This window comes from Bidens hawaiensis, unplaced genomic scaffold (assembly GCF_021521415.1).
Source record: "Bidens hawaiensis isolate Kalapana, Puna unplaced genomic scaffold, B.hawaiensis_p1.1 tig00032577_1, whole genome shotgun sequence".
NCBI classification, from domain to species: domain Eukaryota; kingdom Viridiplantae; phylum Streptophyta; class Magnoliopsida; order Asterales; family Asteraceae; genus Bidens; species Bidens hawaiensis.
Genome location: NW_027495568.1, coordinates 38225 through 110313, shown reverse-complemented (window position 1 = coordinate 110313; position 72089 = coordinate 38225). Strand labels below are relative to the sequence as shown.

Below are 72089 nucleotides of genomic sequence, written 5' to 3'. Positions count from 1 at the left end.
CCGTAAAAATTCATTCTAAACACTTTTAACTAATTACTTGGATCAAGATTCTTTGTATAACTTGTATACATCCTTTGATCACACGAGAATCGGTTTCATCTCGGGTTTTCACCCGTTTTTTCACATGAAACTTCCTTTTCTCAAGAATTATGCAATTAAAAACAAGATTCAAGTATCAAAACATGCTTATACCTTCAAGTTTTTGGTTGGAGATCAAGGGATTGGATGAATGCTTGAAAGTTGAGAGAGTTTGAGAGTGTTTTTGTGTTAAAAAAAGAAAAGTATAATGTGTATGAGTGTGTGTATAGGGGCCGGCCAAAGAGGGGGTGTGGGGGGGGGGGCCACATCTCAAATATTGTCCACACATTTGGATTACACAATCCGGATAATGTTGTGGATAATCTGGTTCAGTTCGTTTCTCGTTTAAACTCGTAATTCGGCTTGAAACGAAATTAAAATGGTCGTTTTTCGGGTTAAAGTAAAATTTTCATAAAACTGATTTAAAAACTTTCAAAACTTAACCCATGACATTAAAACATCATGTCATTAATAATTACGCATCTTTTTCGGCTTGATTGATCGTCTCTTGCTTGGTTTGGTGTTAAAGGTTTCGTTTATCGTACCGACGTACAAATAAATCGAAATCCTTTTTCTGTGCTATAATTCACTTATCCCGAAGCATTAATACCTCGTAAATATCACTAAACATTATATACTTCGACTATAATGTAATTCCCGATTCGTTCGGGTTTCAATAATCGTTCATTGGTTAATTGTAATTCCAATATGATTCACTATATAATTGAGTATGATTCATACTGTGAACCATATATATTCGTATAAACGTGCTATAACTCATATAATCAATATTAAATAACACGTAAATAGTATATTCCGGCTAGGGTATACCTGAATTTGCCGGAATCGTTACAAATATGGACAATATTACTAGAGTTACTTACACGATGCTCTAAGTGGTTTGCACCGATTTCATGTTTGGTCCCTAACTCTAATAAATCACACTTATGCTACCTAAAACTTTGATGTGGGTAGCACCCGTGATCCAATGGATGCTGTTATATTTTCCAGTTAAGTGCATATAGAATTACTTTTTTACCCATAATAATAATAAAAAATATAGATAAATACAATATAAAATCAAATACACATGACCCCACCAGACATCTTCACCTTAATACTCTGAGTCCACCCAGACCACCGAAAACCTACAACAGGCCGAAAAGTTGCCGGAAAAATACATATCCATGTTATTTTTAGAGAACTATAAAAACCAAATAAACAACTTACATGTATTTTTATGTAAATATAATAAAGAAAATAGTTGTCCACCTTACGACATATCTCTCTTCCATTAAATCGACAAACACTTTGTACACGTGTATTATACGATTAACTTTGTTTTTGAATTAACATTAGTTCTTTATTAATTATAAATATATAGAGGCATAATGTTCATGTTCGTGATTTTCTTTTGGTTAAATCATGTCCGACACATCACGTCGCCGTCCATGTATCGGCATGAAAGAAACATGAAGAAAAAATGATGTATGCTGATGATGTGATGAAAAATGAAAATATGCGAAACTCATGACCACAAATGTCAACATATGAAGAATGTGGGGGAAGAAGAAAAAAATCTAGAAAAGCTAATTTAAAGATAAGTGAGTAACACCTCCGTCTTCCCCGTTAGAGGTGGACATAAATCTCTATCCAAGTTTTAGGAATATGTTGGTAATTTTAGTGTTATTGACATGTATTTTAGTATATTGTTTTAACTTGTCGACTGATGTAAGGCCCCGTTCCCGGTGCTTTACTTTGACGTTTCATAAAGACAGTTCTAAATATCATAGTTAATTAAAAACTTCCGCGGAAATAATAAAACTTAAATAATTCATTACAAAACATTCAAACTTGTTTATTAAAAATTCATGGCACATCTTCTCTGGATGCCAGCCCTTTCAAATCATGCCATGTGTTTGCCCCTCAAGCCAACTGTTTCAATCTATTCACCTGCATGCATACTAAAAGTCAGCTACGCTGAGTGAGTTCTAGTTAAAACAGGCAAGATACAATACATTCACATACTTACTTATACGTATCCGAAGATACATGTTACTTACTTAACCTGCTCATTCTTTCTTTCGTACATACATATGTATAAACCTTCATTCTTACTTTCTTTCATACTTTCATAATTTATTTTACTTTACATACATACTTATATGTTTTTTTCAAGAGTCTTTCGCCATATAACCTCACAAATATTATTTGGGTCTGTCACCCTTAAAGAGTCTTTCGCCCTATAACCTCACAGATATTATTAAGGTATGCCACCCTCCTTCACAGGTATTATTAGGGTCTGCCACTCTCTTACTGTAGATTCATACATACCTTCCATTTCGTTTATATTTATATACTTTCATACATACTCTTAATCTTTTCTTCATCATTCATATATCATGCATACATCATTCATAGACATTCATATATCATACATACATCATTCATAAACTGTAACATTCGTTACTTTTCAAACCCGACCCATTTTAAATTTCCGGTTTTTATTTATAAATATATGTATTAATATAAATATATAATTCAAGTTTCATCTTATGTGTTTCTATTATGTTCGTTAATTGACATGTTTTGATGTCTCGATATATTTGTATCTTTTGTTTATTATCTATACAATATTCACGATAATTTAAGTTATAGTTCAAGCACTTTCTATTCATTTCGTTTAAATAACAACACTCCGGAATTTAATGTCAATATTTAAACGAGTCGCAAACTAGCCGGGTGTAATATAAATAAAATAATCCAAAACATATTAACTTGTAATTCATAGTTAAAGGTTCAATTTGTAAATACACTTTATAATATGTTTTTAAAGTAATATGAAACATTGAGGGCCAAAGGTGTAAATTGTGTTTAAAATATAATAAAATAATAATAACCCAGCCCCCCTCTCTTCACCCACGTTTTTCCTGCAGCCCCAAACTCCGGCGACAGCAGAAACATTCCGGCGACCTTAAATTCATCTCAAAACGCTATCTTTAATCAATTTTAATGATATAAACTCGTTTCTCCATCATATTAAAGCTTAATCAAGTCTCATTACGTTTATTAACTCCTCCAACGTTCGGATTCAAACACTAAACCGCCGGATAATTATAAAAATTACATTAACGCGAATTAATCATCCAATGGATCAATTGACACTATAAATACAACCTACTCGTTCATCTAAACTCGCTCACATATTCATCTCCATCTACTATATACTCTAAATCCCATAAATCGTTCGTCAAAATCCGATTCCGGCCACCCTTCGTTCACTATCATTCCGGCACCATTAGAGGTAATTTATAGGTGGGTTTTCATTGTTTTGATCCGTCTAACAAAACCCCCAACCTAAATCAATCAAATCTAGAACGAATCTAGAGAATTGAAAACCAAGGGTTTTGTTGAGGAAGATGATGAACTGTTTGTATCATATATATTTTTCTGTTTCCATTTTGTTCTCAAAACATTAAGCTGGTCCAGTGGTTAGTCTACTGAGTTGTGGCCATAAGGACCTGGGTTCAATGTATTTTTTTAGTTTTATTTCTAAAACCTTTATATTAATTATTATAAACTATATATTGATTTATAAATCATTATAAACCAAATAAAAATTATTTTAAGTTAAGTAAAATTTATTATAAACTATATTTTTCATTTTTCACCCATAACCTAACTTTTGGTCCTCTTAAAATTTCGTGTAAACCCGATTGATATTATATTAAATACTAATATTTCGTTAAACTTTATAATACGCTAGCATAATTATTTTGCAAAACTAAAATTCCGTTAAGATTCATAATTCATAAACATTATCAATCTCATAACCTAAACTAATACTAAATTCATAATTTATTAACAATTTGCTAAAATTCTTTAAAACTTAACAATAATATTAAATTATCAAAACACCATAAAATGATAAAATATACATTTAAACACTTCTAAATACCGACAACCCGAGTTATTTGCTTTTTATATGTCGTTAGTTATTATTGATTTTGTACTTTTAATTATAGTTCGTGAAGTTAAAATTGCTTCGATTTCATTTACGCACTTTCTATTTTATTTCAAGTTTGTCTTCAAGTTTAAGGTGAGTTTCTCACACCCCATTTTTACTCTTTTATTACTTTTGGGGGTAGCATATATATCCTATTCAAATTTCAATTTCGTTTATTCATTATTTACAAACTACAATTCGCTACATGGACTTGTGTGTTTATTTGCTTACTTGCTCAAAGATTACGTGCTCATGGTTTCCTCATTAAGTATGTACGCCCCCATGCACTTAGGACCTCGATGTTATGAGTGGAATAGGGACCCCCCGATCCAAGTACGTTGGTTGTTACCAACGGAAAGGACACTTACGTGCGCTATTATCCGAGTACATTGGTGCACAATCCCAACTGGAAATGACCTTACATGCTCATTTACACTTGTTCATGGAATTATAGATTTTTATGTACTTATATCATAACTTGTGTGAACTCACTAACTATTCATATAGTTGAACTTTATTTTATATATAGGCTACAAGTACCTTATGTAGAGTATGCTGCCGTGACGAAGACACTAGAACTTAGGTTATATTAATAAATGGACAAGTGTTAATTGTTCTTGTATTTCCCTTGTATTTCTTGTTGTAAACTTGTGTACTTGATGCTTAAATTAATTAATGATAATATTGTCACTTAATAGTGTCACATGTGTTTTGAACAATCTGTACGTCACACTCAGGCGTTTCCACTTTAGCCGGGGTGTTACATAAACATATACAAAGTATACACTTACCACTTAAGGTAAGTGTATTAACTAATCACATCGTGCACACAGTCCCGAAAACATAACAAGGAAGTGGGGCTAGAAATTCACATGAGTCATGTTTCTTTCTAAGTTCATAGTAATACCCTTTTTCAGCTGTGCATGGCTAACTGTATAATTATTACAAGTATCAATTAACTATTTCTAACTATATCATACTTCTAAGCTATTGTAAACCCTCAACGAGCGGGGGTCCGGGGGCATCGGGGTTCTAGGGGCGGCATCCTCTAGCGGGGTCCAAGAGGCAGAGCCCCTGGCTGGGGTTCTAAGTCTGGACTATTCAAATCGAATTCTCAGTTCTATTCGACTAGCAAATTCTATTCAAATGGACCTTTTATTCGAATGGACATTCTATTTGAATGGACCTCCTATTTGAATGGGCAGATTCTATTCGAATGGACCTTCCATTCGAAAGGACAGATTCTATTCGAATGGACTTCCATTCTAATGGACTTCTATTCGAATATACAGATTCTATTCGAATGGACTTTTATTCGGATGGTTCCTGCAGCTTTTCCCTCTTCCTTTCCTTCATTTATTTTCTTTCTTTTCTTCTACTCGAATACCTCTCATTCGAATACTTTTCCTTCTTTCTTTTTTTTTTATTTCTATTCGAATGCTTTCCATTCGAATGCTTGCTTTTCATTCGAATATGTAACAATTCGGGTTTTCCACTTTATCATTTGTAACCGTTACCCGACCCATTTACGGGTTCGGGCTCTAAAATTAACAAAAACCCGTACTTATCGAGTTATATTATTTAATAATTTTATTCGTTTATACACTTATTCAACTTTGACGTTTTTAACCCAAAACATAAGTTTCTATCTATTTCTATTTCAATTTCCAAACTTGAGGGGCCTGTTTGTAAAGTTTGTTATAATCCTTTTTGCTTGATGGATAACCCATCACCAAACCCGATCCATATTCAATTTAGTGACCCGCGATCAATCAATCAACCAAATTGCTATCTATAATCCTTTTGTAATCAATATAATGATATGGAAATCGTTTATTTTTGTTAAAACGCGGCTCACCGATGAACTAATTAAGTCTATATCACCCAATTGATTCGTTTTTCCTTCTTTAACCTAACCGAAACCCTAAATCACGGATGAACACGAAATCGTTGATATCATTTCAATTAATGTCATGGATTCCTTCCTTGTATTATGGCCGACCTTTTGCCCCTATTTAATTGAATTATTTCGACCATTTCATTACTCGTTCAGTTCACTTTCTGGCCGGCCCTGTTCTTCGTCGTTCTTCCTCTTTTGTTCACCATAGAAGGTAATTAAACCCTTGGTTTGAATCGCGATCTCATAAGGCTCAAAACCCCTAACCTCGTTTTGATTAATTATAGCAGATTTAATCAAATCAAAGTTAGGGTTTATATAATCAAATTGGGGATGAACAGCTTAGATATTTAAGTTTTTCAAAATGAAATATGTTGCCTATGGTTGGGTAGCCCAGTTGGCTAATGTTTGGAAACGTGGGGGCGGGGGTCGCGGGTTCGATCCTCCTGCACCCCGTTTTTTTTAGAATAAAACCATTTTCTTTGTTTTTCTTTTAATAAATAATTAATAACTAATAATATTATTAATGATAATGTTTAAACAAGTTTGATTCACTAAAAACTGACTTCTTAATAATTGTTTTCGCTCATATACATATATTTTTCTAAGACTCGTTTTCATACATATATATATATATATATATATATATATGATATATAAAGATACTTAAAAACTAACGCTTAATAAATACATATATATATCAAGAAATTTTAGCTATAAAACTAAAAATAACATTTTATTAAATCAAAATAATAGTTTAATAATAAATCCTTATAAATAAAATATTAATATAATATTTTTTTGTTATCTAGTTAGATCTTGTCTTTAACGAGTCTGTTTACTCTCGTTTCCTCATAGGCTCTAACGTTCGCGTGTAATTCCTTCTCTCATTCTCATTATCTTAGTCATCCTCGTTCATTATATATGTATAACTGAACTGGTGTGTTGCTCACTCAACCTCGTGTTGACAAACTATATTATTTTCAACGCATATGCAGGTCACCGTTTGATGTGAAGTGTAGACTTAGAAGAATTGTTTTAAGGACTTATGCTAGAAGAGTTTATTTTGAGACTATGAAATTTCATTTAAATTGTTTTGATGTTTTGTTTACTTTGAATTTCTTTTTTTTTGTAATGAATAATGATGTTATTTGAATTAAATAAATAGATATTTGAAATTTTAATATTAGCGTGATAGTAACATTGCGAGTTGTGACAATCTGTCCAGGCCCCGGCATTTCCGCCGTAGGTTGGGGTGTGACAGAATATACCCACTGTAGGGTAGTAACACCTTTATTATCATTATTACCTCCTTTATTAACATCCGTTCTCATTTTCAGTGGTGTATCGTCTCCTAAACGTTTTTCCCTTATATCTTAGGCCAAGATCTAGATTTCTTATTAATAAAGTTTACACCTTTATTGATTTCAAACTCGTTTAAGCTAGATCTAGGATTAGTATATGAACCGTTTATACCAACGAGTCCATTAAGTCCACTTTTAACATCAAGTTTATATTTTTATGGTATAAAAATACCCGATTTGCCTTAGTACCAAGTCTTAGGACAAACCGTTCTTAAAAACACAATCTTTAAGCTTAAAACGTACCTTTTTGGTTCACTTTGGGCTACGGCTTGGCTCAATACGTGCTCCTAGACTTGTTTCTTGCTTGTATAGCCAAGATCTAACACGAACTATGCTCGGTTTGGGTTTTGGATCTTGAGCCGTAAGATTAGAGGGCGTTTACGTGTGTTTTGGAGTGTGTTAGGAGGCTAGAAGATACGAATGATATATTTTAGGGTTTTTGGGAGGTTTAAAAAGTATTTATACTCTCTTAAGCTCATGGACCTAAGGCCCATCCTCATCCATTATTCCTTTTATTTATTATCAAAAGTAGGATGTTACAAGTCTTCCCTCCTTAAAGAGGTTTCGTCCCCGAAACCTAACTATCACCTAAACAAATCTGGTAAAACTTGTGCATCTCTTATTTAACTTCCCAAGTGGCATCCGATCCTTTACGATGCTTTCATATCACTTTCACCAACGGGATAACTTTATAACGAAGTTGCTTTTCCTTGCCGTCAACTATCTCTATAGGTTGCTCAATGTAGTTTCATTGCTCATCAACCTCAATGTCTATCAATGACACATGAGACGTGTCATCAGCTAGACATTTTCTCAAATGAGATACAAGGAAAGTATAATGAATTCCTTCTAGTTCCTCGGGTAGCTCTAGCTTGTAAGCCACTTCGTCCACGCGATCTACAATCTTAAACGGTCCAATGTACCTTGGACTCAGCTTCCCCCTTCTTTCTGAAACGAATAATTCCTTTCCAAGGCGAGACTTTGAGCATCACACTATCACCAACGTTAAACTCAATCGGTCATCACCGCTTATAGGCATATGACTTCTGTCGCTCTTGAGCAACTTTCATTCTTGCCTTGATGTGATCAAACCTTGAAGAGGTTTCTTGCACAACCTCTAAACTTTCAATCTCCTTCTGACCAATCTCTCCCCAATGCACAGGGGTTCTACAACGTCTACCATACAACGTCTCAAACGGTGGCATACGAATACTCGAATGGTAGTTGTTGTTATAAGAGAATTCTGCAAGATGCAAATGATCATCCCAACTTCCTCCAATATCTAAAACACAAGCACGTAGCATATCCTCAAGGGTTTGGATCGCCCTTTCAGACTGCCCATCTATTTGAGGATGATACGCCGTATTGATGTTCAGTCTTGTTCCCATAGCTTCATGGAACTTCTTCCAGAATCTCGAAGTAAAGTGAGTATCTCTATCAGACACGATCGACAATGGCACTCCATGCTTAGTCACAACTTCTTTTATGAACACATTTGCTAACGTTTCTGACGAGATAGCCTCTCGGATAGGCAGAAAGTGAGCACTCTTCGTTAAACGGTCCACTATCACCCAAATGGTATCATGATGTTTAGCTGTACGCGGTAGCTTAGTTATGAAATACATGGTGATGTGTTCTCATTTCCATTAGGTATCTCTAAAGGCTGCATCTTCCCATAAGGTTTCTGGTGTTCCACTTTGGCTTGCAAACAAGTTAAGCACTTACTAACATAATCTAGTACATCATTCTTCATACCCGGCCACCAATAGTCTCTCTTTAGGTCTTGATACATCTTGGTGGATCCTCGATGGATCGAGTATCTTGACTTATAAGCTTCATCTAGGATCGGCTTCTAAGATCTCCATGGCGTGGAATCCACATGCGGTCAAATCTAGTCTTCACACCATGACTGTTTTCCATCAGCTCATCTTGTTGTCCTAAGATTCTTTTATTCTTCACTAGCCATTCATTTATAAGCACCTCAGACTGTACTTTGATGATTTCTTCAAAGAGATCTGAATTAATGATCTACTTATACGACTTCACTGTTGCAATGACTTCTTCATTCTCACAGCTTAGCGCGTCAGCAACCACATTAGCCTTACTAGGATAGTATTTGATGTCACAGTCGTAGTCCTTTATCAACTCTAACCATCTCCTCTGTCTCATATTCAGCTCTTTCTGCTCGAAAAAATTCTTCAAACTCTTATGATCGGTGTAGATGGTACACTTAGTATCATATAAGTAGTGTCTCCAAATCTTAAGAGCATGTACAACTGCTTCTAGCTCTAAGTCATGCGTCGGGTACGTACTCTCATGAACTTTCAATTGTCTGGACGCATAAGCTATCACCTTTCCTCGTTGCATCAACACGCAACCAAACCCTCGATGCGAGGCATCAATACAAACAACCAAATCCTTATCACCATCGGGTAGAGCAATGATTAGAGATTGTGTGAGTCTTTTCTTTAGTTCTTCAAAAGCCTCATCTTGAAACTTACCCCAATTGAATACTACAGACTATCAGGTCATACCGGTCAACTGTGCAGCTATCTTGGAGAAGCCTTCGATGAATCTCCTATAATAGCCAGCCAACCCTAAGAAATTTCGTATATCAGTCGGGTTTTGCGGAGTCTTCCAATTTGTTATCGCCTCAATCTTAGCTGGGTCCACGGTAATCCCTTCAGGATTGATTACGTGACCTAGAAATTGCACTTCACGCAACCAGAACGCGCATTTCGAAAACCTAGCATACAATTTCTCCTCCTTAAAGGTTTCCGGTACTTCTCTTAGATGCTCAGCGTGGTCAGATTCGCTCTTGGAGTAAATCAATATATCTTCAATGAAAATGATAACTGACCTGTCTAACATCGGCCGACAAACCCTATTCATCATGTCCATAAACGCTGCTGGAGCATTTGATAGACCGAACGACATCACGAGGAATTCGTAGTGTCCATACTGCATCCGAAACACCGTCTTAGGGATGTATGCCTCCTTCACCTTCAGCTGATGTTAGCTTGATCTCGTGAGAACCAACTCGAATCTTGTAGTTGATCAAGCAAATCATCAATCCGTGGCAATGGATATCTGTTCTTCACTATAAGCTTGTTCAACTCACGATAGCCTATACACATTGATGTATATAAATTATACATCTTTTAAGCATCAAATAATCTCTAAAAACTGCAACTTCTATCAAATAACATAGCACAGAAGACTACTTATCATTATAAAATGCAATTTTAGGTAAACCCAAGCCTCAAACTAAGAAACAAGCGAAAAGACGAAGAAAAACGGAAGAACACACAAGAAAAACAAGAAACACGCTCCCATGCTTCTGAAGACAAAATCTACAAGAAAAGACAGATATTGAAGACAAAAGCACGGCAACCACGGGGTCGTGGTCACCTCTAGTAAAGACAAAATGAATTAAACCACATGCCAATAAAAGCACGGGGGCGTGCCTCCGAAAGCACACCCCCGTGGTGAGTCATCATGTACGATCCGACAACATGCAGCTCGGACACGTGGACACGGGGCCGTGCTTTATTAAGCATGTGGTCGTGCTTCTCCTTCCAGACAACCTATAAATAGAGACTCTTGTGGCATTTGAGAAGTGTGCTTGAAAAGGAATTCTAAACGGTTTTCTCTTATAAAAACACCCACATTACACTCATATTGAAGATCTTGTAAAGAGTTTGAAGGCTTAGAGGTTATCATCATCATCCATCATCATCAACACTATCATAATCCATCATTAAGAGATGAGACTCATCCACATTTGGTTAGATTGTTCTAAGTTTAATCATGTGTTTGTTATCATCTCTTCTTATGTTCATAACAATGCTCATTATGAGCTAAACTCCTATTACCATCTATAATCTATGAAGAAGCTTTGTTCTACTTGATGATTATATGAAACATGTGGTTTAGTTTGGTATAGTACATGATTATTTTGCAATTATCCATTGATGAATAAATGTTTTATCACTTTAATCCAATACATCAAGGTTAATGATTTATAATCATTCATGGTAATTCATGTTTTTGGAAACTATAAATGATAAAAAGAATACTTTGATACTTTATTTAAGATGAAACTTGGATCCTTATGTTGTACTTAGAAATGATGAGATAGAAGCTATGATCTATTTCTCTAGTTTTGATATTCTAAATAACATTGTTAACACGATTGCTTAGGTTATCATGCTAGTTAAAGAAATCATATGTCAATGGAATGTGTAATTATAATCTAATTAAATCAACCAAGAGGAAGTTGTGTGAGTTAACTACAATCACTCGAAGTTGTTAGGATTGGTATTTGAGAAATCGAAGTCAATCATAATCGTTCTACTATACCAAACTGTTTGTCTACTTAAATTGACATTCTCGTGGTAACATGAAATTAGGAAAGGATGGACTTTAAAATGCGCATGTTACTTTCTTTTATGTCATAGAATATGTTCACTTAGAAATGAGAGACTATTCTATCATATATTATTAGGACAAGTTTATCACATGTTGATTTAATAATCATCAAGGAATAATGGAGTGGATTCTTGATATTGCATGTTAAACCTTCATATAATTGAATTACTTATTTAGAATTTCTCTTATTGTCACCTGTATAATATATATTCCTATTTTATAAAAAAGTTTAAAAATTAACCCCAAAATGATTAAACCTTCCTATTACAATAAAACAAAGATTCAATATTGGAAACATTTGTGTCCACGGATCGATAGTTGGTTCTTACCAATACTATTCTACATATACGACTGGTACACTTGCCTATTTTGTGTGTATTTAGTTTTAGTAGAAATAAATTTTATAAGTTTAAAACACAATCTTGTGCAAAAGCTAAATATCCAATCTCTTATATTTTAAACGCAACGCACACACGCATCATACATTCTCATGCTTCCATCCTTCTTTTAACGAATAACACTGGTGCGTCCCACGGGGAAACATTTGGTCTTATGAAACATTTGTCGAGGAGTTCTTGCAGTTGGGACATCAGTTCCTTCATCTCGGATGGCGTCAGGCGGAAAGGTGCTTTCGCGACGGGCTGTGCTCCTGGCAGCAAGTCTATCTGGAATTCTACCTCTCGCTCTGGTGGCAACCCCGGAAGATTCTTAGGGAACACTTCTGGGTAGTCGGGCACAAGAGGAACATCTTTCACTTGTTTCGCCTCGGCCGTAGCTTTGACGACATACGCTAGGTAGGCACTGCACCCCGTCGTAACAAACCTTCGGCTTTTATCATCGAAATGACATTAAGCCTTGATTTTTCTTTATCACCATAAACCGTCACCGTATCACCATCCAAGGACTTTAACCTTATCAACCTACTCTTACACACTATTGATGGATATAGTTTCCCTAATGAGAACACTATCAGTCGAAGAACAATTATGATTACAACACCATTCATGAACAGATTTTTGAGATTCAATTCCATATTCAGAATTATCTGTCTAATTCGATAAATCATTGTGTTTAACCCAAAAATATGTTTACGTGAATATGTCGGTGTATCATTTTACAATACAAGAACTAACAATAATAATAATAATAATAATATATAATTGAATTAAAACGCATTCAAACAAAACATACGAAATGGAGTCGTTAAGAAAAAATTCAATTCCAAAACCATCCACCCAAGTCGTGACTAGTCATGTGCTCGTAGGCCCAATCAACAAAACCCGTACAGTCAGCCCTTTCCATCTCAGCCGTCCGATGAGTACACAAATCACATCCAACCATCGTACACCCCCTGGTCCGTATCACACCCAATTAACTATAGCTACATCACTATCCCCACGCACTCTTTGAATACAAATACAAATACAAATACAGATATAATAAATAAATAGCTGTTTAGGGTTTACAGTTTTCTTTCGATGGCGAATCCGCGGTGCTATTTGGATATCAGTATCGGAGGAGAAGTTGAAGGTAGGATAGTGGTGGAACTCTACAAAGACATTGTTCCTAAAACTGCTGACAATTTTAGGGCTCTTTGCACTGGCGAGAAAGGTATTGGACCTAATACCGGCGTTCCGCTTCATTTGAAGGTATATTATATACATACCTAATTATTATTATTATTATTCAACCTAACTACTCCATTATAAGTTCTGTTCTGCTACTAATTATATGTGTTTATTGTTACTCTGTTGTCTTCAACTGCTGCTTGACGTAAAATAATAATCGGTCTGCGTGTTGTTGCAGTTCAATTCCTTAGGATGTGTATATGTTATATTTATGTTACATATTATGATTCTATTTATTTATTGTAGTCTAGGTCAGGCTGCTTGAGTTAATTTATGTATTGCTTGTTTAGATGTAGTATGTGTGTTCTGCTACTACTTATTGATGAAAAAATATGTTAAATTGTGTTAATTGTTACTATGTTGTTAAGGATTGATTGATATGATATATAATAATAATAGTTGGCCTGTATGTAGTTGCAATTGAATTCACTTAATACTAGTTCTGCTCTATGTTGTTGTATAAGCACCGGTAGCAGTTGATTTGCAAAATGCCTAATTCTATGATTGTTAGTTTCTGTTTGACTTTATGTATTGTCTGTTTAAATATAGTATTGGTTCTGCGAATTATTATAGATGAAAATTCTGTTTATATTTTGGAACTCATTGGTTAAGGAGTGATTCAGATCAAAGTGCACATGACTAGAATTGACACGAAGATTGAAAGATGTAAAATAATAATTGGCCTGCATGTTGGTGCATTCAATTCATGTAATGCTATTTTTGCTCTATTATGTTGTATAAGCATCGGTATCAGTTGATATGCACAATGGCTAAATATCTGCTTGACTTAATTTATGTATTGCCTGTTTAGACATAGTATGTATTCTGCTAGTAATTTTGGATGAAAAATCTGAAAAAAAGTGTTAAAGAGTGTTACTCTGCTGTTTAGAACTGCCTGGTTAAGGATTTATTCAGATCAAATGAACATGATATAATTGGCATGAGGATATGTTTGAATGATAAACTAGTAAACAGCTTGCATGTTGTTGCAATTCAGTTAATGTAATACTACTTCTGGTTAATCTTGTTGTATAAGCATCAGTACCAATTGATATGCAAAATGGCTCTTTGTGTGTTAACTTTTGCAGGGATCCTGCTTTCATCGTGTTATTAAAGGTTTTATGATTCAAGGTGGTGACATATCTGCTAGAAATGGCACCGGGGGAGAATCAATCTATGGATTGAAGTTTGAAGATGAAAATTTTGAGCTGAAACATGAAAGAAAAGGAATGTTGTCCATGGCTAATTCTGGTCCAAATACTAATGGCTCTCAGTTTTTCATCACAACAACTCGAACTCCTCATTTAGATGGGAAACATGTTGTTTTTGGGAGGGTTATTAAAGGAATGGGAATCGTTCGCTCAGTTGAGCATACTACTACTGGAGAAAATGATTTACCTACTTTAGATGTCATTATAGAAGATTGTGGGGAGATTCCTGAGGGAGCAGACGATGGGGTATGTGACTTTTTCAAGGACGGGGATACTTATCCTGATTGGCCACTTGATCTTGATAGTAAGCCTGAAGATGTTTTTTGGTGGATGAATGCTGTAGATGCCATTAAAGTCATGGGGAATGAACAGTTCAAGGTAACTTACATGTGGAGACAGTTGAATTTTATTATGACCATTAAAGAAATTGCATTTGTTAGTTGTGACCACTTTGCTTTAAATAACTGGTTTCTTTGTGATTGTTATTATATTTTGCAGAAACAAGATTATAAAAGTGCTCTTAGAAAGTATCGCAAGGCTCTCCGGTACTTGGATGTTTGCTGGGAGAAGGAAGATATTGATGAAGGTGGGTGTTTTGGGACATCACTAGAAATCTTCATGACTTATTTGTTGCCACTAGAACTGAATGGTTATATGTGTCTTTTAAGTAATTTGATTAAGCTATTTTTGTGGTTTTGTAGGGAAAACGGATTCCTTAAGGAAAACTAAGTCTCAAATATTTACCAACAGCTCTGTAAGTTGTCTCCTTTTTACTGCTGCAAATGCTTAGTCACTTAATTTGAAAACTGAATTTTATGCTACAAACTAAGGATTCTTATATGCGATGAAGAATATATGTTAAATGCTTGTATCTTTTGCCTTATATTTCAATTGATCAATGGTTATAATTATTTGTTAATAGGTCTGATGAATTTTATTAGTTTTCTTGATATTTAGTTCTCTTATTGGAAATTTGTATAAACTTTTTTGACTTTTTAAGCTGATGCACATCTATAACTAGTTTATATTGGATTGTGGCCTATTTAAGGTTTTTTCTTTCAACTTCTTTAAATGTTGACAAATATGGTTTCTAGGCCTGCAAGTTGAAACTGGGAGATCTAAAAGGAGCATTATTGGATGCGGACTTTGCACTTCGTGAAATTGATGATAATGTGAAAGCTCTGTACCGTCAAGGCCAGGTTGGTAACCATATTTATGCAATGCATAAAAAAGTTGCATTAATGCATGTGCAGACTTCATGGTTTGTCATTATATTCTTTTGTTGTCATCAAAACATTTGTTGCCAACTTATATGCTTCACTATACTTCACAACTGGACTATTGTTTAAAGTCGGAAAAATTTGAATATTTTGGCTGTTTATATACGTACCAATGATATAACATTTTTGTCAAGGATATATAATGGCAACTTGTGCTAGTTCTGTTTGTACTTATTGTCTCGTATTTGAATTTTTTCTTTTCTTGAGAGTTCTTATGTTATGCTCTTGCGAATCAAAGGTTTAAAGAAAGGTTAATATCATATAAAGTTAGCACAACTTTTCATTTTGCACAAAAAGTCTTTAATTTTAATACTCTAAAATCTCTTAACTTGGTAAAAATACACAAACATGTGAACATCGGTTACTTGCTCCATCGTCTCATATGTGGAGGCTATGTATGCGATTTGACGTGGATGTCAATCGTGAAATGTTGACTTTTACTGACTTGGAATGCTATTTCATCAAAATTGACGTCTTTAAATTAAAATTTAAAATATCTAATATGAAAATAAATTATCTACGTCTGCGTTTACTAACACTTGAAACTTCGTTTCTCAAGTTTGAGCCGATTAGAGGGGCAACAAGTCATTTTTCTATATAATTTCACATCATGTGAAACAAGTTTAGGGACTTTAGTATACAGAAATCAGGATGATAGACTATTTGTGCAAATTGAAAAAAAAAACATTTTAGTTTTCCTTTTTTTGTCAAAATTGGATTTTTCATGTTTTCTTGTGTATTTAGAAAAAAATGTTTTTTTGCAAGGCTACACGAGGGGGGTTTTATATAAATCTTTTTTAATCATGTAACAATAATATTAGAAAATCTGATTGAGCAAAAGATGATTTGCTTCATTCTGTTTCAACGGTTATAGTTAGTTCTGGTTTTGGAAGTTCATGTCTGGGAATGACAAAGAAAGTTACTTGCAATCTTTACATCTAGGTCAAAGATAACCATATAAATATTTATAATAACTTGTATAGGAAACATGTCTGTTGTGATAGAAGTGAACTGTTTTATGGCTTTTAGAGATTCAATGTTATGCGAGCCCTTAACTTTGTAGAATAATATTTGACCTTATGCTTTATTTTGGAATTCGGATTTCAGCCTAACAGTATGACATCAACCGCATGCATGCCTTCTTTTCTTCTTTGTTTAACCTAGCAATTTTGCATACAAAAGGGATTCTTTATTTGCGTATATATTTATATGCAAAAATGAGTCCATTTTGTATGTTAAGTCGCAGATTTAAAACACAGAAGAAAAGGAGGCATACAGGAATTTGATGTAATAAGGCAAAGGTAAAGTCATCTAAAATAAAACGTAAGTTCAAATATTATTTTATGAAGTATGTATGTGGTTGTATAACATGTTTCTATGTGTGTGTGTGTGTTTACAGAGAGCGGCCCCTACAGAACAAATTTAATGTAGAGAGAGAACTGCAAAAATTGCTATTTATTTCACTATTTAAGCATAGGGTACAAGTGGATTATGCGGTTCTTGCAATGCTTTAATTTAAAACTGGCTCTGTATTGATAGACCCTCTTTCTGTATATTTACATGTGTGTGTGTGTAAACAGTTAAAAGGCATACTAAGTAATTAAATCTTTTGTAAATTTCCCACACGTATGAATTCCTGTTATGTTTTGGCTAGTCAACTCAATCCCCCTTATATTATTGCGTCACCTGCAGCGCTCATTTACTTTTCTTATAAAAATGTTGATCAACAAACTCTCATTTTGATCTTGATTTATGTTGCTTGTCTTCAAATTAAAACCATATTTTGGGATGGTAATTTTATTACTACCTGATGTAATCTCTACTACTTTTTGTTGTACAATCAGGCAAGTATGGCTCTCAATGATATAGATTCTGCAGTTGAAAGTTTTAAGAAAGCACTGGTCTTGGAACGTAATGATGGTTAGTTCTATATATGTATATTCGATCGATAAGCATGTTTTGGACACCTAACACACTCGATATCTTCAATGCTTATATTTGAACATCTTTTAAAATCCGCAAGTTGTTCATGGATAACCGATAGGGGTGTGCATGAAAAAAAAACACGATTCGAAGCCGCCGAAAAATTCAAACCAAAACAAAAAACCGACGGTTTGGTTTTATGTATTTTGTAAAAACTGAACTTACGGTTTGCTTTTAATTTTGCATGTTTTAAAACAAAAAAAAATCGAACAAAATCGAATTTCTGGATTTTTCATGTTTTATTTTTATTTTGAGTAATTTATAAGAGTTTATTAATATGAAACTCAAATATTTTTGCTCAAATGTATAATGATCAATTGGTTATTAATTAACAAAATAATTTAGACATTCATTATTTTCGGCCAAACGTTTTTCTCAGCCCAAAATTTATCAAGTCCAAATGGCAAAACCGAGAGAACCGAAACCGGGTGATTTCAAGAATTCAAAAACCGAAGTTTCGGTTTTTGGTTCAGTTTTAGTTCAACCAAACCAAACCGAACCACGCACATCCAACCAAGGCCAATGCTATGATCATGTTCTGATCTTGTTCTTTTTGTTACTCAGCTGGTATAAAGAAGGAGCTAGCTGCTGCAAAAAAGAAGGCTAGTTCTTGCACTTTCATTTCAAATCAATTTTCTTTTAAATTTGGTTTTTATTACTTTGCCTTAAACCTGAAACTTTATGCAGATTGCTGATAGACGCCAACAAGAAAAAAAAGCGTTCGCACGAATGTTTCAGTAGATTGCAAATATTAAAGGTTTGTTCATGGAATTCTAGAATCAGTTGGATTACTTAAACCTCAAGCTATTGTCTAACCATCTTGCAATTATGTATTGGCAGATGTCATATTTGCGCTTTCTAGATTACTTACACCTCAAGTTAGCATGTTCCACTCGGATGCATCAGGTATGGACTTAAAACAACTCGTGTGCATCCTTCATACTGTTTTAGACTTTTTGCAATCTATTTATTTCTCTTTTTTTTTGTCTAGGCTTTATTGAAGATCTTTGAAACAGCAGTAAGAACATAAAAAGCTTGTTTAAATTTTGTTCTGAAACTCTTTTTGACATGCAACATTTTTAATTGAAAAGAGGTGTATTGAAACATGAGTTTTATACTATCTGGGAGTTTTTATGACTTTGAGGAGTTTTCTATCATGTTTTGCATGGTAAATTTTATAACTTTTTTTTTTATATATTATTTTACATGATCCCCTACGTTCTTTATCTTGATTAGTTTATTGTATTTATTAGTTTATTTTTGTCATTCTGCATTGCATATATAAATTGTGATTTAAAATATGCAAATGACTTCAAACATAAATTTTGTTTTATTGTAAATATCATTTTACAATTCAAAAGAACTATTTTATGTAAAGTACTGCTGTTTGAAAAACAGTTTTTTATGGATTTGAGAAAATTTTATTGTACTTTTGTTTTAATTAAATTAAGTTTAAAAATATCTTTTTTGATAAAACATTTTTTTTACTGTTAAAACGATTTATGTTTGCAATTTCGTATGGAAATCGCCGTGACACATGAGATTATAACATCTACCGTAACACTAAGTGCTACATGGGTACCTGTTAGTTAATCAAGTTGCTGATAACATGTGTGCATAGCATGTTGAAACTGATGTAATTCTTAGGCATCTGATCATCTGGTCTCTCCTAACACATTACCTGTCAATCCAAAAAATTAAAAAAGATACAAGATGTATCACTCGTTCCTCTGAGATCTTACAACTCGTTTCCCTCAAATGCCAAGAGATATCAATCTATCATGCCGCAAGTTCATTTAAGATAACAATATAGACAGATTCCAGTATTTGATCTGTGAAATAAGTTGGTGTGTCAACCATTATCTTTATCCACTACTAGTTAATAATGAGGTGACATATTGCAAACCTCTTATGCGTTTTGACTAATGCACACATCACACATGGCTAGAGAGAAGATGTCTCCCAGAGGCTAGTAGCCTAGTACTTATCGATTGATCAGTACCTAACCGAAAAAAATTGCTACGGTATTCGGTATATAGTTTTACTCATTTTCAGTAGTGCCAATTTTCAGTCGTGCCGGTTTGGTACCGTTCTTATACTAGGTTAACATGCTGCATTTGCATAGTTTTAAGTATAGGATTAAACAATTTAAATTATACCAGTGTTTCAAATTATGTCTCTCTTGGTAAGACTTAAATTTTGTAACTAGTGTGTTAAATACTTAAATTAGATGATAAAAGCTATATATGTATTCCATATAGAGCAATTGAAGTGGTTGTAACTTGTAAGCATCTAGACACACTTGGTATACATTTCATGTTTATTCAATCCGTCATTTATCGAACTTCTGGTTGGTTTTCTGTTCTTCCTATGCATGTCAGTATGTCACCCAACAGCTTACAATTGTTAATCTTGTTGGGCTTTAAATTCCCAGAGTTACTGGACCCAATTCAAATGTATTGAATTAGTTGGGCAATTTCCACATGGTTGCAAGGTTTGTTTGTAATTTAATAATGTTCTCAAAAAGAAAAAGAGAAAAATAATAATTTATTTACAAATTTAAAGGTTGCTTTTTATATAGATTTTGTCAACCCACTAAATAAGTAAGTAATAAGGAATAAGAAGATGAGATACAACGTTGGGGGACGGTGGCATAGAGGGAATCGTGGCATCTGCATAGGGATTTGTTCTTGGCGTTACGAATTTAGGCCTCACAGAATCTTCCTAACTATTCACAAAGATATGATACCTTTATTTTATTTATTACTTTTTTTATAAAAAAAATATTCAAGTATTTCAACTTCTCATCCCAACTACTTAATCGAAGATCATTGGTTATATTATACAACTTAGCCAATGAAGTATTATATTTGTATGGAATATGGACGTTGGTGTTTTTACCTTCCCAATGTTTACTTACCTTGTATTTGTATGCCAAAGTTCATGGCTTATAGTTTGCATGATTTTTCCAAGGTTATTATTTTGTGATTGGTCACGACGATAGGAATCGGCCAAGTCTTGGTGCATAGATTTTGGTGTTTTGATTTGAAGCCAACGTTAACCTAGACTGATTGAAAGACGGGTTTTTCGGTTTGTGAATTCATGAGCTACAACGTCTAAGATCCTTGCACAATATGTTGCCGTGAGTAAGGCTTTTAAATAATCGTAAGCATGATGATTCATAGATAAGCAACCTTGATATTATGGAATTCCATATCTTAGAGAGTAGAATGTCAATGAAATCTGATATTAGAATCAGCTGTTGGGAATTGATCTCGTGTGTGTTCCCGACCATTGGACGAAACCGATAACTAGAACTATATTTTTCTAATGTAGTTTTATATTTTTGTTTAATAAGTTAGCTAGTTATTGAATAAACATAGAAAAAAAACTGGTAAGTCTAAATATTTTTAACCTAACTTTAAGTTTGTTGAAACCACTCATTGCATGGCCTCTCCTATCCTCATATCCATATATCAAAACATTGACCGTGTCATTTTCATAAGGTGGGGGTTCCTTTATATCATAAAAGTGGACACACTTTTCAGAAATTCTTATATGAAATGATTAGTTGTTTTAGCAAAGGCAAATGATCAAAATTCCCACTACAAACTCCTACTTGTTGAGAATTTTATAAATTAATTGTTTACATGCCTAAAAATATTAACAAAATCATCCAAACGGTACAAAGTACCATAGCTAGTTAAGTTTGAGTACATGCATTGAAATTCCTTTATTTATATTGAGGGCTCATTTTTTAGCTTCTTATTTTATTTTATTTTTTTCAAGCGCGTGGGTGGTGCATATCATAGATTCACATGTATCAACCTTTCAAAATAACGGGCGAAAAGTGCAATTCTCTCTTTGAAGTGAATTGCACCTTTTGTTTTAATTATATTCCGTCCGTTAACTAACGAATTTAAGGCATGTGATTAAACTTAGTGAGAAAAGTTAACTGAGTTAGGACGAGCGAACCCTGATTAAAATGTAAAACATTAAGGACGACACCTGTAAATACGGAGCCAGAATTAATAATATTTTCAGTATTCAAAATGAATATTACATTTACTCTGTTTTAGTTTTGTGTCATATTCAATCAAAATGGGAAGGAATAATAAAGAGAATGGTGACGTCGTTTTCAATCAAATGGTAGGTAAGAATATAAAGAGTGATCACGTAATCGTAAATATATGTATAACTGATCCGACATATTTATTCTTAAGACATTATGGCCACCATATATGCCTTAACACATACATATGCCTTATATGGGTGACGAAGAGTTCACCACTTACACTTGTTTCTTGGATTTTTGTTTTTTAAAGATGAAACAAGTATGGGACGATTTCATAAATTCATCTACAAAGTTGTGTATATATAAATATTGGATATCAACTTAACTGTTTTATGGTATTCATATATTTTTTAAGGGGCAATTTCATAGAATAGTAACCAAGTTTTAAAAGTGTTTCAATTAGGTCACTCAACTTTAAAAAATGTTTCAATTAGGTCACTCAACTTTTATATTTTATTAAATTAAAGGTTTTAACATGTTTTTTTAACGTTTTTATTTTTTTGTTTCACATAGGAAATATTTTTTATCTTTTTTTTTATGTTGACGTTGAGTGGCGACGTGGATTTTATTTTTTATTTTTAAATTTTAATATAATTAACGTTTTTTAATTTTTTAAAAATATAACTACATACATTACAAATTCCAAACCTCACATCTTATCCTCTATTTCTTTCTTAACAAACAAAAAAATCGGTGAGACTCGTGTTACGAACCGTGTTCGTTAATCAAATGGTCCAAAGAAAATAGACGGAAACCAAAATAGAATTCATAGACTTTTGGAAGAGATTTTGGTTAATCAAACCATAATATTTTCATTCATCCTCATTTAACAAAACAATAATGTTTTTATATAGGCTTACAAACATGTAGAAGAAACGTGCAGATGCCATTTAACACAAATACCTATGTAGTGGTAGTTTAACGACATGGGTTGATAATCTGGGGCACCCATCTACCCGTAACATAACACAAACACAAAAATGAGTAGGTTTTGGTAATTAAATGGATGGTGTTCAATTGACGTACTTGTTTAATTGAGCAGACCAACCCGCTAATCCGCTACCCCCGTGTAGGACCCATTTAAAGCAGCTTATAACTTGTTTAAATGAATAAGTTAAACAAGTTATGTTCGAGTTACATTAGTTTACATATGTACATATTAAAGTTAAGGATTTCTACACAAGTAAAAATATGGATCGTATACAGGTTAAACCTTCAAGCCACCTCCAAATTGATAATGACAGGAGGAGTTCGGTGATGGTGCAAATGCAATCATACGGCATTGTTCTTGTTGTGGAGCTTCCACTATTTCTTGTTCCTTTCAATTGAACTCCACCTTTAAGCCACTTATTATTACTTAAGTAGGAAAAATAACAACACATTTTCTTTTTATATTTGTCTTTTTTTTTTCTTTTAGTATATGATTTTTTAGAGGCCATGCATTCTTCTAAATGCAGCAAATTTTGTATGCATAACATAGCATTTCTAAGCCATTGTCCTATATGCTTCTATACTAAAACTTTATTATAGCGTTAATAGCGCATCTCTAAGTTATAGAGTTTGGAGTTCCGTTGCGAAATTGAGAATACATTGTTATCCATTTCACACAGTCACGCTTAACCGACCACTTTACAAACCCGGGGCACCATATTCGCTTTTAATTTGGTGATGCACCATCGCCTATACATCATACATTAGAATAATCAAAGTCTTAAGTGCATGAGTTTTAATACGAAAGAACAGAATGCATTATACATTTATGGTATTTGTTGAAAATTCTAATAAAGATATCCTTTTACTTTCGGTGTCTCAAAAGCACCCGTTTCACGCTTGGCTTTCATAGATCGCGGGTAAAATCCCATTCAGAAACATTTTTCGGGTGATGATAATTGACAACAAATGATTCACGTTGATTATTTGGTGAAAGTCATCTGATTTGTAGTGTGATATTGATAGTGATATTATTGTTATTTTATAATTTCATTTTTTTGAAAGGCAAGCTTGAAATAAAAACCACGTTCGGAAAGAAAACCTACCTAGCACAAGACAAAAACTACATGCTAAGTAACGAGTTTTTTAGCCACGCCACTCAGTTCAAATAAAACTTACAATTACGAGATGATAACCACAAATACGAAACTGAAACAGTCGAATCAAACAGAGTGTCTTTGTGTCATTGGGTTGACCAAAAATAATCTCATTCTGAGCTCTTCAAATAGTCCACCAAGTCGTATAGATATTACCTCAATAACATTTTTTTTTCTTTTTCACCCATCCTAACGAACCGAACCATTCTAAAATACTTTTAGGTCCTTTATCACCCGAAGAGCCACCTCCAACCAACGACCGATAACATTCCAAATCAATGAAGCAAGGTAACACCCTCCATAAATGTGATCTAAAACTTACACCGAATTCAAAAAAAATGGGCATAATATATAAGGAATATCAAAACCTTTACGACTTAAATTAAATCTAGTCGAGGGACGATCTAGAAGCAAGCGCCAAATCATGATGTTAACCTTCCTTGGCACGGATTTATTCCATCTCATAGGGATCGTACCCTCTGGCAGCTCCTGGTGATCCAAGTAGGATCTGACTCCTTTAACCGAGAACGAGTCAACAAAATCCATGTCTCAAATCCATTTATCATCCAAACTACTCAAAGATACTGAATCGAGAAGAGATATCAACTCATTGAGATGAGCGTCCTCCACCCCCACCCCTAGGACGCCTTCTCTAGTTCCACACTCAAACTAAATTAACCAATTTCTCACTCCAGCAGGCATCAAAATCATCGAGAAGTAGTATATGCCCATCGAACCAAGAACAGAAGATATAAGAGTCAATCTCCCTCCTATGGACAAAAGTTTTGCTTTCCACTTAGAAAGCTTTTTATTAAATTTGTCAATAATCTCATTCCAACTTTGAATATTTCCCATTTTCGCACCCACAGGAATACCCAAATACATAAAGGGAATTTTTTCTGGTTTGCATCCAGTAATATCCGCAAAATACCCAACTTCCCTTTGAACCACCCCCACTCCATAAAGATTGGATTTATAAACGCTTAGCTTCAATCCATAAGCCAAATAAAAGCAATCTAAAGCCATAACAATATTTTTAATATTCCTCAAAGACCATTCTTCGATCACAATAACATCATCAATATTAAAAAGATGAGAAATATACATATTACCTCTTCCGATCTTAGCCCCTTTAAAGAACCTAACTTGAACAATATCTTCAATCCCTGTCGAAGCCCCCTCTCGATTTGAAATTCCTCAGTCGGGCTTCCGTTAATCAAAATAGAAGATCTAGCAAAATACAAACACGCTCTAATCCAAGACATCCACTTACCTCAAAACCCAATAAAAGACATGATAGAAAATAAATATTCCCAATTAATTGAATCATGTGCCTTATCAAAGTCAAGTTTCAACAAAAGTAACTTGCCGTATCTTCCATTATAATCGTCCACAATCTCGTTAACCATAAGAGGACCGCCCAAGATTTGCTTCCTTTGCAGATTGTTTAGTGCTAACGACATAATCGATCATCTTAGCCAGCCTATTTTCCAATAGTTTAGCAATAATTTGTATTGTAAATTTATCAAACTAATTGGTCTAAAATCCTCCACAATCAAAGGACTAGCCAACTTGGGAATCAAGGTGATAAAAGAATAGTATCACCCGATAGGAATGTTACTTGTCCGAATAAAATCTGAAACAAACTTGGAGATGTCATTTGTAATATATTCCCAGGCCGTTTAACAAATCCGAAAGAAAAATCATCCGGACCCAAAGATTTCTGACTACCACACGATCACACAACATCTTTTATTTCTTCAATGGTAAACTTTGTTTCCAAATATCTCGACTCTTCCTCCGATAAAGATTTAAAAACTGACTTCTAGAACAGAATGCCGTGTTCCCACAGTTTAAGTTTCCTCTTTGATGATGCTCATAGTAGGCATCTTGGTCCAATGATATGGGGGGGGGGGCGATGCTTAAAGTTTGAGATCTTTATTATCTCAGTTTCGAAACTTAACTCAATGCCGTGTTCCCACAGTTTAAGATTCCTCTTTGATGATGCTCATGTGTGAGCCTGACATGAAACATAAGAATCAGTTTGGACGGTTGACATCTTATCTTAAACTCACTCGAGTATTGAGGTAGTTCCAAAATTTATTAAAAAACAAAACTCAAATATACATAATAATGACTTAAATATCATCAATCCCAAAATGTCATTTAAATAAATGATGATAGGGTTTTAAGTATTTAGAATGATCTTTTTAAGTGGGGAGTTGATTTGTAGACCAAACTAATTAAGTTGCAAGCAAATCACATTTGGGTTATATGTGACGAATTCCATTGAAAGTCCTCTCGCCACGGGCCGATCAATTGGTTTGCCTTCCCTTCACCACCACAATTAACTCCATCTTTTCTTTTTCATTTTTTTATATCTATTAGAGGTTGTATAACTTAAGAAAAAACATGAATTTAAATTCGGGCGTTTAATAAATAAAAGAAATCATTATGCCTTTACATGCACAGTTAAGTTTGTCTCAGTTCTTTTCTAGGGTCAATACAGTGCACACAACGATAAAGTATTAGTGTTTTAGTGTAATTGAAGATTAATTTATTGATTAAGTTAATTGTAATATAAATTTAAATAAGTCGGGTACGGGGAGCATACTTATTTATTATAATTGAAACTTAGGGACGAAACCCCTAAGTCATGTGGGTTCCCAAGGGACAACGCCCCCTTGGCGGAGGTCCAAAGGCAACACCCCTGGTAGCAGGGTCCAAGAGGCGTACCGGGGGCCAAAACGCGGCAGCCCCTAGCAGGGATCAAGCTGGTAATTATTTTATTTCGTACATATGTTGCTTTATTAATATCGTAAATTAATTTTTGTTACAAATTTAATAAACCAACAAGAGCGTACATTTAGTTATTAGATAACTGCAAAGCAGTTATCATTGTCCCTGTCTCAAAAAAACCTAATTTATTTCGTTTAGATCATACGATATAATCTCTTGTTCATCATACTCTCACAGATATCATACTCAAGTCTTGCTCAAGTTAATTTGAGTTTTATCCGGTCAAAATATTTGGGAACCACAAATAATTTTGATCTGATAGTGTTTACACGACTCTCAAATATCAAAAAATACTCGTTTGCAAAAATTCCCCAACATAAAGCTAATCGGCTAATCCGAATTAGAGAGCTATGACACAATTAAACCCAACCTTTGGAGCTTACAAGTTTTGTGCTTGCCATATTTATCATGTTGTGTTTTTTGAGATTTATTTTTTAGAGAAAGAGTAATAAGAAAATGTCCAATAAAGTGTGTTTTCCAGGTTTTTTCTTTTAATGAAACAAAAGAGAAACAAGAGAAACAAAGAAAAGAATCAATTATTTTCAATATTTTATCCTTAAGTATGAATTTCTGACACGACATGAATCTAACTTGAAATTTATGAGTGGGTCAACCTTGTATCAACGTGACCTATTTGAAGGTTGGCACATTTGTTTTTCAAGTGTTTATATGAGTACGTTATGTTAAAATCTAAAAGGTTAAAAAAAACAAGTATCACACTACACTACACTACACTACACTACACTACACTACGTAATTTTAGTGTATACGTACTTTTAGTGTATTTGTTACACGGGCATTAAAGTTTTATGGTGCAATAGTTAAGTAAGAATAAATGAATTCAAATATTTTTCAAGTTAAAGAGGTCGTGACTCGTGTCCGTCTATCTTAGTCCTTGAATATGAGTCGTGTTCAGAATTATTTTTTTGACACCATTTTCAATTCGTGTAATACTTTGAAATTCATGTTCATGTTGAAGCGATAATCCGTGGACTACAACGTTATCTCACTTTTAAAATATATTGTTGTAATTTTCTGTCGAACAAACGTTTTTTTGTTTGTTTCATATCATTTAATGCTTGCTATTTATATATCTTGTACTTCTACCATAACATGTTTTGAAGACACAAGATACTTGTTATCTCGACCCGAACAGAAGATGCCCCTAAGAGATGATGTGAGCGAATGTGTGTATATTTCTCTCCGGTACAAAAATGCATTCCAACTTGCAATTAGCTGGGCAGGGGGTAAGCATGCGTGTGTTGATCTCACTGGGGTGTCCCCGTTGGTGGGGCTGAGAGACAGTGGCTTCGTACCGGGACAGACGGTTTTGAGAGCGGAATCTAGGAAGGTTGCTAAGCATGAGGCAGCGTGTTCGGAGAATCAGCACGTGTTCATTCCCTTTGCCTTCGACGCATTTGGATCCCTAGCTCCCGAGGCGGTTCGCTTCTTGGAGCGAGTGCATAAGGTGGTCCACAGTGACTCGCAGAGCCCGAGGAACCAAGGATTTATATTTAGTAGGATAGGCTTTGCGATTCAAAAGGGGATAGCGGCGCAGCTTGTTGCTCGCTTACCCATTATTAGGGGTGTTCAACTAATCGAATTTCGAATATTCGAATGTATTCGAATCGAATTATTCGAATTTTGAAATTTTGAAGCTGGATTCGAATTCGATTCGAATTTGAAATAGATTCGACAAATTTGATTTGATTCGATTCGAATTCAGAATAGCTAATTCGAAATTCGATTCGAAAATAAAGTTCGAATCGATTCGAATTCAGTTAAAAAGTATATTTCAATTTCAAAACCACTATAAATGTGAGTTTTATAACAACAAAAAATACAATTCTGTAAAATAAATAAATCATTTAAAGTTATCAGTGTCCAATTACATTAATTTAATTATTAACCAAAATGATGACTTTCTATTTTTAATCTCTATAACTCAAAAGATTTATACAATTTATATTTTCATATGTATATATATAATAAAAATACAAATGTATAATTTGAATTAGAATTTCGAATCGAATACGAATTTACAATCATAAATTCGTATTCGATTCGAAATTCGATTACTTAAATCGAGTTCGAACTGAATCAAATTTGAATGACTGAAAATCGAATTCGAACCGTCAAATTCGAATGCGAGCCGAATCGAATTTTGAATTATTCGAGTCCGATTCGAATACTGAACACCCCTACCCATTATCCAGATGTAGCTCTTATATAAAATATTAAAATTTCCATTAAAAACTTGCATTTAAAAACACACAAAACATACATTTACAACTTTATAGGTTGGAAATTATTGATGTGTAGATCATTTTGATGCATCTTTTTTAGTATATTTTTCTATATGCTCTACTATTGTGTACATGGCTTTCAAAAATCGTATCTCACGTATTATTATCATGATTGTTTATGAGAATTCTTAAAATTTTGAGGCTTGTTAATACCATATAAAGGGTTAGAGGTGGTCAAAAAAACCGGTCCTCGAACCGGTTTGCCGGTTTAAACCGGAAACCGGTTTTTAAGAAAACCGGTTTTTTGTAAACCGGTTTGACCGGTTTACAAACCGGCGGTTTGTATATCGGTTACACAATTTGGAGCCTAAACCGGTTTTATAACCGGTTTTAAAAAAAACCGGTTTTTTTTAATAACCGGTTTTTAAAAAACCGGTTTTTTTAATAACCGGTTATTAGAAAAACCGGTTAACCGGTTTTTTTATAAACCGGTTTTTGACCGTTATAAAAAAACCGGTTAACCGGTTAAAAACCGGTTTTTCCCGTTGAGTAACGGCCATATAGCCGTTTTTTCTTATTTTTGACCGTTTTTTTTTTTTTCCCATTTTACCCCCACAAACATCTATATATAGCTTAGGTTGGGTATTGGTTAGATCACACTCGATTATACAACTCCAAACGCTCTAAACGTTTATTACATACGCGATTATTTTGTTATCTCACGCTCAATTATACCACATTACCACTCCATACGCTCTTATTTCGTAGTCGATTATCATGGCCTCCCAAAGTGCTGCTTCATCCGTCAACATGGGTGCCTCGAACACGGGAGAAACGGTCGTTCGGGTCATCCCCACGAAACGAAACCAAGATGTTTGGCAACATTTCGACCTATGCGAAATGTCTAACGGTACCCAAAAAGCTCGATGCAAACATTGTTTGAAGTTTTATGGCAAAGATGCAAACTCCACTTTAAGAGCGCATGTACAAAGGCCCTTTTGCAAGGCCTTGAAGGACGAATCGGGAAGTAGTTCGCAGCCGGAGATGACGAATCAAGGAACGGTGTTTACGTACGACCTTGAAGAGGTACGTCACCAGTTTTCAAACTTTGTGATTCAAAATACACTTCCTTTCAACCACTTCGACAACCCTCAATTCACGTCGATGATGCAAAAGTATGTTCAACCACGCTACCAACACGTAAGTCGTTCGACCCTTAGAAGAGATTGTCTTAAAGCTTGGAAAAACGCTAAATCCGAACTAATTTCATACTTTTCAAACTTACAAACTGGTGTAAACTTAACAACGGATGTGTGGTCGGTACCTAATGGTTCGCCCGACTCATACATTTGTGTGACGGCTCATTGGGTTGACCCCGGGTCGTGGCAAATGATGAAACGAACCGTTGCGTTTCAATTGTTTGATTACCCGCACACGGGCAGAAATATTTTTAAACTCTTGGATAAAGTCATTCGACAATACAAAATTGAAGATAAAATCTTTTCAATTTCGTTTGATAACGCGTCCAACAATACGGCCGCGGTTGGCCATTTAAAATTAAAGTATAAACCTATTTGTGATGGAGCGTTTTTTCATAGCCGATGCATTGCACATATTATCAACTTGGCAGTGCAAGATGGGTTAAACGTGATCGAAACGCAAAGAAACAATTTTAAAAGAATGTTACGAGATGTTTTTAGCAACAATAAAACATTTTCAAGATACAAAAAATTTTGTGATGAAGCTAATTGTCAATGGTTGGGGCCCAATTGGGATTGTCCAACAAGATGGAACTCGACTTGTGATATGTTTGAGAAAGCCATCCAACAAAAAGAATCACTAGTTGCGTTTCATCAAATAATGTCAAGTAGGGGTAAATGTGCACCGTACGATCCTAGAAACTGGTTATTGATTGAGATCGTTACGGAGGACTTCAAATTTTTAAATCTTGCACAACAAGTTTATCCGGGGTTTACTATCCAACAAGCCCCATTGCTTTACCAAAAATTGCTGTCATGTACACAAAGTTGGGTGAACTTCATTGTAGGGGTGCACCTTATTTTGATATGGGTGTAAAAATGAAAGAAAAATTTAGAAAATATTTTCAACAACTACCCGCTGTTTTGACATGTGCTGCTGCGTTAAACCCTTGCATAAATGTTGGTGGTGTTGAAGCTTTAATAGAAAAAATTTGTGATGAGCTAGAGTTAAACGACGATCAAAACCCCTATTATAACCAAACTTTAAAGAATGCTTTCAACACCACCTTGTCTAACATGTATGATGTTTACCTTACAAAATACGGGTCGTCTTCCCAAATTCATGACTCGTTAAGAGCTGTTGCCCAATCCCAATCCCAAACCGACCTTGAAATGGGGATGTACTACATGATTTGGGAAGACGCCGGTAAACGTCAAAAGGTAAACACCCCAAGCAGTGAACTTGGAAGGTATGGTGGTACCAACTTTGTGAAACACATGACTCCAGATGAATTTAGAAGTCTTGATTTGCTGGCTTGGTGGAGAGGTAAGGAGGATGAGTTTCCGATCCTCGCCGCCATGGCTAAAGATTTACTAACGGTCCAAGCTTCCACGGGAGCTTCGGAGTCTGCTTTTTCTGTTTCTGGCAGGGTTATATCGATTAGGAGGACTCGACTGACTCCACCAGCTGTAGAGATGTCTATTTGCTACAAGGATTACTTGGACGCTTTAGATAGGGCACAACATCAACGCTCACTCGAGGGGGAAATGGACTATGAGGCGGGCTTGTATGAAGACGAGGTCAATCAATGACACACTCAACCAATGACCGATGAAGAAGCCGCGTACGACGATTACCTAAGGAATAGCTCGGGATCGGGTAGCGATGAAAATAATGAGTAAGAAACAGCAAGTTGTTAATGTAATCGTGTCTAAGCATTCTTTAATGTTTGTATTTTTGAGTTACGAATATGCGATAACGATTTAATGTTTGTATTTTTAATGTAAAAGCTATAAATGAAAGTTATGTATTTTTGAGTTACGAATATGCGATAACGATTTAATGCTTGTAGTTACCGGTTTGCCTTGTAGTTACCGGTTTGTTTATACTGTGAAAAAATAATGGTTATTTAAAAAAAAAAAAAAAAAAAAAAACCGGTTAACCGGTTAGACCGGTTATTAAAAAACCGGTCTATAAAAAAACCGGTTTATTAACCGGTTCTAACCGGTTCCCAAACCGGTCGTAACCGGTTTGACCGGTTATGGTTTTCATGCACAAAAACCGGTTATTAACCGAACCGGTTTTTTTCCAGGACGAAAAAAACCGGTCCGGTTAATAACCGAACCGGTTTTTTTAAAAAAACCGATTTGTGCACCTCTATAAAGGGTCATCTGATTTTAATTATGTGATAAATAATTTGACACTTTTAACAATTGGGTTGCATTTTCAAAGTTCAATACGGACCTAAGCAAAATTTAATAATAATAAAAAGTAACTAAAATAGCTCATATAAAAACAAAGGAAAGTTTATAAAACTTCACTAATGAAAATTGACACCATAACCTTTGATTCCATATATAACCATTCTTTCCGTTGTACCAATGAGTGATTTTGACATTTGTAGAGTTATGTTTTAAAACAAAATTATATATAAAAATATATATAATTTTTTAAACAATTATGTGTCATTCGAGAGTATGTGTCTGGGTTTGTCGCCCTCCTCGACCTCCCTTTGGGCCGGCTCTAATTATTAATTTCATGTACATCTTACTTCAGAAATTTTAGTATGATATTATGCGACTATGCCACGCTCACATTTCTCAAAAATAGTTTACCTAAGACACTTGATCATCATTCTTACGAGACTATTTTTCAGTTTCGTCTTCAATTATACCATTTAATCACATTTAAGTGATTTTTATTTATACTTACATGATATACGTCTATTAAACTTTCCCTCAAGTATATTTCATGTTTTTTCTCATCTATGCTTCGAGTCACCGAGGATACCTATGCAATGACTGCCATACTCTTCACGCATATGCTTCTCGAGATGCTACCTTTTATAGACCACTTATCGATTCATTCCTTACTTTTCGACCCTCGGTCATGTACTACAATCATACTATCTACTTCACTCATTTCTCATAATTCATTTATCTAACCAACATCACCACCACCAAGGCACCAATGTTCACGAAAACACAAGTCGTTCTGATGTTCGTTCTTTTCAATCTAAAGGAATATAATAATATAATATTTAAACAAAAACATATTAGAAACTCACATGTTTGATTGATTAATCAGTTATCAACATTCACCCAACTAAGCTAACCCATTGATTTTGTCGACTTTGAAAAATAATTATTTTCCCTTGTCTATCTAAGCATATCTAAAAGAAATGTAAAATCACCATTTAATATAAACTAATAGGTACCGTATCATTTAATTATGGTACGAAGAGATTTAAAACAATTGAAACCACATGGATATCCACCGTACGTACAGCTTGGACCATATAGTCGTCGTTGACCGTCAAATACCATTAAATACATATATCTTTAATAAAGCCGTATGTATATTCGTATAAAATAAATACTAATTGAAATGGTGTACTTTATCAGGACCTCAAATAGTTTTCTCTCTGTCATCTTTATTATTTGTTTCAATAAATCATTACCGTATTTGTTTGATAAAGCTATCTTCGACAATATAAAACTTGAAACAAATCTATAAATAGTAGTGTCGGAATATATGTTCAATGACCGAATCATTATGGACCGAGCGTTATGAACGGCTCCGAGGATTTAAATATTTCGGCAGAGCCAAAACAAAAAGGTTCGTAAACCCTAAGGAGGGTGGTGGTTGGCAGTTGGGTTGGCGCCTGCTTAGGGGCCGTCACTCACCGGCCTTTGGTCGATGTTCACCAAAGGAGCGAGTTCGGAATTTTGATTTTTATTTTTGTTTTTTAGTGTTTAAAGTTAGTTTGAACCCAGTATCTTAAATGGATTATGAATTAAAAAAATTGGCCTCCGAAAATTATGGGCCTCAGCCGATTATCCAGCTCGCACTATCCTAGGACATGTCAAGCGTTTTAAGGGTACACGGGTTAGAGTGGTTTTTAAAATATATATATATATATATATATATATATATATATATATATATATATATATATATATATATAATATAAACGAAGACATAAAAATCCTACGTGTCGTGATGTGGTCGCTCCCCTTTTTTTGGAGTCACCAGATTTGCTTGATTTTTAAATGGTGACTTCTCATGCATTTGACCCGAATTCATGGGTATGGGTCTTATCAAACCCAAATATTCCTTAAACAGGTTATAACATCTCATTAAATAAAAAATTATTCTCAACAAATTATTGATGTAAAAATCATATAAATTAGGATATAATAAAATAATATCTTATATATTTGAAAAAAGATATATATATATATATATATATATATTATTTAAATTGAAAAACCAATTTGATAGTAAAAAAATAAACGGGTCTTGGGTCTCATCAAACTATAAGTATATTATTAACTTTTATAAATATTATTTCTAATTAAAAAACCAATTTTATAGTAAAAATAAACGAGTCTAGGGTCTCATCAAAACCATATAGCTTTTAAACCGGGGTATAACATCTCATTTATTTGTGAAACAATTTATTATCAAACCATAAGTATATTATTAACTTTCTTACAATAAAAAAATATAAATTTTAAAAATAAATAAATATTAGAATAAGTAATATAAAACAACTCCCGTAATACGGGGGATAAAAACTAGTATATATATAAATGAAACCTCCCTAAATTCTCTCAAGGCACCAAATTGTTTTTATTTGTAAATAGAGTATTCTCATGCATTTGACCCGAATTCACGTGTATGAGTCTCACCAAACCCAGATATTCCTTAAAAAGGTTATAACATCTTATTATATTAAAAACTTATCTCATCAAATATTTGATATGAAAATTCTATAAAATATGGGTATACTAAAAATAAGCATCCATTTTTTAAAAAAAATTAATTTTTATAATTAAGAATCATTTTTATAGTAAAAAAGCGAGTCATTGCTCTCACCAAACCCATATTGCTTTTAAACCGGGCTATAACATCTCATTTATTTGTAAAACTTTTTCATCATCAAATTCTAATTATATTATTAACTCAGGGCCGGCCCATAGGGGTGGCGGGGTGGTCGACGGCCAAGACCGACACCCCGTTAGGCCCGAATTTTTATTTTTTTAAAAAATTATATTTATTTTTATTCAAAACAATATGTATATTTAATTTTTAAACTGAATTACATAACCACTAGCTTGGTCTAGTGGCAAAGGGGTATTACTCCCAACCAAAAGGTTATGGGTTCAAGTATCATTTGAGACACGTTTAATCCTATATTTATACAAAAATTTTTACACAACCCAAATTATAACAAAGTAAACCTATATAAAAAATTAATTGTTTAAACCAACAAAATGCTCATTTTTAATCAAGGCTCAAAAAAATTTCCCCTTCGACTCAAAATTATTTTTGTTTTCTCGGAGCCGGGCATGTATTAACTTATTTACAATAAAATAAAATTAAAATCTAAAAAAATATATAAATATTAGAAACGAATAATATAAAACAAACTCGTAATACGAGGAATAAAAACTAGTATAACTATATTTACATGCCAAGTTGGATGAGGATGGTTAACCGATTATTCTTTTATGTTGGGTATGAATATTTTTTGGTTGTTAATTGTTATTCTTGGTCCAAACCCGAATGTATATATGAGTGTTTATAATTTATAATAATAAAATTCTGAAAAGACCTTGAATTTCATTTCGCTTAGCCTCCAAAGAGTAATTTAAATGACTTTTTGGATTATTGGATTATTTAATTCAATGAGCCATTTAAACTTTAGTTGGGTATTTTTTTTAAACAATGTCTTTCTTGTATTTAGGCTACATCACTCTCTAAATTTGAGGAGCCCCGATATCCCACTCTGGACATACAATGTTGTCTTAACATGACTCACGCTGGCTTTAGAGTTTGGCTTGGGCGTTCCCCCGGGAAACCATACCGTCGACTCACTTGACAACCGTCGTGCCACCACAAGAGCAAAACTCTCTGGCATAACACAGGGTAGAACAAAAACCCGGGTGGGCTTGGGGTTCGAACTTACAACCTTTACACAAGGCCTAACTCAAATCATTCATTATCAATATCCACCCAAAAATGACACAAGTGAAATTCAAACTTGAGTCTCTACCGAAAAATCCAAGCCTCCTATCAATAAGCCATAAGAGAGAGATTTTTGCCGGGTATTATTAACCAAATTAATTCTAGCAGCGTTGTTTCTTTAAACTCAAAAAAACATATACAAGTGCTTTTGACTTTGGGTGATTAGTTGTCGTAAAAAGAAGGGTTTAGAAACTTTGGAAGTGGGTAGAGGAAATAATGATATTAGACACCCACGGTAATTATTATTATTATAGTAATTACTAAAGTTTGCTTTATATATGAGACTTTTCTACAAAGGTTTAACATTCATCATCGAAAGAAAACATGTAACCAATACATGAACACTTGGCAGTAGCTTGTAGCTAGAATTCCTTTAAATATTAGCTTATGGTTTATATTAAAATGGATTAAATATTTCTAGTTTATAAAACTTAGCTTAAGTTGACTCGTTACACACGTAAGAACAAAAATGGGTTAGCTAAACAAAGTTGAAAATACATGACTGCATGTACCACAGCCAACTTTTATTTCCGAGACATTAAAAAATAGTTTTGCTAAATATAGCAAAACTATAGACACCACATATAATAAAATCCGTGTAAACCACGATAAGATCATATATATGATAATGCTAAAGGAGTACGTGCTCTTAAAGTCAACATGAGTAGTAGCTTCGCGTTGATGAAACCTAGCTTGCAATATATGCAACTTGAGATGTCATATGCAACTTGAGATGTATTTGAAACATCAACAAATATATATAAATGCATATAACATACATATGTGTATTTTATTATCAACAAACACGTATAATCTACACACCCTTGTGTGCGTGGCATAAGCGCAATTGTTGCCCAATTTGCATTTTGTACACTCACATCATCGCGGGCCACCTTGTAAGTTTTTAGATTTCATTTTTTTTTATTATTATTTTTAACTGGCATGGAGATATTGCGACATAATATTTTTTCGTCTTAAATACCACCAACACGTTTTGAACGCAATGTTTGTAGATGAAAAATTAAACGATGAAAAATTAAACATTGTAATTAAGCGTGATTTTAGTGACCCCCTTGTAAGTTTCCACTCACACAACAAAAACAAATGTGTGAAGTCCTTGTGAGCAAAACCAATAATACTAATCAATATGAGAGGTTCGTATTACAATTATTATCTTGTTTGAATTAATATGTTCATATTACAATTATTACATTGTTTAAATTAATATTATGTTTACTGAAATTTGCTTTTTAAAAATTGAGAAGAAAGTTAATTTTGAACTAGTTAAAGATGGAGACTTGCAAAGAGAGTCGCCGAGCTTGAAGATAACTCAAAAATAGAAGGTTTTCTATTGATTATTGACTGAAACACCATTAATTAAATTGGACACATGGTGTGTGTGCCAATACTTTATTACTTTAACATGGAAAAAATCACATTTGAATTGTTCAATTTTCAATTTTTCATACACCTCCTATGTCTTTACTGAACAATATGATTCAGATTTTGTATTAATATGTTTCAAACCTTTATTGTTTTTTTATTATTTTATTAGTTTTTATTATTTTTATATTTAAACACACTTTTTAAGATATTTTCGTTTTCCTTTTTTTTAAATAACAAAAAAACATCGTTTGCTTTTTTCTAAATAGATGTATTTTTCTCAAGGGTGTTTTGTAAACCGTTTTTATAGATAGTTTGTATTTATTTTTAAAAAATTTTATATTGTTTATTAGCTAAAAAAATAATTTATTTTGTAATAAACAATACAAATTTTATAAATTGAGAATAGAATATTAATGTTATGTAATAATTAATATTTTAAAATAGAAATAGTGTTAAAGGGAATAATATGTCAAATAAAACGTTAAAGGAATTGAAACTTTAGCAGAGGAGGTATGACAAGTGAGAGAGGGAGTACGGGTAGACTAACCACTAGGGCTGTAAGCGAACCGGACGTCCGGCGGATGTCCGGGCATCCGTTCGGCAAGAAGTTTGTTTATGTTCGTCCGTTTAATAAACGAACCGGACATGGACGCAAAAATTTCGTTCGGTAAGATTAACGGACGAACACGGACAAGGGCCAAGTCCGTTCGATAGTGTTCGTGAAAGTCCGGTAACGTTCGTCCGATTACGTCCGGTAATGTCCGTCAGGTATCGTTAGTGTTTAATCTATCCAGTATTGTAATTTAACTGCAGAATTTCTAGTGTTATTAATAACACTTTTATATTACTACACATGTTTGATGTCTCTTATATTATAGTGATCCACTTTATGTTAATATATTAAGTGTTAAGTATATTTGGATGTTATATGGTGTAATTCCTAATTTGTATGTGAAGTTGTTTAGATATATGCTTGGTGTCAATATGTAACTTTTTATATTTGTCCATTAGTGTTCGTTGTCCATTAATGTTCACATGTTTGTTTGTCCATTAATGTCCATTAGTGTCTGTTTGCCCATTATTGTCCGTTAACGTCCGTTTAAAATATTAACGGACGGACATGGACGGACACGGACAAACTCAATTTCTTAATGGACGGACACGGACATGAATTTTCGTTCGGTAGAGTGTTTGTGAACCATCCGTTTGTCCGTCAAAAGCTTAATGGACGGACACGGACATGCTCTCGTCCGGTTCGGTCCGGTCCGTGTACACCCTTACTAACCACTGTTTGAATTTGGAACAAGGAAAACAAGTTCAAATTAACGTTTACTCAGATAACTCGAAATAGGATGAAAAACATAATGTATATATATGTACATATAAATAAAATGTTGATGTACCTTTTTATTGAAAAATAAAAGTTATATAATCCAAATATTCGGCCAGGGCATGTTCGAAATTCATAGATCCAAAAATCTAACTCAAAACTCGGTTCATATAAGCAATGTTTTCAAACCCACCCCGGACATCGACCCGGGTCACAAGTCGGACCGGCCCAGGAGGTCGGACTGGACATTGACCCGGATGACGTCAAAAATAATATATATATATATATATATATATATATTTAGTAGCTTTTTTTCAATCAATCCAAACTTTTATAAATAACTTGTCTAAGAAAATGTAAATGCAAGATGTAAATTTGATCCGTTGGGATTAAATACAACCTTAATCATCATGTATTTAGTAACGTGGGTTAAATTGTTTTGTTTTTTTTTCATGTAAATGGATGAAGACATGAAGTTACTTTGGTATTTTGACTATCTAAATGCTTTAAATAGATTTTATAATTGCAGAAACTATGATGGAATGAATATATATAATTTGTATACATATAAATAAAGAAGAATAACCAGTTCATTTATAATTGACATAGTGCTTGACTGCTTTCTATTATATATGATTTAAGTTTAACTTTGTAGACATAATTAGATGTTGGTTGGTTGGTTTATGGCTTCTACTTAAGACTCTCATCTCACTAAAATGCCTGGGTTCGAATCCCGTCGTTCTTTTTTAGTTAATAAAAAGAGGAATTGCTGATTCCGGGTCACGGTCTGACCGGCCGATCCGGTCCGGGTCTTTTTAAATTAATAAAAAGAGGAAATGCTAATTCGGCTGGCGGTTCACGGTTCGACCGGCCGGGTTATTAGAAAACGGGCTGTATGGTGTGAACCAGACCCGATTAAGTATCGGGTCACGGTCTGACCGGCCGATCCGGTCCGGGTCTTTTTAAATTAATAAAAAGAGGAAATGCTAATTCGGCTGGCGATTCACGGTTCGACCGGCCGGGTTATTAGAAAACGGGCTGTATGGTGTGAACCGGACCGGATTAAGTATCGGGTCACGGTCTGACCGGCCGATCCGGTCCGGGTCTTTTTAAATTAATAAAAAGAGGAAATGCTAATTCGGCTGGCGGTTCACGGTTCGACCGGCCGGGTTATTAGAAAACGGGCTGTATGGTGTGAACCGGACCGGATTAAGTATCGGGTCACGGTCTGACCACCCGATCCGGTCCGGGTTTCAAAACAATGCAGATAAGGATCCGACTCGAATATTTAAAATCTAAATTCGAATTTGGTTCAATATAAATTTTGGATGTTTTTGAGCCCGATTTAAACCTAAAGGGGGTAAAAAAAACATTGCATTTATAAGTGATTAAAAGTCTCATTCTAAGTGTTCAAGCTGATTAAAACATGTAATCTTTTAATAAAACGGTTTTATAATGGTAAACATCGTTTCTTGATCAAATCTGAATAATCAAAAACACAAATTTGATAAAAGCGTTCACTTAAGTTATTTCATTTTTGAATAATTACTTTGAGCAAGTCGTATATGATAACAAGAAGATGACAAAGACCGGTCTATTGATAAAAGTACCAACTTAATTAATATGGAATATGATGTCCTGTGGCAATTTAAATTTTAACAAATCCAACGATTGTTTTGTTTACCAGTAAATAAATATATCATAATAAAACCGAACTTATAGCAAGGATAATGATAAATTTAAGAAGTGTGACGTGATGGCAAACATTTCCTATACTACCATATAACTTTTTAGTATGTACATGTTAGCCCCTTAATATTTTTTATACAAACTTTTAGCTGAAGATGTTTTGGGGGTCAACTTTCAGACTTTCCCAAATACTAAATTCTTTATCATATGAATCACTCATAGGATCAATCGAATGTGACATATCCCCAAGAACCGAAAAGGAATTACGTACCTTCACATTAGTCTTTTGGTTTGGTTTAGTTGTTGTCCCATGTTTTTTCTTTTGTGGCAATTCACGAAATTAATCACTGGGGCTCCAAGGCTTATATTCATTATGGTTGGGTTTGGGTTAACCGCCCGTAACAGACTTTCCACACGAGCTCATATCATAGTTCTACGATGGCTTACTCCATTCCGCTTGTCATAGGCATACAGATATAAATATATAATATTTTGTTAAATGTAGAGATGAGCAAATAAACCAATTAACTGAACTGACCCAAAACAGAACCGGTTTGGAACCGATTGAAACCGTAGGTTCGAAACCAGTTTGTAATTTTCTCCACCAAAACCGGTTTGAAATCGTTAACCGAATCAAAACCGGCTGAAAATGAGCAAAAAACCGGTCAAAACCCGAACCGAAAACGATATTAACTTGGCAAAGAAACCGGTTTCAGTCTGAACCGAAACACATTGGTTATAAAATAAAAAGTGTGTATTTTGTCCCACGCTAATTAAACTTACGAAAAACATGAGTGTTTCAAGGCACCGACTTTATTTCGATACACGTGTCTTGAAACACCATGACCCTGAAACACTCATGTTGCTCATGAATTTTTTAAATCAATATGGAGCAAAATATGTACTTTTAAATTAAATCCTTTTATTTTATAATCACGTCGTTTGTTATTTATTATATTTTGTATTTTTTACAGTGTCTATATGAGTCAGGAAGGCTATAGGACTCGTATAACTCTTGTACAAACCATATAAAACTGTAAGGCTAAGGGTAATGGGGGGGACAGGGGGCGCAGTCCTATGTGGCAGCCTAGGTGGCTCGTGCACACTACACCACCCAAGCGAACAGGGGCGCGGACGGCTCCCGTGGTCCGAACCACGGGGCTTGGTCAAACTTTTGAGCAAGGGGCTTGGTCAAACAATTGGGGGTGGACAATCAAGCCCCACTACACCCTATAAAGTTTGGTTGAGAAGCTTTATCCAGTGTCATGTCATCACCTACGTGTCAGGTTTTAGTTGGTTCACTTGGGACTCAACCAAGTCTTATTACCCTTTGCCTAACTAACGAGGATGGTGTTTAAATATTACATCCTACAACCAATGTACCGTTACACTTGCATTCACCATCTTGTTGAAATATAAATTTAAAACTTAAAAAAGAAATCACAAACTTCCAGGAAACTTAACACAACTCTCTTTCTTTCCTTTATCACCATTTACAGATCTCCACTCTCTCTCTCTTTATCCAACACAAAACTGCAGTAGTAAACCAAACCCTACAAGAAGACCAATTTCAATTTCAAAATGCTGCACCTATAAACACTATAATCTTTCTTTCTTTTCTTTATTTATTAATCTCCTCAACCCAAATAAATGGGTGGCTGTACTTCCAAACCCTCCACTGGATCCAAACTCTCCGACATCGATTTTCCAATTCAACACCAACATAATAATATTAATGACGAAACGACGTCGCATAACACCACCACCACAACAGCAGCAAAGTCACCATTTTTCCCATTCTACAGCCCAAGTCCAGCTCGCAACTGGTTCTCCAAAAAATCATCTCCGGCGCCGGAATCCACTCCCAGGAGATTCTTCCGGCGACCCTTTCCGCCGCCGTCTCCGGCGAAGCATATCAAGTCTCTGTTGGCGAGACGGCACGGGTCGGTGAAGCCGAACGAGGCGGTTGTACCCGAGGGGTGCGAGGCGGAAACGGGTTCTGGGTTGGATAAAAGTTTCGGGTTTTCGAAGAATTTTGGGGGGAAATATGAGATTGGTGAGGAGGTGGGCAGAGGGCATTTTGGGTATACTTGCAAAGCTAAGTTTAAGAAAGGTGAATTCAAGGGCCAAGATGTTGCTGTCAAAGTTATTCCCAAATCAAAGGTTTGTTTACTGATTTTCTCATTTGATGTGATCATCTGTATGTTTTGTTTGAGATCAGATCTGTAATTGATTTGATTTAATTAGATTAGATCATGTGAATGCTAAATTGTGTTTCTTTTTTAATTATTTACTGAAATCGATCTGTGTTTGAATGTGTCATGTGTAGATGACAACAGCCATAGCCATTGAGGATGTGAGAAGGGAGGTTAAGATATTAAGAGGTTTGACCGGACATAACAACTTAGTGAAGTTTTACGACGCCTATGAAGATTCGGAAAAAGTCTATGTTGTTATGGAGTAAGTGATGGAGTTGAATTTGAGTTTCTTGATTGTTTTGTAATTTGAATTTATCGAATTGTTTTTATAGGTTATGTGAAGGAGGGGAGCTCTTAGATAGAATACTTTCAAGGTAAAATTTGCATATGGGTCATTTTGGTCAACTCAAATTATACAACGGGTCGATATTGATTAATTTTGTTTTCTTAGAGGTGGGAAGTACTCGGAAGATGATGCTAAATCCGTGTTGACACAAATATTAAGTGTGGTTGCTTTTTGTCATCTTCAGGGCGTTGTTCATCGCGACTTGAAACCAGAGGTGAAACCTTTATTAGTTTAAATGTTTACGTAACTCTTTATTGCTAAGTTGCATATTTTATTGAAATTTTTATTTAACCATTTTTGATAATTGCATCAGAATTTCTTGTTTACGTCGAAGGATGAAAATTCACCGCTTAAGGCCATAGATTTCGGTTTGTCAGACTTCGTGAAGCCTGGTACCCCTCCTCTGTACATATAAATACATACTTGTGTGTATATACGTATCTCTGATTAAATGTATTAATGGTATTCAGATGAAAGGCTTAATGATATAGTGGGAAGTGCATATTATGTGGCACCTGAAGTTCTACATAGATCATACAGTACAGAGGCAGATGTATGGAGTATTGGTGTCATTGCATATATTCTTCTATGTGGCAGCCGACCTTTCTGGGCCCGATCCGAGTCCGGGATTTTTCGGGCTGTTTTAAAAGCCGACCCGAGTTTTGATGATGTACCCTGGCCCACACTATCATCAGAGGCCAAAGATTTTGTCAAACGTTTGTTAAATAAAGATCCTAGGAAACGTTTGACAGCCGCTCAAGCCCTCAGTAAGTGTCACGGGTTCATTTCTTTTTGTAACAAGATGGTTAATTTGTTAATCTTGAGTTAATTATGATTTTATGATATGATATTGAGCAGGTCATCCATGGATTAGAAGTAAGGCTAGTGAAGTGAAAGTGCCTCTTGATATATCTATATTGAGACTCATGAAGGGTTATATGTGTTCTTCTGCTCTTCGTAAAGCTGCTTTACGGGTCGGTTGTTGTGAATTGTTTTTAAATTTATTCTGAGGATTTTTTAACCAACTGGTGTTTAATGTAGTTGTTTTTGTTATTGATTTGCAGGCTTTATCGAAGACGCTGACAATAGACGAGCTGTTTTATCTAAAAGAGCAGTTTTCTTTGTTGGAACCGAGCAAAAGCGGGACCATAAACATGGAAAATATCAAAACAGTAACCGATGCAATTATTAATCTTATGCTAGCTCATTAAACAATATACAAACTCACTCTTGCAAGCCTTTTGTTATTGAAATTAAAATTGAGTTATCTTGTGAACCTTCTCAGGCATTGACGAAACACGCTACAGATGCCATGAAGGAGTCACGAGTCCATGATTTCCTAGCATCGGTACGTCATTTTATAAATATATTTATTAAAGAAATTATTTCATATATCCCCTTAAAAGTTGGTATAATATCACAGCATCAAATATACCCATTTTCAAATTTATGACATTTATACACATTATTTAAGTTTCGCTCGAGGGTATTAGAGTAGTGTAAGCAGAAAGAGAAGGGTATAATAGCCATATCATAAACTGTATTTGATAAAATGAGTAAATATGAAGTTCTAAGTATATTAAATAGGTTTCGATATTAGTTATATTTGTTAAAAATATGCCACCTCATTTTTGTTTTTTATTTATTAATTCCAGCTTAGCGCGCTTCAATACCGAAGGATGGATTTTGAGGAATTTTGTGCAGCTTCCATAAACATTTATCAGCTGGAGGCTCTCGACAGATGGGAACAACATGCTCGTTGTGCCTATGAACTCTTTGAAAAAGATGGAAACCGAGCCATCATGATTGAAGAACTTGCTTCTGTAAGTTACTCTAAACCTAACCCTCTTAAGATATTATTAAAACTTATGTTTTTATTAATTTGTTCAGGAACTTGGTCTTAGCTCATCGGTCCCCGTTCACGCTGTCCTTCATGACTGGATCAGACATACAGACGGAAAGCTCAGTTTCCTTGGATTTGTAAAATTATTGCACGGTGTATCGAGTCGGGCCCTTGCTAACAAACCTCAATAACACATGTTTATGGGGTTGGCATGGTGTAAAGACGGTCCAGTCAAATTTGTGTTCGGATTTGAAGTTAAAGTGGGAGATACATCCTCTTATACATCAGTTTTCTAACTAGACAAACAAGAACATGTATGGTATGCAAGTGCCATTGTATTTGACAGTTTGTACTGTATCATCATCATTATTATCATCATGATCATTAGTAGGATATGAATGCTGTTTTCGCCTTTCGGTAAGTTGGTGATGGCGTGTGAGCCATGTATGGTTTACATCTCGAGTAAGTTGTTTATACTAACTTGTACTTTGTTCATTAAAAGCTGTACAATGATTGTGGCATCTTGCATTACTTTCATTTTACTCCACTTATCCCATGCACCAATGCAAATCACACATCCACTAGTGGTCCCTAGTAACCAGCAAACCATGGGACCAGAAGTGCAGAAGGTGCCTAATAAGATTTAATAGAAGCTTTAATGGATACTGAAGTTGTCCACCAGGTTGTTCAAAGTCTATTTCGATCGATTTTAATGAAACTGTTAGGTTGAATTGTAACATTCGGCCGCTCTGCCCACGAAGAACTCACAGATTTGTTTTTGGTTGTCCAGATGGAGACTTCCCAGGAGGTCACCCATCCTAGTACTACTTCCACCTAAGCACGCCTAACCGAGGAGTTTTCATGTGCCCCACAGCCAACTAAGCCCAAAACGCGTTGGTGATTGAAGAGACATGACATTTACTTATGAACCAAGAATCTCTCTTGTCCACGGCTGATGTGGGATTTGCCTAAGAGTGGGACGATGTTGTGTTTGCCAAGGGTGTTACACGAATGGTTTTGGAAAAGAGAAGCCAAATCGAACTGGCTCCGTTGGTCAGCCAAAGTGGTTGGTTTTAACGATTTGAAGTTTTCTTTTAAAATGAATAACGTGGACTAAAAGTTTTACAACGATAAAAACCGGTTCATGATATACATAACCACATATTTAAAAAATGAGAAAAAATAATATATAGAAATAATAAAAGTCAAAGGGTTTGTTTTGTTTACACGATTGTTTCATGTATCAAAAGCATATTGAGATTTGAGAATTGAATGATCTCAAACCACCGGACTTGATTGATTTATGCTGTTTTTGAACACATCTAATATCCAGTGTTAAATCTAAACTCATAAAGTTTTCAAATGGTAGTAATCACCGATAATACTAGTAATTTTTGTTTTCAAGTTTTTGGGCAATTTCATATTCGCTCTAAGAATGTGAAATACCGTATTTCATCAAATCTTTCTATAAGAGTGTTCTACATTGTGTATTACAACTTGCAATCCAAAAGATTATGATATTTTCCTTAACGGTCCAAAAACATGCTATAGTGGGTAACATACAACTTATTTTTTTTACGACTTTGATTCTACAAGATACGTATTCTACTACTAGTAATTACTCATAAGAGCACCAAACATGCACAGTGCCTTTAGGTTAGGAGAATATAACATTGCCAACAAGATACTCCATGGCAATGTTATAGATAGTAATAATTGCTTTTAAATTAATTGTTTTATATATATTAAAACATCGACTTCATTAAATGATTAGCGAATGTAGAACATATAAGCACTTGCGAGAGAGAAAAGCAAGTTCGTGTATTGAGATCCACTCATATAAACCTCGGGGTGTTTAACAGTGTCTAGCAACTCGCTTATCCAATGTTTCGAATGAAATCTGGTATTCAACAAAAGAGTAATGAAATCCATAAAGATGCTTAGAAAACGTTATATCCTTTTGAATTAATTACTTAGTTTGAACATGTTACATTCATGAAAGAAAGACATATTAATTAATTAATAAAACACATAATAACTTTGAATTGAATTGAGTTATTGAGTCATAAATCACATAATAATAACTTTGAATTGAATTGAGTTATTGAGTCATAAATTGTTGGAAAATTGGATTTAAATAATCCCACCTTTAGTGGATTGGCCAATAATAATCCCACCTCCGGTATTTTCCGCTGGCAGTCTCACCTTTTCAAGGTTTTTTGTTTTATGATCCCCCGTTAAAATAATTAACGGGGTTAAATTTTTGCTGATGTGGCGAGTGACATGGCTTTTTCAATATCCTACATGGCTTTTCCCTTTATATCCCCCCCTCCGATTACTTACGTGTAATACTCACCCATTTAACCCCCAAAATTATCTATTGAACCCTAATTATTTTTTAGATTGACTGGAATCGAGATTTTAAAATAATTTATTAAAGTTTCATATTACTAAACATCAATACTGATAAGTTATAAACTGCAGACCAGATAACCCAAATTATACAAGAACCCTAGAAATTCAATCTGATAAAACGCTATATGTTTGATCAATTAAGGTTAGGGTTCTTGTATAACAAATCAAGGCGACCAGAAACATACAAATAATTACCTTAAACAACGTTAATTGAATGGTTAATTAGAATAAATTGCTGATGGACAGAAGTTCAACAAGAACACGTTGCGCGGATGAACAAAATCCAATTTGTTATGGGGGTTTTCTTAGCGATGGAACAAGGACTAGAGGCTACGTTTAATTGATTTAATATGTCGTTTGCATGCATAATGAGATCGGGTTGGACACTTGTCATGGGTGAGGATTCAATCGGATTCAATAGCTAATTAGGGCTTAATAGTTAATTTTGGGGTTTAAATGGTGAGTATTACACGTAAGTAATCGGAGGGGGGGGGGGGGGAATATAAAGGGAAAAACCATGTAGGATATTGAAGAAACCATGTCACTCGCCACATCAGCAAAACCTTAACCCCGTTAATTATTTTTAATGGGGATCATAAAACAAAAAACCTTGAAAATATGGGACTGTCAGCAGGAAATACCGGAGATGAGATTATTATTGGCCAATCCATTAAAGGTGGAATTATTTAAATCCAATTTTACTAAATTGTTTTGATGAAAGAAGAATATACGGAGTATTATTATCACAAGTATTTAACGGCCCATGAGGCCCATGCCGGACTTACAGCAGACTATATATATAATTATAATTATATATTCTTAGGTGGCGGCACCACCACTAAATTAATTTAATTTGTGGGTTCCGTATTTGCTACGAAATCAATCGTTATCATCGTGTAGCGGTGGATTGCGATGGCGGTTGTGAAGCCGGACGTAGTTATAATATCTTCTTCCGACGACGATAGCGACGGCGAAGGAGGCTTTGTGAGGGAGCCTGACTTAGTTTTAATAATATCTTCCGACGACGAATTCGATGGCGAAAGGAACTTGGATGAGGATGAAGGATTCGTATCCGAACAAGGTGTTGAAATTAACGAATTGGATAAGGATGAAGGTGTTCATAATAATAATAATTGCAACCACGGATTCGCTCCTTCTATTCAAGGTCTGGATTTACAGTTTATTAATTAATTAATTCATTATTATTACTATTATTATGTTTGTTCAATTGATTACGTTATTACTGAGAGTCTGAGACTGGACTGCTCAATTTGATATTTAGGAGTTGCTTTTTGATTTGTTAATAGTTACAGATTTAAGAGTGATATAGGCTATAGTTTTTTAAACAAATTTGGTAACTGCTTTATTAATATAATGATAATGATAATGAAGAGATAGGGGGTGACTAAGTGGTTTGTTGTTAGATTAGATTGCATATTCAAAGGAGAGGATTGAACAAATAAAAGTAGAGGTGGCCGAAAAAACCGGTTAACCAAACCGACATGAAAATCCAACCGCTTTGAAACCGATTATGTCGAAACCAGTTTGTAATTCTCTTCACCGAAACTGGTTCCAAACCGTTAACCGAACCGAAATCCAACCAAAACGATAAAGAAACCGGTTTCAACCTGAACCGAATGGTTTTGACTTTTGTTGACCATACCGAACCGGTTTAGGGTTTTAAACCAGTTTGTGCACCTCTGAATAAAAGCTTTAGAGTATATAGGCTTGATGGTGTGTGGAAGTAGTTTTTATAGGATTTGTAAACTGTTTGACTCGATCCAAGGATTAGTTGGATACTTGAAATTCTTTATTTTCTGGATAGTCGCCGTAACTGTATCCAGCTCATGTAGATTGCGTCTTTGTAAGATATGAAGGTTCGTTTTAGTTGATTAAGTCAAAGAGAGCGGTCTTTAGGTAATGTTCATTCTGTTACCGAGTACCGACACAAATTATGCCTGATCTGTTTGGTAAGCTTCCCACTTTGTAAGGATTAGAAAAAAAAAGAGAAGACAAGTATCTTTTCTAAATACCTTGCATTCTTTTTCTCCTTCATTCCTTTTTTCTTCTTTTGTTCTTCTTTTGTGTGTGAGTTTGACTCCTATTTAAGAACAATGCTTCTGAGAGAAGCAAAGAGAAACCATAAGAAAGACATCATCATCATATCCCACCAATAGCAAAGCTATGGTAGGGTCTGAGGAGGGTAAGATGTAGACAGCCTTACCTCTACCCCATAAGGATAGAGAGGCTGCTTCCGGTGAGACCCCCGGCTCGATAGTAGTTTTGCATCAAGCCTTGGACATAAGGCACATAGCAATCAATCATCGGGACACCGGCTGATCGGTGCATGTACCCTTGTCTTTCGGCTATCAACGCCACTACATGATGCCTGATTAACCGTCCGTCACTTTTAACGTTATTTTCACGAGATTAGTAAAATAACGTCAAAATTAGTGCAATTTCACTTTTGCCCACCCACAGAAGTGCATTTTTAGGGCACAAAACATTTGTTGACACCATTCTAGCTTTTCAGGAGGTAGTGATTTACATGCGCTAAGTCATAATGAGTGTAAAACGTACTTGCTGAAGCGTGGAATGAGGGTATCTGGGACCAAGGAAGAGTGCATACTGCGAATAAAAGAGCACGAGAGGTTAGTTATCAGCTGCTGTCATAAACTATTGCACTTATTTGTTCGTCGTATTTTACATCAATTTATTATAGTTTCACTACATATTAACTCTGCTATCTTGAGAGATATTGGGCACTCTTTGTTCTACTCATAGAAAGAGTTGACATTTTTTTATGCTATGGTGTTTTTATAAGTTCTCTTTGATAAAACTCAATCACTGATTCTTATGATAAAAATACTGGAACCTCACAACTCCCTTGAATGCTAGCTGATTATCTGAAAGATGATGAGCACTTCTTTGTTTTGTTTCTGATAAGAGCATGGGAGGTTAGTTATCAGTTGCAGTGCACATGTTTGTGAATAGTTTCTTTTGTTAACCAAAATTTCAAATCGTTTTAATTCTGCTGTTCATTAATCTTCTATCCTGATTCCTGAATTATATTGGGCACTTATTGTTCTATTTATAGATGGAGTTGACATCTTTTTAGTTTTTTGTTGCTTTAACGTTTTTATTATGGGTTTCATTTTTGTAAACCTTTTTAATACTGATTTTATTTGACAAAATATAGAACCTTTTGCAAATGGTCTTTATGATCGTATATGTTGAATTCTCTTAAACCCCCTTCATTGTTAGCTGATTTTCTTAAAGATATTATTCACTTCTTTGTCCTGTTTCTAATAAGAGCATTGAATATTTGGATGTTGCATGGTTTTAAAAGGCACACCTCATGCGTGAGGCGGTCAAGTGGCCAAGAAAATACCTCAACTATGGTGAAGCGTAGTAATCCCATGAAGCGCTTTCTGTAAAAATCTGTAGGGCACAGTTAGTTTTTGGTACCAGATGTTGAAATATGCAATTGATTCTTTGACCACACAAATGTATAGTCTGCATTTTGCTTTTGCATAGTGCAGAGTGCCTTTGTTTTTATTTTTTTTCAGTTTTTGCTTATACTTTATTATTATATTATTATTATTATTATTTATTTCTTTTGATAGTGCATTTGCTTTCATATGTTTCTTATCTGTTATGTTTGTTTTTCAGTTTTCGTAGTCACTTTTAGTTTTTTCTTAATTAGCTCTTTTATTCTTTATGTTTCTTGTGCTTCGTTGTTTGTACCCATAGCTTATATGATTGTTGATAGTAACTAAATTGTGTATTTCTTTTTAGTTATCAATTGCTATCATATACTAATTGCACTGCTGTGTAAATAGTATCTTTTGTGGTCCTAGTTATCATTATTATTTTTTTTTAATTTTAATGTTTGTTAACTTTTCTGTCCTGAAATTTATTGGTCACTATTTTGATCTGCTTGATATTTTTGAGTTTTGATGCTAGAACTGTTTTTCTTAGTTTTCCCTGATAATTTTTTTGATATTTGATTTCTATGTACTGGAATCTTTTTGCAAATAATTATGGTCTTATATGTTGAATTCTCATAACCTCCCTGATTGCTGGTTGTTCTTTTGGAAGAACACACATGGAATGGTGGTGCACAACATTTCCATGAGGCGGAGCTGGGAGATGAGGGGAGTAGGTTTGAGATCACCAAATTTTATTGACTTCCACTAATAACACTACTAATATACTTATATGGCCTGATTTATTTTAAAATCTTGCGTAGACTACTTGTACTTAATGAATAGAGGTACATGTGCAGTAATGAGAGTTAGACTTCTTTGGGTTTTACATAAAGCTTCTTTGGTTGTACATACATATTTTGCTGGGGTGGAGGGGTGGGCACTCAAGGATGGATCAAATAAGAAATGAAGTTTTACGGGAAAGTTAGGGGTGGCATGTAAGTGGATAAGATAAGTGAGGGAAGACTAAGATGGTTTGGGCAACGAGGAGCCATATGGTTGCCCTGGTTAGAAGAGTGGAAACTATCACATTGTGTGTGTGTGTGTGTGTTTTTTTGGGGGGGGGGGGGTGGCGGCAAAGGCAGACCAAAACTGACATGGGATGAGCAGATTAGACAAGATTTGGAAGCCTTGCATCTCTTTGAGGATATGGGCTGGGATAGGAGCTCTTGGAGACGTTGGATTAAGTTTAGGGACCATTAGGAGTTTAGAAGATGTTTAGGCTTGGCTTAATTGGGTCTGAAGGCACTAGCTTTACCTATATATTTTTTATATTGCCTTTTGCTCTAGTGTTATTTCGATTTTAGATCTTTTTAGGGGGTGTATACATACTTTTAAGAGGGTCAGGACTACTGTTTCTAGATTATTTGATGTTTTCTCTGGTGCCACTATAGTTTTACATACCATTTCATGTTAAGAGGTAGTTTACTGTTTATATCCCTATTAACTGTATATCGTCTCTTACTATGTTTTGATTTTCCTAGCCTCATTTTACGTTATTAGATTTCATTACTACCTACATGTAAAAAATGTTTTTGAAGCCCGGGTCTTAGTGGGAGCGGCCTCTCTATTTCTTGGGATAGTGGAAAGGTTTGCCTTCATCACACCCTTCCTAGACCCTAAAAATAGCTTGCTATGAGTGGGATTCTACTGGGTGTGTTTGTTTGTATTAATATTTATTTTAATTGTTTGTTTTTTAGTGTTAGAAAATTAACAAGCTAAAATATTATCAATAAATAATTTTTCAGTATATTTTTAGTACCAATCGCTTTGCACACTTGAAGCTCTTGTCTTTGCTTATTGTACCTAAACACCTCATAGTGCCTCATGCATTTTAAAACTAAGGTGGAGCCTCGAGATGTTAGTTTTATACTTTCTAAGAGGCGAGTTCTGGCAAATTTTGCAAGACTAGTTCATGAAAGTTCTCTGCTGCAGAAAGTAACGGATGAACTTTTTAGTTTTTGAAAGAGAAATATGCCAGATTTTTTCCGGACTTGCTAGAGATATTCTGTAGTTTTCTAGTTTTTTCGGATGTACAGTCTTCAACTATAGTTCACATGCATAATTTAAGATGCTGAAGAATGTCTAGCTACATCTTAAAATATTGGTGTGAGCAGATTGTGGCTGTAGATGATTCCGCTTGTAAACAATGTAGATACTTAACCATACAATGTAGATAGTTTGTGCCTTTTGAAGGGATTACCCTTACTGGGATCAGTCATTCTTTGGGTGAGAAAGTTGTACCTAACAATTCAGTTATACATATTTGAAGCAGCTGTGAGTTATAGTTCATTGGATCTGCTTTTTCTAAACTTTATATAATTATATATCATATACAAACACAAATCTAGCCATGAATTGTTATACCGTGCTTGTAGAGTTTTTAATCTTAACATTATTGATTAGACACAGCTTTTTTCAACCTTTGAAATACCAGGTTAAAAGATGTAGGGGGCGAATCGCTTTATCCGAGATCATCATTTTCCATCAACTGCACCGGTAATATTTCTTTCTTTTTTTTTGTCTTTATATACTTAAGTTGTAAAAAATGTGCCTGAGTGCGAGGCGGTCTAGAAATTGCCTCACGGCCTTAATGCGTCGTCGCATGCACATTTAGGTCGAAAATGGGGACTGCAGGAAGCTATTTTGTAAAAATATCAACTGATATAAATTATTAGTGGCTTACATGATAAATACTTTGCCCATCGATGTTTTTAAGCAGACGGTTTCTTCCCTTGCAGGTGATGCATGCAGAGGAGATGTTGTGTTGTTCAAACAAAGCTTGTACAATAGCCAACGCAAATTAATTGGGAGAAGAACTGTTGCTGGAAGGATAGCTAACGAAAGTTATGGGGCAACAACACAAAACCACACGTTCTCGGTTAGCCTGATATTTAGAGCCGGGAACCTTATTTAGTGTACTAGTTTATTTATGTTATCTTTTTTCCTTCTTGTAGGTTGAAGTGTTGTGGAGCAAACGGTTCAAACAACTTGACCCACTTTACGTTTTGCTAGTACAAGGTTGCAATCTCTACAGGTTTGGGACATTCAGACAGGTAAGTTAAGATTATGGGAACACCACCGATGATTCTCTAGAATCAAATTATTTATATTTTTATACTGGTTTTAGCCTTGGGAGAATGAAGCAGAAAGATTAAAAGTGCTTGAAGAAAAACATGAGCGAGGGAAAGAAGCTAGGCGTAAACGAAAGCTGAGGGAAACAGAATTTGCTTCTGGCAGCAATAAAGGTACTATTGACATTTGCAAGAACACAAGTTTAAAAAGACAGTATTTAGTTTGTTCAATTGTAAGCTGGGAGATATTCTCATTCTTATTGTATTGCCTTTGACCAAAATCAGGTACAAAGCGTCGTAAGGTATTCCATGGAGTACCATCTCAAAGTAAACATGTAACTGGACTATGTAAAAACAAACATGTAAATAAGAATTCAACTGAGAGTCAGGCTGTACTGTTTCAAAATGAGGATTTAAAAGGGTCAACAAAACTGACTCGTCACTCTGACCCGAACTGTTCCATGCATTCTGAGCATCACATACAAGAAGCATCATTGCCGTTTACTAACGACAGAACTTTGCTGCCTAATAATCTGCTGCCTTTTGGTTCTTCGGGTTGCAGTCATCACGGCAATGAACAAGGACCTAGTCAGACCTCTCAGTCGCCCGATCACCATGATCACAACTCTGAACTTTCTGTTGACAGGTATTTGTTTGGCTGATCGTTTCTAATGTTGCGTAAAGGATGCATGTTTATTTGGGGTAGAATCTGTGTCATATTGATGGGTTTGGTTTGATGGGATGACAATGATGAGATAAACTTGAATATAATTCATGTCAACGGCATTAGCTTTTAACCTGGACACAGTGATACGCTGAGGCACTTAATACCATGCAACCAGAACACGACCTGTGTAACCCGTTTATGCAAACACATTAAACTTGTGGCAAGTAAATAAAAAAGCTGACCAGCTGTAAACGGGTTAAACGGGCCTTAGACGGGTTGTAATCAAGTTGTAAATTGGTTAAACTTGTAAGTTATATCAGTACAACCCGAACACAATTCGTTTTTCAAAATGAGTTAGGCGAGTCCACCTAAGCACACCCGGTTTATTAAACTGGACAGGTTGACAGTTGACTAATACAAGTTTATCTTAAATCTTGTTATCCACTAATCTTGCAGGTCAAAAGATGAAAAAGCTAAATTACATTTTCCCATTTCATCATTTTCCATCAACTGCACAGGTAAAACTTCTTTACTTCTCTTCATAAGTTTGTTCGTCAATGTTTTGAAGCAAAATGTTTCTTCTATTGCAGGCGATGCACGTGAAAGAGATATTGTGTTGTTCAAACAACAAGTCTACCGTGCAGGCAAAAGTACAGATAAGAAAATAACTGTTGCTGGGAGGATAGTTAAAGTACGCCAATGTGAAGCAAGAGATAAACATAGATTCCTGGTTAGTTATAAGTCAATAAGTTTACTTATCTGGGATTTTAGCATAACCATGTTCTATTCTAACTTATATCATGTTACCTTTTTTTATCAACTTCAAGATTAAAGTGTTGTGGACCATACCCTACATGGAAAATTTTCGGCGTTCCACTTTGCTAGTGAGAAGTCGCAATCTCTACAAGTTCGGGACATTCAGACAGGTAAAGACTGCTATTAAATATGCCTTTTTCAAATTAATCGCATTTATACCCTTCTCTTAAAATGTGTATTGGGATATGAAAGTTTAGATTGCAAGTAGAAAGAGAATGGTATAATTGTCATGTTGTAAGTTGTTGCAAATGAAATGGTTAAATGTGAATTTACAAGTTTTTGAATGTGTATATTCAATATTATTTTGGTTGGTATATATTTTATGTTTTTGTTTTTTTTTTTTGGTTTCTAGCCCTGGAAGAACGAAGCAATGGGATCGCAAATGTTGGAAGAACAACACAAGCCTGCTTCGTTTAAACGAAAATTGAAGAAGGCAGATATTGCTTTGAATAAAAATAAAGGTATGATCGCCAGTTTTCATACAATTATTATACTATAAAAAAGTGGTTGCTTCTTTGCAATGAATATGTTTGAAGTTTTGATAGATTATTATAATATATATCTTATCTGTATTTGTCCTTGCATGTGATCGTGATCAGGTGTGAAACGTCAAAAAGTATTACATAGCAGACTGTCTTCAAGTAAACAGCCAACTAAAGTAGTTAAACATAAGTTTTCAAAGAAGAAGGGTGCAAGTGCCAGCCCTCACAAGAAGAAGGTTCAAAAGATGAAAATGAAAAACTCAAAACAGACCTTTCACCCAAACCCAAACCCAAACCCGGACATGAATCTTAATCCCAGTCTGAGCATTAACCGTAACGTGAATCCAAACTCGGACCCAATATCACGCACTACCTCCAACCCAAACCTTATATCAAGCACTACCCTGATTCCGATATCAAGCACCACCTCAAACCCGAACCCGATCTTGAGCACCACCTCAAACCCTAACCTGATATCAAGCACCACCTCAAACCCGGACCCGATCTCGAGTGCCACCTCAAACCCGAACCTGAGCCCATACCAAAACCAGAACCCTAACACACGTCAAAACAAATCGAACGCTCGCCCGAACCCGAAAGCACGCCAAAACGGGAAAACGAATGCTTGCCAAAACGGGAAACCGAATGCTCGCCAAAACGGGAAACCAAATGCTCGCCAAATCCAGAAAAACCCTCGCCAAAACAAGAAACCGAAAGCTCTTCCGAATCCAAATGCACAACAAAACGGGAAATCGAATGCTCACCAAAGTCGGAACCTTAACGTTTGCCATAGTCAGAATCTGAATGCTCACCAAAACGGGAAACCAAACGCTCACCATAGCCGGAACTTAAACGCTCGTGAAAACAAGAAACCGAATGCTCTCCTGGACCCGAACGCACACCAAAACGGGAAAAGGAATGCTTGCCAAAGCAGGAACCTTAACGATCACCAAAACTGGAAACCGAACGCTCGCCAAAGCCAGGACTTGAACGCACACCAGAACAGGAATCTGAATGATCGCCATAACCAGGACCCGAGTACGAGCCATAACCAGGACCTGAGCACGAGCCAAAACCCATGTCAAAACTCAAACCAAAACCCGAATCCAAACAGTTTTGTATATGGTGGTCAACAGCTACAAGAATTGTCATTGTCTGTATCTTATCACAGAAGTTTCATGCCTAATCCTCCGCCCGTTTGGTACCCCCTTAACCAGCAACCTTTACCTCTAGGTTATGGTGGACAATGGGGGCATAACCATGCCTTCATTCAGCCACCTCATTACAACTATGTGGCTGCTCAATTGCTAGTTTCACTTTTGTATCAGCAACCGCTATGACATTCATGATACAACTCTTACCGCTTTCTTTTCAATTTAATTTGCTCGCCATAGATTATGTGTTCTTGACCCTTCAAATGCTTTTTCTTTTAAACATCAGTTGAGTTTTTTAAACCTCTTATACACAACATTAACTAAAAAACTTGGGATGCTTTATTATAATTTTCGTCTACTTTACAAAAGGTTCATATTTACTTTTGTTATTTTTTATAAGTTTATTTTCTTTAATCTGGAAGACAGTCGTCCCTTCCGTCTTAACATGTTCAAAATTGGGTTCCTTTAGAAAGTTTAATGACCGTATTTAGTCATCCCTGTATATCTTTTTTAAAAGAGCTCTTGTGCGATATTCACGGATTTCTACCTGGGTGAAGCACCACTAGGTGGATAAGGCTTCATGACATCGAACCCCACCTAGCAGCTTTAACCAAGTATTAATCGTTCTGAATAAATAGAACTTTCGATGTGTATGATACAGATGGGGCAATCTTTAACACTTCTGCCCCTAAAGCAGTTTCATCGTGAAAGCTCTTGCTTAGCTTAATTTTTCTCGGTCACGGTATCCTTAAGACCCCAAGTCATGGATGATGGGTTTTCAAATCGTTTATGAGGTTCTAAGTTTTCACAGTCATGATATCATTGATATCTCATATTACGATTATAGTTTGCTGATTTTTTAAAATTTTTCAATACTTTATGGTAATGCGTCAACTGTTTTTCAATTTTTGGTAATTGCTACTAGATTCATAGATATATAAGTTTGTCCATTGTGATTTCTTGGAAATCTGTTTAGCGAGTTTTGTCTTCCTTAAATTGATTAGGTGTAAATGCATGAATTGATATTATTGTCATGGTCCTGGTGGTGGTGACAACAGCTCACTTTGTTCTTCTTGGACATCTTAGTTTTATTCGCATTAGCGGTCTGAGTTGTTTCTTTTCATCCATATGGTGTATACGGTTCTAAAACCAGTATTGCTGTTAGAAAATATACCACTTTTGACCGGTAAAACCGTACAAAACCTGTACATTTTTAGTTGCTTCTTCAACTAACAAGTGAATTTTGAGTTTATTAACACCTTCTTTATACACATACACTCTATACTCAAGAGCATGGTAAAGTATGGTGGCCACAATCAAAGAACATCTTATCCGATATACTGTATAGAATCATATCATCATTTTGTAGTTGCATAATGAATGGACATGTTATAAGCTTTTAATATAAAATTTATACTATGATAAAATAATGGGAAAAAAAGTTTGAATTTATATTGTATTTTCGTATTTAGTAGAATCAAGAGAAGTAAGTTTATATGGTGTATTCAAATAGAAAAGTTTATGCATGCCACCTACCTATAAGTTGGAAGGTCAATTAACACATTCGAGTTTACTTGAATCCATTCTTTTATGTTCAAAGAACACGCAAATCTGACTCCAACAACACATTGTGCAACAAAGTCAAAACACCCATTCATATGAATATAGGGGTCTATATCAACTTATTTTTTTAATGTTAGTGGGGGCGATGATAAAACCAATATGTTTGATTTAAAAAGCACACATATGCATAAAATCGACTATTAGTTGTTTGAAATTTGTTAAAATTCAATTTGTATAGTTCTAACTCTTTGTTCTTGTAATGTTGATGAGGGTTGGTTATTGACAAATGAGCTTGGAGTTAGTCTAGTGTGCTTGGAGCTTAAAGTTATGTGACTGGATCGAGTTTGAAGATAACATTTTGTGGGCATATTAGTTTGTTGTTCTCCTTTATTGGTTTGGTTAGAACTTCTTCCTCAATTTAGAATTTCACATACTCAATTGTTTACTCTATAGTTTCTGATCGAAGTCTTGTATCAGATTGTCACGATGACGATATGAATTGTTTATGTTTTGTTTGAGTTATTTCTTGTGTATTCGGTTATTTGGGTAAACATTGATATAATAAAGTCGAGATTCTACATTTGTGATATCATTACTATTATTATTATACACGTTCTTTAATCATATTTCTTGTAGTGTTTTACTGTCACGTGTACCACACTTTTTTAAACCATATTTCTCTTTTCGTTTTTTAGTTTTCTGCCCATGTATCTTCGTTTCTCCTCTTTCCATTACTTTTGGTTTTTGCTAACGTGTATATGCCTCTTAGAGAGGAAGTCCAATGTCGTACATTCAAAAATAAACAATGAGAAACATGAACAAAGTAGTATGTTATTGGTGTAAAGTAGAATAAAAGTATTATTGAGAAAAAAAATCCAATAATAAATTAATGAACGCAAAGCTTAAAAACCACAATATGTTAATCTACTAGTTTGAGACCCGTGTATTACAGGTGTAATTGATGAAAATTTTAAAAGAGAAAATTATGATTTGTCTCACTGTGCTTTAGTGTCATGCAACGCGCAAAGTCGGACTGGGACCTGTAAAGCGCTCCCGCCCATAAAGCATAGGGAGGCAAATCATAATTTTCTCATTTTAAAATTTAAACATTAAGAAATATACAATCAACAACGAAATTATCATATATTGTTAATACAATTACAACTTATATTAAATTTACAGGAATTACAAAAGAAACATTACATAAATATTGTACAAAAATAAGAAATTTCCTTATACACTACATTTGTGGTTGTATTGGCCAGATTACCTTGTTATTAAGAAACAAATTGTTTAGCACATGTGTGCTTGTAACTCTTGACAAGGCAACGTATAACTGTCCAAGTAAGAACACGAGTTCTTTCAAGTAAAAATATATATGTTGGCTATTTTTTTTTATTAAATTGGATACTTTTAATAATATTATACTAACAGACTTGTAATACAGAGTATTATACTAATTGAATTGGAAGTTGATTGAGCATTATAAATTTGCTGTCACTGATCAATATGTATTGAAATATTTCAAGTTTTTTTTTAATTTATTACAATTAAAAGTCATATAATCAAGGAGTATATGAAATAATTGAAAGTATTACATAAGGAATGTGATTGACATAAATATGAAAAATACATACTAATATGTTTGCCACAGTTGTAAAAACGTTGATTACTATTTACTGTATAAGTTAGCAAAGTACCACATGATGGTCTTATATATAGTACTTGAAAATATTAGATAAAGAATGTTTTAAACTTTAAATACTAATCTCGTGTGATTAGTGATTATTTTAAAAAGAAGTTGCAATATTTAATTAAATTGATATATCTCTATCTCTATAATTATTTAAAACAATTAAAAAATCATGATTGTAGTTTTCAAAATAATGAAAAAATTTAGATTTACATAAAACAATCATGGTAAATGAGTTGACCCGATTAAATAAAAAGCCGTAACTATAGCTTGATCATATTAGACCCTTGATTTATTTCTTAAAAAATCTACCTAAAATAATCTATTGATTTATATTTAGGAAAAAATGAAAAATCAAATCACTCACATGTATATTAGTTATAAGTGTTAAATAATGAATATTTATAATTTGATACATATCCTGTGTGATTAGATAATTTCGTTTGGAAAGTTGAAATATTAAACACCGAGTAAACCATGATCCACACTTATATATGTATTAATAAGGAAAAGATATAATTTAATACTTGATTTTAAGGTTTAAAACTAATAATTATTCGTATGATTAGAGTTATAGTAAGAAAATCAGAATTGTAGGTTTTCAAAATTTCAGCTAAAACTAATAACGGTTTTAATATTTGCCTAAAATTCTCTTAATTATTAAAATATTAAATAAAGTGATTTTAATGAAAATGTTAAAGTTTGCAAGCTAAGCAAAATATAGTCAACAATAACATGAATAATGAAAAAACAAACAACTAATGGTATCTTAGTTATGAAAAAAAAAGATATATAATGAAAAGTTTTAAATATAGTAAATCGTGATTGTATCTTTCCAAATAAACAAAGAATTTGAACTTTAAGAAAACATGGTAAATGAGTTGACCATATTAAAATTTATGTTTCTTGAATTTATGTTTTAAAAAAAAGGCTAAAAATGGATGAGAATGGCTAAGGGAGTGACAAGTGGCACAAGTGAGTAGTCTTTTATTATAATAGTAGATATTCTATATTATATATAAAGGAAGAGTGATGGACAATAGAGGTAATTTCACAATCATATGACAAGGGCAAAAGAGATATTTCATAATTGGGCATAAAAAGTAATTTGCCAACACTTGGATTCATTCTTAAAGCTTAAAGCGTCTGGTGCAACTTGATAAAGCTTCATCCACTTACGTCCTTTGCTTAATGAAGTTGGAGGAAGCTCAAAGGTTTACCATTAGTGGGGTTCAAGTAATTATGATAATTATTATAAGTTATTATCCACAATACTAGCATCTTAAAGCCTCATAATGTTAGTATTAGTTACTTATGTAGCATCATTATATATATATATATATATAGGGGATGGTTCAAGAGAGAAGTCACTTTAATGTGAGAAATGCAAGAAGTGATTTATAACCATTAATTAAAATTGATCTATAGACTAAATTGATTATGATATTATTGTAATTAATTGGTTCATGTTTGTAATGTCTTTCAATAGAGAAGGGTAGTGTTGTAATTTAGTAATCACAATCTATCATTTAATGCAATAATCATCTCATCCCATTATTTCAATTTCCTAAATTAATACTTACAAGTCAATTTTTTTTATCCGTATGTATGACAGGTTTTTTTATAGTATTTAATTAAATTCTTTTTAGGATTAAAACATTCGTCTATAAGATAAAAAATTGAGAACTAAAATTATAACTAAAAATGTAGTGCTACTGTAGGTAAGTTTATTCCCATTCAAATTGTGTTTCTTATTTGAAAAAAAAAACCCCACTAAATTTCTTTTGTTCTGTAGCACTAAGGAAAGTGCAAGAACTGCACATAACACATCACTTTCCAAGATTACAAATGATGCTTTGACGTTGACACACAAAGTGATGGCTAGTATCATTATCAATGTAGGTAAATAGTACGGGTTGTTGTAATATTATATCACACTGATACTATATATATATATATATATATATATATATATATATATATATTAAATGTAGGTTAGAAGCATAGTTCGTGAAGTTTTCTATGCCATGTGTTGGTAGTATTAAGAGTTGTGTAGGAGGTATATTTAAAAGTGTAGGTTAGTAGCATGTTATGTGTAGGTTAATATGATTATCCGTTATGTGCATGTTAATATGTTATGTGTAGGTTGATTACTTGATATGAGTATTTGTGTAGGAAATTAGGATGGGCTGTACAATATCAAATATATGTCTAGAATATATGTACGGAACCTGATTATCGATGGAGATTTAGATTAAAAAATTAAACAATGAAGGGTATATGGCATACAATTAATATAAAAGGAATTGTAGACGATTTTTAAACTTCATGAACAAACAAATAAATAATAATGGAATAAAATATGAAACTTCCAAACAATTAATATATTTTTTTTGTGTAGGGTACCGTCAACTTTCTTAACTTCCACCAACGTGTAGGATTAATGTTTGTTGTGTATGGAAATTTATAACAATACAAATTGGGTATGTTTGGTGTCATTTATGTAGGTTATTTTGTAGATAAGAAAATATATAAAAGTTTTATACTAAAGTTATATTTCATGAGACATCGACTTTCATGCAAAAAAAGAAGTTGAGATTAGGAGTGTCCAGCATGAACCTCTCGGATAATTGGATAAAAATGATTTGTAATGATGAAAAACTTAGATAAATAACATTAGATAAAACAATTTTAATGAAAAAAAAAATACATTTGTAGCCTTCTATAATTAATGTTATTTACCAAGAATAAAGCTTAAAATGTTTTACTAATTTACCATTGTGATTAAAAAAACGAAAACTAAAAATTAAAAAATATGATTGGTTAAAAGTATTTCTCTCACTTCTTGCATTAAAATCATTTCTCTCTTGAACTTAAACATATATATCTATATATAGATAAATGGTAGAATACGAAAATCATTTATCGTACAATAGGTACGTGACGCGTATCCCCGTTGATTACAAATAACACGCGGTGGCAATACTGTAATTTTCATCAAATCTGATTCTCTGCTCCCATCGATTCCGTCCACCTTCACCATGACTGTTCAGCAATCCGTCACCATCCAACGATTATGTCCATCGTCCACCATCCAACTATTCTGTCCACCGTACACCATCTTCCTCCGTCACGACTTGATCACATGTCAGTTGATAAAATTGACCAGTTGAAGTTGAAATTGTTGGACTAATTGATCAATTTAACTTTGAAATTGGTCCAATTAATCATCAATTTGAAGTTTCAATTGATCAATTTTGAGTATCGAGTGATGGGTTTTAACTGAACGTTTAAAGTTTTAAGCGCCATTTGCAGAAACCCAGTTGCAGACGTTCCATATTTTGTTCATATGATCAAATCGATGATCAAATTAACGGTCGATTGACGATTGTTTGATGATTACGAGATTATATGAAGTGATTTCAGTGTTCAATTTAATGTTACAGGTGTTTAATTTTTTTTTTGTTAGTTTTAGAAGTTCTGAACACCCAGAACTTTTTAGAACTTCTAAACTTTTTTGAACACCTATAACTTATTAGAACTTTTAAACTTTATCAGAACTTCTAAACCTTTTTGAACACCCATAACTTATTAGAACTTCTAAACTTTATCAGAACTTCTAAACTTTTTTTTAAACACCCTAAACTTCTTAAAACGTATTTTTAAATATGTTCATTTTTTTAACACCCAGAACTTCTATGAATGTATTAGAACGTTTAAAAATGTTCTTTATTGGTCAGAACGTTTAAAGGTCTTCAGTTTTGTTTCAGAACGTTTAAACATAATATTTTGAACCCTAATCAGAGCTAGATTGAGTGCAATATTTCTGCAATTCCATAATCGATTGATGAATCTAATTACTTCTACACATCAATTCGATTGATTAAAATCATCGTTTTTTGATCAATTTTGAATATTTCTTGATGTTCAACGCCGTTCAATTTTGTTTCGGTTTTTGACTATAGAGATTTTACACTTTAAGTTGTGATTAGAGTTTAGAAATTGGATTAGATTGAGCGACGAGTTCCGAATTTGGATCATAGTCGATTTGTAATCGACGAATTTTGATCGCGAACTACCGTTGGGTTATTTACGAAATTGTCACCGCGTGTTTTCAATCTAACGATATGGAAGGTCGTGTACGTAATGTATGATAAGCCATTATTGTACGTTAACCCACCCCTATATATATATTAGGGCACAGAAATTTGACACTGTGCATACGTTATCCTGGCATATATCTGGATCAGGTATCCTTAGCATGTATTCCAGATCATATCAGGATCAAGGGTCCTCAGTACTTATTACTAATTAACGGTTGTTCTCATTTGTAGTCTTGTATTTGGCAGGTGTAACAGTTAGAAGACTTAGTCTATCCACTAACTTGCAGTCAAGAAGATATGGCACGTGGTCAAATGGCTGTAACAAGTTTAGTGGGGATAATGGCGGATTTATAGGACTTCTTGTTGGGGTCACAAATAATTGAGTACTGAGGATATGTTATTCTTGAAGACGTGTCTGGATCAATTATCCTTCTGAAGAGTTCCAGAGCTATGTCAGGATCAAGGATCCTCAGTAATTGGTATTGTTAACGATTATTTTTTATGTGTGGATCATTATTTGATAGATATAACGGCTCCAAGGACCAAGTCTGCCTAATACAAGACTCCTTTATGCACGTGGTCAAAGATATGGGAGTGGCTAGTGGAGGAGTTGTAGATTTTTAGGAGATTAGTTATTAGATATTTTTCTTTCTTTTTATACTGAGTTTATGATCAACTAGGTCATTCATTCATCAACTGTATTCTTCACACACTAGAGCAGAACTCATACTTATCTCTACACATTAGCAATCGTTGTAACATTGATTGTAATCTCCAAAACATTTTTAACCTTTTTTGATTAATAAATTGGTGATTGACGAGTTGTCATCACCCGGGGTTTTTTTCCTTTGATCTAAACAAGATCAAGGGATTTTCCTCGCAACAAATCACTGTGTTCACTCAATTTTCGTTCATACAATCGTTTTTATCATCGTAGCACTAGACCTCACATTAACAGATTTGGATACATTATCCTTAGCAGATTTTTGTCCAAAACAATTTGGCGCCCACCGTGGGGCTATTGGTGCTATAATCCATATTGTCCAATCAATTCTCAATTTTTCATACTCATATCACTTTCAATGGCCTTTCAATCAACCTCTGCTTCATAAACCATGCCGTCTTCGGTTCCTCTCTCATCAAGAACCTTGCCGCCGATGCCTCGCCAATCACGGGAACACCACGAGCTACTGCTGCTGGGAACAAGACACGACTTTCAGTCTTCCAGAGCTCGAAAACTATCGCTGCCACTTCGGTAGTTAATACTAACAATGATGTTTCTAATATGTTTTCGCAGGTCAAAGCATACATGGAGCAGCAAAACAAGACTAACCAGAGGATCCTTTGGAGATTGAAGATCTCAATAAGACGAAGAGGCCGGTAGAGGATCAAACTCCTCTAGTGCCTAGGATGCTGGATTTCACCACTCCAGGATCCTTGGCTCAGTTCACGCCGGGATCATCCATCCTTCAACTGGGGTCCATGGGTCAGTTAGCTCAAGGATCCTCAACATTTCAGCAAGGATCATCCATCCTTCAACCGGGGTCCATGGGTCAGTTAGCTCAATGATCCTCTACCTTCCAGCAAGGATCATCCATCCTTCAACCGGGGTCCATGGGTCAGTTAGCTCAAGGATCATCTACCTTTCAGCAATGATCATTGTTCCTCCAACCAGGATCCTACGGATCATATCCTCAAGGATCCTTCAACTCTCAACCACTGGGATCCTTTATCCCTAATCAAGGATCCTTCTTCCAGGATCAAAGATCCTCAAGGGTTCAACATCAACGATCCTCTGAGGTCCATGATGGAGATATAATCCTCATGCAGACCATAGCCTCTGGCGGGCCAACTCCTGTAGCAGACACTTCTTACCTCAGCTACTCATCCGGGATGCCAACCTTCACCCAACAAAGCGGTAACTTATATGATCCTATATCCTTAGATGCTAACCGTAGTTCCGTGCAGGATGAAAGTATCAACTAAGCCATGGCCAAGGAACTATAGAAACTTAAGGATATGATATCCAGCGTACCCGGGGTGATACGTCCAATTCCCGAGATACCGGAGGGAAGCCACAAGTTATCCAGATTTGCTCCACCTATCTGTGATGCTGAAATCCCAAAGCGATTCCAGACCCCCAACATGAAGACTTATGATGGGACCACAGATCCTGAGGAGCACGTTGCACAATATAAGGAGCGTATGGAGATCAATCCAATCCCTGAGAGGCTCAAGGAGGCTTGTCTGTGCAAAGGCTTCGGATCCACACTGACAGGATCTGCGTTAAAATGGTTGCTAAGTCTTCCTCCCTTTTAAGTTACTTCTTTCTCACACCTAGTTAACTTGTTCAACAGTCAATTTTCCTGTAGTAGGAAATTTGAGAAGTTAACTAGTGATTTATACCGAGTTATCCAACCTAGTGATGAATCCCTTAGGGATTTTGTTACAAGGTTCGGCAGGGAAGCTCTGGAAATCCCTAATCTTGACATGGCTACTGCTGTTGAAGCATTCAAGATGGGACTTCAGAGGGGCTCCCCCTTTTATGATGATCTTGTGATTACTCCTTGCAGGTCCTTGGATGAAGTCAGAAACAGGGCACTCAGATTCATACGGTTGGAAGATGACAAGATGAAGTCAGAAACATGGCACTCAGATTCATACGGTTGGAATTATGAAACGAGTTTAAAAATTATATATTTGTAATGAGTATGTGTCTTGAATAATAGACAAACACATTTGAAAAGATGATTTTTATGAAAATGTGTAAACATAATTATATAGTTTAATTATGTGAAGGTGAATTAAATATATAATCGGAAGGCAGTTCGTTAACAAGTATACATATACTTTTATAGATAGTATATAAGACCCTAAAGTTATTAAACGTTAGCGTACACAAACCGTATTTCGGTAATTTAAAATATAATTGTATATTATATTTTGTGAGATTTTCGTGTTAAATAAAACTCTAGAAACACAAAATAAATAGGATATATATATTTTTACATTAAAAGCGAATACGACAAAAATGGTATTTTGAATATTAACATAAAGTTTATATAAATAAAAATCGTGAACTCATCACAAACGGTTCGTTGAATCACATTTAAGCTGGCACGCTATTGAAACATGTTTAACTAGCTGGATGAAACGCGGTCATGAAACGCCCAAGTGTCGAAAATGAAACATTAAACCTAAATTGTCTTTGCATGTTATAGGACACTCTTAGGTCGAGACTTGGACTATTAAAGTATCTAGCACACATTTTGGAATCAGGTAAGTCTCACGGCCCCTTTTTATATAAACTGTTTTGAAACTTTTGGGGGGGAATGCATGGAGAAACACATGTTCGGAAACGAGTAGAAACACAGTCTCATTTTGTTACATGGGTTGGAAACAATAATGCATCGAAAGTCCCCTAGAATCTATGATCATTAACTATTGTAGACGTGGCCAATGTGAATAGTACTATTCCGGATTAACACACCCCACCCGTGGTTAGTCGCACTAACTTAGATTGGAGGTCTAGCGGGTGATATTTGTCCAACAGATGACTTCGATGTTTTCGCATTAGAACATCAAGAGGGGCGCTCATAGAAACGTTGTTAAGTCTTGATCATAGAGCTCATGGTAACTATTAGAGGATTTGTCTACATAAGACAATGTTGGTCGACTCGTTGAAGCACATATTTTAAATGAAATATAAACCTGTGAAACTCACCAACAATTTTGTTGACGCTTTTATACATGCATTCTCAGGTAATTGAAGCATTGGAAACGCATAATGAGTCACACGCACTAGTATGCATTTTGGGAGGTTTCATCTTATAGCCTATAGGATGTAGGCCATATTATAAAAACTCTGTATTTGTGAAACTCAATATTATCTATAACTTATGGTTTGTATAACATGTTGAAGCTCTTTTTGTTAAAACAAACCATTTAGAGTTTGTTCAATATAAACAATGACTACGATCCATGACGTCATCACGCCCTCGCGTTTCCGCCCTCGGCGGGGGTGTGACACTTGTAGAATATCTTTTAGTTGTAGGAGGTATGATTTGGCAGACATTTCAAGAGGGGATGTTTCATAAACATACTGGTAACCCAGATGATGATGTTATTCGTGCTCAAAATCAGGTGCTTTGTTATTCTTTTTTTAAATCTTATAAATGTGTCCGATGACATGTGTAATTGTGACCTTAAAAGTATTTTGTTATTGTCACAAATAGTAAATGTAACTTGGATGTTTGACAAAGCAGGTATTATCACTTAAATAATAGCCTCTACATATAATATAAACTTTGGAAGGGCTAGAAGATACACACTTAGTCGTGATTACATGAACCTCAAGGTTTGTGATATTTTTATTTTTGGTCACGTTATGATGATCCGTTTTTCATTTATTGCACTTTTGAACAAAAAGAAGGAAAATAAAAAATATAAAAAACTTGACAAACAGGTTTGATTTGACTTTAGATATTTAACCAACAACTAAAATACTCTAATTTTGAATAACAACATTTAAAATTTTAACATCAATTTTTGTTAAATTATCTAAGGAATCTATTGAGGAATGTGGGCAGCGAAATGTTTCTTTTTACTATGTTGATGTTGAGGAATAGACAACTATGATATCTATGACCATAAATGTATTCCTTGATGTGAGGAGTTGTTTGAACTTTTTCATACCGGTCTTTTATATAGTTTTACATGCTTATACCTTTTTGTTTAAAAATTCATATTTACATGTCTAGATGTCTATGCCAATTTGCCATTGAGAATTAAGCATGCTAATTTAGAAGCTTATAGTGATACATGGAGTTTTATGCCTTAAAATCAAATTCGGGTGATTCTCAACCTTTTTTAACTGGTTCGACAATTTTTTGAGATGATACTTAACCCAGATTGACCTATTAGGTTAAAACTGTCACCTATATTATCCAACATGGACTTTGAAATTATAATACCATATTTGTTATTTAGTCATGGTGGTAACTGGTAAGTCACATTTTTTTGTTAATGCCTCGCCCTTGAAAAGCTCTTCATAATCATAAATTTATATTGTAATATATTGTAAATGTATTTGATTTAATGTTCATTGTTACACATTTTCTTGTTAAAAGTAGATGGTCCATGCAAATTAGTTTGTTTGATGTTCCTTTTATTAAATAAGAAAAGCAAATTGCATGTATTGTTCTTTATTGTATTTTTATTATAATTTAAACAAACTATTCTGATTAATGAAATGGGTATGATTAGTTTTTTTTATGTTTTTGGTAAATTATATGAATTCTAGGTGTCAACTCAGTAAGGCGGTATTGTTCTTTCTGTACATTTTTTTATCATAATTTAAACAAATTATTATGATTAATGTGACTTGAATTGGTTATGATTAGTTTTTGTGTTTTTGGTTAATTATATGATTATTCAGGTATCAAGACATTGGTTTTTGATAACAAGAACGATTTATTTGCCCAAAACCCACGCCTAAATGTGTTTATTTAAGAAAGTGGCAATTTCATATATACCTCTCAAATTTGCAGAACATCATATTTGGTCGATCAAAAAAGTTAACATCAAATATACCTGTTAAATATAATTAGAATTTTATACTTACCTTCTTTCTGTACATTTATTTTTTTCATAATTTAAACAAATTTTCATGATTAATGCGATTTGAAATGGTTATGATTAGTTTTTTTTTTTTATGTTTTTGGTTAATTATATGATTATTCAGGTGTCAAGTCATTAGTTTTGGATAACAAGAACGATTTATTTGCCCAAAACTCACGCCTAAAAAATGTTTATTCAATAAAGTGGCAACTTCATATATATCTCTAAAAAATACAGAACATCGTATTTGGCCAATTAGAAGAGTTTATATCAAACATTCGATCTACCAGTCTTTAACAACAAGTATATGTATTAATAGGGGTAGGTTATATAAAAAGAAATAGTTTCATAGGAAGAGTAAAAATAAATCTAAGTCATTGGATCTATGATTTAGTGGTTGAGATTGGTAGTTTTTAAACTACCAAATAGTTTCCTGAGATCTAGAATTTGTATAATCCCATTTTCTAGTTTCGGTTAATAAAATGAGAATATGAATTATTATGAGTCGGGCTAGTGTTGGGTAAAATGAATATGAGTTATGGACTTGGGTCATGAAGGAAAGAAGGAAAAGACCATGGGCTTAAGCCCATGATCCATAATTATATAAACCTTAGTTACCCATTTTTCATTCATTTACACATATTCCATACACCACCAAAACACACACTTAGCTCTCTCTCATCTTGCTCTCTCTCTCTAGCCAAAATCACCAAGGAAAACCGATCCCGATCCAAGGTAATGATAGTATGATATTGTATGAGCTCAAGCCCGTTAGATCTAGTTGCAAAACGACGAGCCGACACCTTTAAACCGTTAAAGTCACGAGATCCGGGAGAATCAGGTATAAACCGAACCTAAAATGAGCTTAGGGGTCACCCTAGCTCAGATCTGGATCGAACGGGACGAAAAACGGTGAAAATGGTGCAAAAATATGTTTTTCCGGCGAACCCGCGGTTTTCCGTTGACGACGGCGCCGGAAAGGCGGCGGGTACGAGGAAGGGAATGTCAGAGAATGTTTCGGACATTCTCTGACCTAACCCTAATTTGTTAACGGAGAGTTGACGAATTAGAGGCAATTCGTCAGATGATTCGTTACAAGAAGCTTAACGAACTAGGCTTAGTTAGTATCCGGATTCGTTAAAGAAAAGATAACGAATTAGCCCCAATTCGTTATAGTTATTCATTAAAAGGAGATAACGAACTAGAATGTCCAATTCGTTACAGAGGGGTCATTCGCTATGAGGTTCAATTCGTCAAAGGATCAGTTTGTTATGAGGTCCAATTCGTTAAAAAGACCGGTTCGTTATAAGGTCCAATTCGTTACAAGGACCAGTTCGTTATGATAACCCAATTCGTTTAGAACGATGTAATGTACTAGAAGTTTAACAAAATGACAGAATGGTCCCTAGACTTAGAAAAAGAATGATATAATTACAAAGAAGCCCTTGAACTTTTAAGTTAGTAAATTAATTAATGATTCAAAATTTTAATGGAAAATGTGTTAAGACAGTTAATGGAAATAAAATTTTTCCAAGCTGACCTGGAAGCTCGACCCCAGCCAGGGGCTCTGCCCCTTGGACACTGCTAGGGGCTGCCGCCCCTAGACCCCGCTTCCGGGGGCGCTGACCCCGGACCCCCGTTCGTTGAGGGTTATAACTAGACTAGAAACGCGATGTGAGTAGTGATAGTTAATTGATACGTGTAATTGTTATACAGTTAGTCGAGCACAACTAAGGAAAGGAATAACAATTAACGGTGAACGTAATCGAGTTCAGGTGAGTTTCTAGCCCCACTTCCTTGTTATGTTTTCGGGGCTGTGTGCATACTCGATGTGATAGTTAATACACTTGCCTTAAGTGGTAAGTGTATGCCTTATAAGAACTATATATGATGATTGCTTGACGG

At 34.5% G+C, this 72089-nt stretch overlaps 4 protein-coding genes across 4 annotated transcripts; 3 read left to right on the top strand and 1 right to left on the bottom strand.

Moving 5' to 3' along the window:
* Positions 1–13244: 13244 nt before the first annotated feature.
* Positions 13245–19048, top strand: LOC143583843 (peptidyl-prolyl cis-trans isomerase CYP40-like). The gene is made up of 10 exons (XM_077066041.1): positions 13245–13425; positions 14493–14993; positions 15114–15201; positions 15317–15369; positions 15710–15814; positions 17740–17815; positions 18443–18480; positions 18566–18635; positions 18719–18784; positions 18870–19048. Exons 1-8 carry the CDS (start codon positions 13255–13257, stop codon positions 18617–18619), a joined length of 1086 nt encoding a protein of 361 aa, XP_076922156.1. The 5' UTR covers positions 13245–13254; the 3' UTR covers positions 18620–18635; positions 18719–18784; positions 18870–19048.
* A 5661-nt stretch (positions 19049–24709) lies between these two features.
* LOC143583849 (uncharacterized) lies at positions 24710–25147 on the bottom strand. The gene has a single exon (XM_077066047.1). It carries the CDS (start codon positions 25145–25147, stop codon positions 24710–24712), a length of 438 nt encoding a protein of 145 aa, XP_076922162.1.
* Positions 25148–42373: 17226 nt separating this feature from the next.
* Positions 42374–45543, top strand: LOC143583842 (CDPK-related kinase 5-like). Its single transcript, XM_077066040.1, has 11 exons — positions 42374–42886; positions 43053–43183; positions 43254–43295; positions 43373–43481; positions 43581–43659; positions 43738–44034; positions 44126–44241; positions 44332–44439; positions 44553–44615; positions 44923–45090; positions 45158–45543. Exons 1-11 carry the CDS (start codon positions 42374–42376, stop codon positions 45299–45301), a joined length of 1770 nt encoding a protein of 589 aa, XP_076922155.1. The 3' UTR covers positions 45302–45543.
* A 2844-nt stretch (positions 45544–48387) lies between these two features.
* On the top strand, positions 48388–57392 carry LOC143583848 (uncharacterized). The gene is made up of 12 exons (XM_077066046.1): positions 48388–48690; positions 50059–50176; positions 53451–53512; positions 53755–53894; positions 53971–54069; positions 54144–54261; positions 54373–54733; positions 55211–55272; positions 55345–55484; positions 55582–55680; positions 55923–56031; positions 56170–57392. The coding sequence occupies exons 1-12, from the start codon at positions 48438–48440 to the stop codon at positions 57390–57392; spliced, it is 2784 nt and encodes a 927-aa protein (XP_076922161.1). The 5' UTR covers positions 48388–48437.
* The last annotated feature ends 14697 nt before the right edge of the window (positions 57393–72089 follow it).

Excerpts from the sequence above, each read along its gene's own strand:
- LOC143583842 (XM_077066040.1), top strand. The coding sequence starts at position 42,374 with ATGGGTGGCTGTACTTCCAAACCCTCCACTGGATCCAAACTCTCCGAC. Across the intron at positions 44,242-44,331 it reads TTCGTAAAGCTGCTTTACGG|GCTTTATCGAAGACGCTGAC; the intron begins GTCGGTTGTTGT and ends ATTGATTTGCAG. Across the intron at positions 44,616-44,922 it reads TCCATGATTTCCTAGCATCG|CTTAGCGCGCTTCAATACCG; the intron begins GTACGTCATTTT and ends TATTAATTCCAG.
- LOC143583848 (XM_077066046.1), top strand. The coding sequence starts at position 48,438 with ATGGCGGTTGTGAAGCCGGACGTAGTTATAATATCTTCTTCCGACGAC. Across the intron at positions 54,070-54,143 it reads GGTTTGGGACATTCAGACAG|CCTTGGGAGAATGAAGCAGA; the intron begins GTAAGTTAAGAT and ends TACTGGTTTTAG. Across the intron at positions 55,273-55,344 it reads ATTTTCCATCAACTGCACAG|GCGATGCACGTGAAAGAGAT; the intron begins GTAAAACTTCTT and ends CTTCTATTGCAG.
- LOC143583843 (XM_077066041.1), top strand. The coding sequence starts at position 13,255 with ATGGCGAATCCGCGGTGCTATTTGGATATCAGTATCGGAGGAGAAGTT. Across the intron at positions 14,994-15,113 it reads TGGGGAATGAACAGTTCAAG|AAACAAGATTATAAAAGTGC; the intron begins GTAACTTACATG and ends TATATTTTGCAG. Across the intron at positions 18,481-18,565 it reads TAGCTGCTGCAAAAAAGAAG|ATTGCTGATAGACGCCAACA; the intron begins GCTAGTTCTTGC and ends AACTTTATGCAG.
- LOC143583849 (XM_077066047.1), bottom strand. The coding sequence starts at position 25,147 with ATGTATATTTCTCATCTTTTTAATATTGATGATGTTATTGTGATCGAA.